Source organism: Artibeus jamaicensis, unplaced genomic scaffold (genome assembly GCF_021234435.1).
Source record: "Artibeus jamaicensis isolate MK-2021 breed Jamaican fruit bat unplaced genomic scaffold, CSHL_Jam_final contig_793, whole genome shotgun sequence".
NCBI lineage: Eukaryota > Metazoa > Chordata > Mammalia > Chiroptera > Phyllostomidae > Artibeus > Artibeus jamaicensis.
Window position 1 is genome coordinate 10,862,826 of NW_026521975.1, and position 69,958 is coordinate 10,932,783.

At 50.4% G+C, this 69,958-nt stretch overlaps 1 protein-coding gene across 12 annotated transcripts; it reads left to right on the forward strand.

Annotated features, from left to right (window-relative positions):
* The first annotated feature begins 6,435 nt into the window (after window positions 1–6,435).
* On the forward strand, window positions 6,436–46,354 carry TNK2 (tyrosine kinase non receptor 2). 12 transcript variants are annotated; one of them, XM_053672858.1, is made up of 19 exons: window positions 6,436–7,207; window positions 7,333–7,437; window positions 18,720–18,855; window positions 19,662–19,835; window positions 27,026–27,206; window positions 28,211–28,281; window positions 30,233–30,454; window positions 31,396–31,548; window positions 32,056–32,333; window positions 33,692–33,818; window positions 34,232–34,378; window positions 34,463–34,557; window positions 39,426–39,620; window positions 41,027–41,118; window positions 41,699–41,743; window positions 42,392–43,740; window positions 43,842–43,937; window positions 44,094–44,221; window positions 45,555–46,354. In XM_053672858.1, exons 4-19 carry the CDS (start codon window positions 19,815–19,817, stop codon window positions 45,559–45,561), a joined length of 3,207 nt encoding a protein of 1,068 aa, XP_053528833.1. In that variant the 5' UTR covers window positions 6,436–7,207; window positions 7,333–7,437; window positions 18,720–18,855; window positions 19,662–19,814; the 3' UTR covers window positions 45,562–46,354. The 12 variants fall into 12 exon arrangements, with proteins under 12 accessions (XP_053528833.1, XP_053528838.1, XP_053528835.1 ...); XM_053672863.1 differs by lacking the exons at window positions 18,720–18,855; window positions 19,662–19,835 and adding an exon at window positions 18,599–18,674; XM_053672860.1 differs by lacking the exon at window positions 19,662–19,835.
* The last annotated feature ends 23,604 nt before the right edge of the window (window positions 46,355–69,958 follow it).

Here is a 69,958-nt window from a genome sequence, read left to right on the forward strand (position 1 = left end):
GGCAACCACACATTGATGTCTCTCCCTCTTTCTTCCTCCCTCCCCCTCTCTCTAAAAATAAATAAAATCTTAAAAATAAAATAAAAACTTAAAAACCTGCTATAAACAACGTGTACAGGTTTTTTTGTTTGTTTTTTAATCCTCACCTAAGGAATGTACAGGTTTTTATGTAGACATAGATTTTCAGTTCATGGGGGTCAATACCAAGGAGTGCAGTTGCTGGATCATCATGAAGTGAGGACTCAAAAAACAAAACAGAATAATCTTCTGGAAGGCAGGTCCCTTGTAAGACAGGCTTCCTTCCCCTGGTAGACTCTAGGAACCCCTCTGTATCAGTGTACCAGCTGGCATTGTTGTGAGAGGCTGTGTTCAGCTTTGGTGAATGTTTCTGAAGACTCAGTGCCATTGCCCATTTCATGATGGGTGGTTTACAAGCAGACTTGCCCACATCATGCTGAGTGCTCAGTAGTTTTTGACCCAAAATGGCCTGACCCCTGTGCCCCACCTTCCCTGTTCACCCGATCTCACCCTGAGCGACCTCCTTTTTTGTCCCCATGCCCCCATGGAAAAAGTCCTCAAAGGGAAATGTTTTGCCAATGTGGAAGAGGTGAAACAATAGAAGCACCAAGGCATCAAAATTGATGAGTTCAAAAACTTGAGCAGTGGAAAAAGGTCTCAATAAGTGTATTGTATTGAATGGAGAGTTCTTTGAAGGTGACTGAAGTTTAAACATGTAAGGATAAGTATACAATTATAAATAAATTCTGGTTTTGGGGGGTCCCCCTTCATATGCTTTAATAGCATATTTAGTTTTGTTAAAACTGCTAAACTCTTCCAAAGTGGTTGTGCCATTTTGCATTCTCATCAGCAATGAAAGTTCCTTCTGCTCTGTATCTTTTCCAGCATTTGGTGGGGTCAGTGTTCTGGATTTTGATCGTTCTAATAGCTCTGTAGTAGTATCTCATTTTTAATTTACATTTCCTTGATATAATGTTGAACATCATTTCATATCCTTGTTTACGAAGTACGTGTGTATCTCTTTGGTGAGGTGTCCAGATCTGTTGCCCCCTTTTTAATTGGGTTATTTCTTTCATTCATTGTGCCTCTGGTGTTTTATCTTAAAAAGTCATTGCCTAACCCAGCATGACCTAGATTTTCTGTTATCTTGTGGGAATTTCATTGGTATGCACTTCACGTGTGAGTCTATGAACCATTTTGAGTTAATTTTTGTAAATAGTATATAGTCTGTGTGTAGATTTCTATTTTGCGTGTGGGTATCTAACTGGTCATTTGTTTTTATTACAAACAGCAGGACTGTCCCACCAAAAATATGTGAGCTACCTATGTAAAATCAATGAAAACATATCCTTGGGTGAGGATTTTTTTAAAAAAGTGGGATAATTTAAACAAACAAAAAAAAGAATAGCAGGGAGGTACAAAAGTGAAAAAAATACCTCACTGTTTAATGGTAAAGCCTCGACTGCCTCACATTTCTAACCTTAATGCAGTGAGTTCCAGGGGAAGCCCGATTTCATGGAGGAATAGGAGTAGGTGAATAAAAGGAGCCAGTACTTCATAGGTTTAGTCTTGTTTTTCCCAGTACATTTTATTGATTATGCATATTGGGCTGGCTATGTCTTAGATGGTTGTACCTCACTCTGGACATTGGTCACCAACTTCAACTCTAGGTGTCCTCCAGGGGGCGTCAGGGCCCAGGACTATGGAGTTCTTTCCCAAAGAGCGCGTGCAGATTCAGGGTTAGTAATCTCTTGGCTCAGTTGGCTCTTTCTCTCTGGCTGGGCAGAGGGGGCATACATGTGGGAGCAGTTGGCAGCATCTCTTCCCATTGCCCTAGTAAGGTTTTGAAACAATTGCTTGGGGGCATGTGAGCCTGGTCCCCTTAAGCAGCTGGCGGGAGTTCTGACTTGTTCGATCGGGTGAAGGCACAGTCTGTTCTTGGTCCTGGGAGGACACAGCCTGGGTTAGCAAACAGCCCCGTGCCTAAGAATTCCTTCAGATAGCCCTCCCGTTACTTCACTCAGAGGCAAATGGTTCCTTCCTAAGAAATCTTTTGCCCTTCATCGAACCAGGTTGTCTGCTTGTATACCAGTCCTGATCCCACACCTCACTTTTCTCCCATCTCAGCTCTGGCATTTTCTACATGTTGGGGGACACTAGGGAGTCAAGCACCTGCCATTTCTGATTGCATATTGGAATCACCTGGGGAGGTTTTAAAACCTGAGGATGCTGAGCCCCACCCCAGAGATTCCAATTTAATTGTTCTGGGGTGAGGCATAGGGCATCAGTGCTTTTGAAAGCTTCCTATGTGATTCTTATGTGCAGCACTACTGAGAATCTCTGGGTCCAAAGCCTTGCTACCTACAAGGTAGATAGAAATTCAGAAATCTCAGTGTCCCTTCCCCAACTCACTGAATCAGAATCTGCATTTCAACAAGATCTTCATGTCATTCAGTTGCACACTGAAGTTTGAGAAGCGTGGATCTCAGCATATAGTTCTGCCTCACCCATGCTTGTCGCCCTGGCCTGCATCACAGCCTCCACAAGTTCTCAAGCTGGGGCAGTGGCTTGCAGAAGTTTTTGACCGTGACCTACAGAAAGAAATAGATTGCATATCAAGACATAGCATGTACAATAAAACAATGTCGCAATATCTCTACTCCCTGCGATGCGCTCATTCATTCAGTGGATGTTGCTGGCACCTACTTTGTGCTAGGCATTGTTCTAGTGCCTGTGCCAGTCTGTTCTCAGACAAAAATCCCCATCTTCGCGAAGTTTACATTCTGTATGGGGGGAGGTTAGAAGGTTAAAAGTCATTAATATGAAGCTATGAGACTTCAGAACTAACCACCCCAAGATGAGCTAAAGGCAATTTTAGCTTCAGCTTCGAGAAACTCCAGCAGGGCAAACTTCTTTTTACTAACAAGTCTTTTCTTCTTGTCATCCTGCAATGACCCTTTGAAGTCCCTAAGGTACATGACTTCATCCCTAGCTTGGGATGTCCTTTATACACCAATTTCCCTTTCTGTCTCTGAACCTCTTCTGCACGTGGGGACTCCGACTCTCACATATGTAGGGTTCCCATATGCATGTATGCATTAAATTTGGTTATTTTCTCTTGCTCATCTATCTCATATCTGTTTGATTATTAGAGCAGCCAGAAGAACCTTGGAGGTAGAAGAAAGTTTGTTCCTCTCCAACAAAGGGCATGTTAGAAGATTAATAAGTCTGGAGAGGTGGGGAACTTTCAGATGCTGGTTCTGTTTCTTGATTTAGGTGCTGGATATATTACTTTGTAAAATTTGCATGTTTTTGCACTTCTCTGGATGTGTGTTATACCTCAATAAAAAGTTCAAAAAATACATTCTGATATTTTCTACTCTATTCTCTTTCATTAAAAAACAAGCCAGTCAAAACCCACAAAATTAAGTTCTCCTCCTATAGTCGTTTAAAAACAAAATTCTATTTCAGCAAACAAAACGGAACAAAAATACTTTCAGCTCCAGCACTCGGCAGCATCCACCATTCTTGGCTAAGCACCTGCCTCAAATATTAGTCAGGCTGCAGTCACCACCCTAAGTCCCCTTCCCTCCCTTCCCGGCAGTGCAACCGTCTCAGTGGAGATTCTTAAGGGCACAATCACAAACCTCTGCCTAGAACTAGACCTGACAAGCCCTTCTCCCTGCAGAGTCATGCTGCTGCGGGCAGCTCTCCTTAAATTCCAAATCTGGGAGGAGGCTGGCACAGGCACGTTAGAGGGTTGGAGTTATTGCTTCAGCCACCTCCTGAATCTTGTGAGTCTTATGCTTCTAGACTGTCATTTGCTCCGTTGCTGACAGCTCCCTGAGGGCTGATACTGGAGTCACAGAACAGTGCAGAGGAGGAGACAGCCTTAGAGATTTCTCCCAGCAAAGCTCCAGTGCTCAATATGGTGGTTGGTGGGGAGAGTCCAGGAGCTGAGATGAGGCAGGATGGGGAAACAGCGGGAGGCCTCTTTTCTGTGACCCTAAAGCTGAAGATAACTACACTTGGGGTGCATTTGGCTCTTGAGAGTAACAGGAGGAGAAGCGGGAGAATTGGGGAGCTGGACTCCTCTAATGAATCACCTATCAGGACTGACCAGCATGCAGGTACTTTGATCTCTTGCTTTGTTTGATTTGGAGCTTGATTTACTTGCAGAGAAGCTTGCTCCGAATCAGTTGTTTGCATCTTTGGACCTCTAAAAATCTAGTTAGAACTAATGCTTCTCAAAGTGAGGCTCCTGGGTTTGGCGTTGCTTTGTTAGGTCTTAGTGGTTCAGAACAGACTTTGGAGTCAGAAAACTGGATTTGAATCCTGGTGTCACTAGTATCAGCTGAATACCCCTGAGCAAGTTACTTACCCATGTAGAGTCTCAGTTCTGCCATCTGTAAAATGGGGATGGTAATGTATACCTCATTGGGTCATGGTAGGGGTTGGATGTGAATAAATGCCAAGTGCAGGTTGGATGTGAATAAATGCCATAGGAAGGCTCCAAAAACTTTAGCAAGTGTCATTACTGACGTAGTGTGAGGGAGGTTGGGGAGAGGACCCCTCAGATTCCTTCCCCCTGACTTTTCCCCTGAGGTTCGGCAAGACCGGGAAAGACCTTAGCCTGACTGCCCACCCGTGGGGTCAGAAGTCCTTCCTATCCTATACCCTCTATTGCCGCAGGGAGGATACATTCACTTCCTGCTCAGCAGCCCTGGCTCCATGGGGAAGGGCAGCTGTTACATACACTGCTATGAAATGGTTTAGTAGAAAGTTGCTCTGCCCACCTCGAGGGGTAAGAGAGGCAATCAGCCAAATCCATCCAGTCCAGCCCTGCCTCCTTCCCCATAGGTGTCTGAAACATGCGGCCTTCTCTTTGCCTTACTGTTGTCTGGCCAGTGGGAGTGTAGTAAGAGCCATCCTTAAACACACTTCCCTGATGTCTGATTTTGGAGAGAGCCAGTATCAGGGCCAACTAGCTCTAAGACTCTGGGTTCTAAACTCCTCATCCTGAGGCTGCCTCCAGCATGCAGGCTGCACTGTCACTGGGAGGAGGAGCTCTTAAGTTTTCTCTGGAAGGGCGCAGGGAGAACAGGGTCTAAGAGGGAGTAGTGTAGGAGGGAGGAAGGCCCCCACTTTTTTTTTGGCCTGGAACTCCTGTCAGTATTCGCGGCAGGAAGGGAAGGGTCACTGGCCTAGGCTGAGAGCGCTCTCCCTTGTTGAAGTACACTTGAGTACCCTTTGAGGAAGGGTGAGATGGGCCCAGATTTACTACTAAAATAGATTAGTACTAAAATTCCTCTCTGCAGTCAAACACTCACTAGATTGTGACCTTGTAAATTTTGTAATCCAATCTCTTTTTAAGGATTTTATTTATTTTTAGACAGAAGGAAAGGAAGAGAAACATCTACCTGTTGCTTTTCATCTGCTCCGAACTAGGGACCTGGCTCAAAACCAGGGCAAGTGCCTAATCTGGAATCAAGCTGGTTCGCAGGCCAGCGCTCAATCCACTGTACAACCTCCTCATTTTAGCAAACTTGGCCAGGTGGAAGTGACTTTTACACTGTCCCATGGTAAGTCAGCACAGCTGAACTGCTACTTAGAATTCAAGACTCCTATTTCAGTGCTCCTCTACTGGGTGTGGTTGACTACACCTTCTCAGTGTGGACGCCCTACCCTAGGCTGCACCTCCGTTTCCTTTTTTGGCATCACAGGAAGGCACCAGCACAACCTGAAGGAGGAGACTGAGGTGAAATGAAGCAGTGGGAGTCGTAGGGGAACGAAAGAACGAGAGTAGGAGGAGTAAACGGGACGAGGCCCTTTAAGAGGGCGGTCTGGCCCCGCCTCCCCGCCCCCCTTCCGGCAGCGCAGGCGCAGGTGGGCTCCAGGAACTCAGGCGGGAGGGCTGGCGCTCCTGGCTCGCTGGCCGGCGTGCGGGGCCGCAGCACCTGCGGGGGCCGGCGTAGGGCGCGGCGTCCGTTGGGCGGACGTCGACGCCGGAGGAGAGGGTGGGGAGGCGTGCAGGGAAAGTCGGGTGGGTCAGGGAGTCGGAGGGACGTGACCCCGCAGCCCTCTCCACGAGGGAAGGGAGCGGTAAGAGCTGGGCGGGGGGTGGTGTGAGCGAGCGCCGAGGGCAGCACCATCTGGAGAGGCGGGACCGCGCGGCCTCTGGGGGGCAAGCGAGTGCGCTGGGCAGTGTGGGCGGGGGACCCCCAGCGGCTCGCGGAAGAGGAGCGGGGCGGACTTAGTCCCGCGCTGCCGGAGCAGCAGCCGCACCGGGTCGGGGTTCTCAGCTGGGGCCCGCAGCACCTCCGCGGGCTGAAGCTCGGCGTGGAGGAGCAGGGGGGCGTGGGTCCGGCAGTTCAGGAGGAGGGCGGGGTGGGCCCGGGGGTGCAGGAGAGGGGCGGCCGCGGCAGAGAGCCCAGCCTGGGGGTGGTGTGGGGGACGCCGGACGGCGCGGACTGGAGGCGCCCGCCGCTGTGGACGGGCTCGGGGAGCTGGCCTGTGGTGCAGGAGGAGGGGCTGGGGGCCCGCAAGCAGCATCAGGAGAAGGGAAGCAGCCTCGCAGTGCAGGAGCGTGGGGAGGTCCGCGCCGGGGTGCAGGAACGGGGGGAGGGGAGCCCACGCCGGCTGCTGCGGCAGTCCGAATTCGAGGACCGCGCCTGGGAGCGCGGGAAGGGGCTCGAAAGTTCTGGGGAGCAGGGCGGGCTGTACTGGGAAAGCTGCAGGCACTTCAGACGGGAGGCGGTGGTTCTAGGAGAGGCCCCGGCTCGCCGAGGGAGACTCGAGCTGGTCGGGAGGGCACGGCCTGTCGGGCCTCGGGGGCCTGAGGGGGAGGGGCGCCTGGGGGTGCAGGAAGCAAATTGGCTGCCCGGGGTGCAGGAGGGACAGGTGGTGCGGGCTGTCCAGGAAACATTTCTAGACGGGAAGGGGTCCCAGGAAGGAGAGAGACCCCCTGAGGGGCACAGGATCCGGAGGCGCCGGCGGCGGAGGAGGTGGTAACCCCACAGGCTGGCAGCCCAGCACCAGGATCTCTCCAGGATTGAAGTGAACGCAAGATGTAGGGGTTTGGGAAGTGGAGAGCAGAAGCACACTGACAGCGTCTGTGTCCTGCTGGATCCTCCTCTGCCATCTCAGCCTGGACATCATTGAAGCTGTGTCCGCAGAAAGACAGCAGAAGGTAGGGAAGTCCATTTCTGCTCTCATCTGGAATTGGTGTGTTTGGAATCAGGGTGGGGGGTGCAGTTATCTGAGGTGCGGGTGTTCTCCAAACTGCCCCTTTTCACTCTCTTGTGTTTAAACCAGGGGAGAGAGGAAGCGGTGCAGTTTTCAACAGCGAAGCAGGACTTCCCCCAGTGCTGTATATGCCAACTAGAGTGATGGGGCATTTCCTTAGAGTCTAGACTGGAGGTGAGATTGGGTGGCTGCCAGGCCTGGGCAGAGGGAGGAGGGGTAGCCCCAGGTCGAGGTTGTAGGGGAGGTAGTCATCCCTGTACCTGTGGAGATAGGGGTGCTTTCTTGCCATAGCTGGGGTGGTGCAATCGGCATAGGTTGTTGTCTCAATTCCAAGAAGGGAAGAAGGCAGCGTTGTGTAAACAGAACCTTATCTTGCAGCCTTGTTGCCCACGTGAGCTGAGGCAGCCAGTGACTTGGGCACGAGCCTGACTTGCTCCTGTCACACCTTCTTGTCACAGCTGATTAATATTGAGGGCTCAGATCCAAGGATGAATAGTGGGCAGAAGGGTAGAGAGCTCCTGGGTAGGCTTTCTGTCCCTGGGCTGTCAGGACCCTAGCCTGAACGGGGGCGGGGGACAGGACAGGGTATCTACACCATTGGACTCTGGTCATCCTTTGTGGCCCAGACCTCAGCTTCACCCTGTGGAGGTGGACAGATGGGCAGCACTGGCATCGTGGGTTCTGTACCCATGGGTCCTCCTAGGGCTGCTCACCTTTAATGTGGTACTGTCTGGGTTTTTGCTTCCCTGGTCCTTGGGGTTGGGGACGGTGTGAAGAATTGCTGCCTGCCTCAGGGCCTTAGGTGGGACCCATCTCTGCCCGATCCCAAGGTATGGCTCAGAGTCACATGGCTTCCTGACCCCTGTCTGAAGCAGGCAGGGTGGAGATAGTTGGAACCAGAGAAGTGGTGGTGGCTAGGCAGACAGCTGCTGGGACTGCGCTGGAGGAGCCGGTTAGCCTGCCCCTCAGTCAAACCCAAACCTGTCTGTCACCTTCATTCCCCACCTGCCTATTTCACTGCCACCCCAAACATTCATGCACCTGAAGTTCACATTGCTGTGTCCACTCTGCCTAGCTCTTCTGGGATGGTCAGACTGGTTCTGTCTCTGGCTTCAATGCAGAAAAATTGTCGGTTCTAAACACATATGCACAAGCACACACCTTCACCCTATATTTCACGCCGACATTTTTCAATTTGTTGGTTGCTGAAAATGAGGAGAAAGATTTTGCCACATCTAGGTTTAGATTACTTATTAGCTATGTAACTCCTGGGGCAAGATAATGTCTCTGGGCTTCAGTTTCCTTGTCTGTGCCCGGGGCCATGCCTTTCCCTACTGTGTCCTGAGTGCAGAGGGCTCGAACTGGTCTGGTGCCCACCTCCCCAGGAGCCCTGGCTGGCAGATTTGGGGGAAGAGGGGCCACTGCTGCCAGATGTTTTACTTTGGCTCCTACGCCCACAGTTACCCTCCTGCCTTATACTTTATTTTGGAACATGATGTGCTTTTTTGTTTGTTTTTAGTAATAGTTTTATTGAGGTATAGTGACATTCGGTAAATTGAACATACTTAAAACATAATTTAATATTTTATTTATTTACTTTTAGAGAGAGAGGGAGAAAGGGAGAGAGAAAAACAGCAGTGTGTGAGAGATATGTGGATCTGTTGCCTCTTGTACACCTCCAGCCAGGGACCTGGCCCAGAACCCAGGCATTTGCCCTGACCTGACCGGGAATCAAACCGGCGACCTTTTGGTTCATAGGGCGGCACTCAATCCACTGAGCCATACCAGCCAGGGCTAATGTTTTAATATATGTCTCCACCCATGAAACCACCACCACCACCACAATGAAGATAATGAACATACTCATTATTCCCAAACCGCCAAAAGTTTTTTTTGGGCCCCTCCATAATCTTCATTTCACCCTTCCTTTGCCATCCCTGCTTCCCCAGGTAACAGAATGGTTTGCTCACTGTCACCATAGATTAGTTCATAGGACCTCGAGTTTTATGTAAATGGAACCACACTGCGTGTGCTCTTTTCTTTTGCTTGGCTTTTTTCACTGACCATAATTATTTTGAGATCCATCCATTTGAGATCTTCTGTTGCAGATATTAATAGCTTGTTCCTTTTTATTGCTGAGTAGTATTCCATTGTGTGTATATACCACAGTCTCTTCATTCATTCACCTTTTGATGGGTTGTTTTCAGTTTTTGCTTATTACAAATAAAGCTATGAACATTTGTTGAAGTCTTTGTATGGACAGATGCTTTTTATTTATTTGTCTTGGATAAATCCTTAGGACTGGAATGGTTGGATTGGATCATATGGTAGGTGTACATTTAACTCAAGAAACTGCCAGACTGTTTTCCATTTTATACACTTGCCTATTATGTATAAAAGTTCTCGTTTGTCCACTTCTTTGTCAACACTTGTTATAATTAGTCTCTTTAATTTGAGACATTCTAATATGTGTGTGTGTGTGTACACACACACACACACACACACACACACACACATGCACACTGTGCTTTTAATGTCATGTTGAAGAAATCTTTGCCTAACCCAAAGCACTGTGGTTTTCTTCTACAAGTTTGATAGTTAATGGGTTTTACATTTAGGTCTCTCATTTATTTGGTGTTAATTCTTGTATATGGTAAAAGTTATGAGTTGAAGTTGAGTTTTTTAATGTAGGTATTCAAGTTGTTTGAGCACCATTTGTTGAAAATACTTGTCTCTCTATGGAATTGCCTTTGCACCTTTGTGAAAAATCAATTGTCTATATATGTGTGGATCTAATTCTGGACTGTCTTTTGTTTCATTGATGCATTTATCTTTCTTTATCCCGTTATCTTGATCACTGTAGATTTATAGTAAGTCTTGAAATCAGGGTAAGATCTTGAACTTTGTTCTTCCTTTTCAAAATTGCTTCAGTTATTCTAGGTTCTTCGCATTCCACATGCATTTTAGAATCAGTTTATTAATTTCTACAGCCCCCCCCACTGGTATTTTGTTTGCGAGTGCATTGAATCTATAGATCCGTTAGGGGAGAATGGGCATCTTAGCAGCACTGAACCTTCTGACCCATGAACATTGTAGATCTCTGTATTTATTTAGATTTTTAAGAATTTCACTAATTGTTTGTAGTTTACAGTATGTAGATCTTTCACATCTGTTGTTGGATATATCCTTAAGCAGTCACATATTTTTTTCAGTGCTATTGTAAAGGATATTTTTATGGTATTTGTTTAATTTCTTTTCTTTTTTTTTTTTTTAGCAATTTCATTTATGTTTAGAGAGGGGAGAAGTGAGGGAGAAAGAGAGAGAAACATCAATGCATGGTTGCCTCTCACACGCTGCCCAGGTGGGGATCTGGCCCGCAACCCAGGAATGTGCCCTGACTGGGAATCGAACCTGTGACCTTTCACTTCACAGACCAGCACTCAGTCCACTGAACCACATCAGCTAGGGCTGTTTCTTTTTAATTTTTAAAAATTGTATTTATCTCAATTGTGGTGAAATATACATAACATAAAATTTACTGTTTCAACGATCTTTAAGTGTATAGTTCAGTATTGTTAGGTACATTCATATTATCATACAGTCATCATCACCCTCCGTTTTCAGAACTTTTTTCATCTTACAAAACTAAAACTCTGTGCCTATTAAACAGTAACTCTCCATTTCTTCCTCCACCCCAGCCCCTTCAATCTACTTTCTGTCTCTGAATTTGACTTCTCTAAATGTCTCATAGATGTAGGGTCATACAGTACTTACTCTTTTGTCACTTCTTTTCTCTTACCATGATGTGTTCAGGCTTCATCCATGTTGTAGCATGTGCTAGAATTTCCTTCCTTTTAAGGTTGAATAATACATTGTATTAATGTGCTTCAGTGATACTGCTGTAAGGTGGTGGTGTTACTTTTTAAATTTCAGTTTCCAATGGTTTGTTGCTGGTATATGCAAATACAAATGATTTTTGTACAAGGAGTGGCCCCCCAAAAAACTGGAATTCTGGTGGGCCCCTTGTAATACAGGCTTCTCCTGCGAGGCGAATGTTCTAGGAGCCCATGTATATCAGTCTGTCAGCTTGCATTGTTGACAGAGGCTCTGTCTGGCTTCAGTGAAAAATTTTTGAAGACTCTTGCCCATTTCGTGATGGATGGTATCTGCCCACACCACATTGTGTGTTCAGCAGTTTTGACCCAAAACGGCATGACTCCTGTGCCCCACCCTCCCTATTCACCTGATCTCACCCCAAGCGACCTTTTATGTTTCTTCGTGTTCCCCGTGATGAAAAAAGTCCTGAAAGGGAAATGTTTTGTGGAAGAGGTGAAACAAAAAACAACAAGAGCGCAGCATCCAAATCAATGAGTTCAGAAACCGTTTGGAGCAGTGGAAAGAAAGATGTGTTGCATCAGATGGAGAGCACTTTGAAGGAGACTGAAGTTTAAACATGTGAGAATAAATACACAGTTTTTTAATAAATAAATTTTAGGTTTTTTTCCTGGAATTTTCTCCAGGATATTGCATATCAACAATATTGTATATTTTCCCTCCTTGTATATTTACACTGAATTCTCCCACCTTGCTAAGCTGCCTTATTCTTAACAGCTTTTTTGTAGCTTCCATTGAATTTTATACGTAGACCGTCATGTCATCTGCTAATAAAGATAGTTTTACTTCTTCCTTTCTGATCTTTGTGCCTGTTATTTCTTTTCCTTGCCTGATCGCACTGGCTATGTCCTCTGATATAATGTTGAGTAGAACATCAGATTGCTTGTTTCTGATTTTCAGGGGGAAGTGTTTAGTCTCCTCACTGTTTGCATAATATCAGCTGTCATTTTTTCATATATGAGCTTGATTAGGTGAAGAAGCTCCCTTCTATTCCTGCTCATTTGAGATATTTAATAGGAATGGATGTTGCATTTTGTCAAATTCTTTTTTGTTTTGTCAAAACGATCATAAAATTTTCTGTTTTAGTTTTTTAATACGTTGAATTACATTGATTGATTTTTAGATGTTAAAGCAGCCTTACGTTCCTGAGACAAACTCCACTTGGTCATGATGGGTTTATTCTCTCTGTATATATTGTTGAATTCTGTTTGCTGAAGAATATGTTAAGAATTTTTGCATCTGTGTTTATGAGGATAGTTTTCTCTTTTTTTTGGTAATGTCTACAGGATTTATATATCTTTGTTATCATAGTCTGCCTCCAAGTGATAGTATAAGAGCCTTAAATTATGAGTAGTATATTTTTATTTCTCTCCTCCCTCTGTGCTATGATTGTCAAGATTATACATGTTGTAAATGCCACACTACACCGGTATTATTTTCGCTTAAAAAGTTAACTTATCTTTTAAAGTAATTTAAATAATAAGAAGATGATCGTGACTGTGACTGATGTAGTTGCTGCTCCCAGTGCTGCTCATTTCTTTGCAGTGATCCTTGTTTCTGTATGGTATTATTTTCCTTCTGTCTGAAGGACTCTAACATTTATTATAGTGTAGATCTGTCAGCTGATAATTAATTCTTTCAGCTTTTATATGTTTAAAATTTTTATTTAGCCTTTATTTTGAAAATACATTTTCACTTTCTGATCTACCATCTGCAGTAGAACCAATGCCAAGATGTGCAGATTTTCATCAAAACATTTACAGGGAAGACCAGCACTCTCAAGGGTGAGCTCTTGTATATAATAGAAAATGTCAAGGCCAAGATCAAGGATAAGGAAGGAATTCCTCCTGATCAGCAGAGACTGGTCTTTGCTAGCTGGCAACTGGAAGATGGATGTACTTTGTCTGCCTACAATATTCCAAAGGAGTCCACTCTTCATCTTGTGTTGAGACTTGGCGGTGGTACTAAGCAAAGGAAGAGAAAGTCTTGAACACCACTGCCTAGAAGAATAAGCATAAGAGAAAAAAGGTTAAGCTGGTTGTCCTGAAATACTACAAGATGGATAAGAATAGCAAAGTCAATTGCCTTCATTGGACGTTCCCTTCAGATGAATGTGGTGCTGGAATTTTTTGGCAGCCACTTTGACAGACATTACTGTGGCAAGTATTGTCTGGCCTATTGCTTTAACAAAACAAGATAAGTAACTATATATGGGTTAATAAAAGACATGAACTAACAACAAAAAAAAGCTATTTCTGTTGGAATAGAATTCTAGTTAGTTTTTCTTTTAGATCTTTGTGCCATGTCTTCTCATTTCTATTGTTTCTGCAAGAAATTTGATATCTTTATCCTTGTTTCTCTAGATGTAACATGTTTCCCTCCCTCTCCCCGGCTACTTTCTAAGATTTTCTCTTTATCACTGATTTTGGTCAGAATGATTATGATATGTGTTGATATAGTCTCCTTCATGTGCCTTCTTTTTTTTTTTTTCCCTGTGTAGCCCAAATATTTTTGAAAAAATTATTTTATTGTTGTTCAGTTATAGTTGTCTGCATTTTCCCCCCACCACTCTCTTTCACTTCAGCCAAACCTCCCTCCCTCCCTTGCTTCCCCCCTCCCCCTTGGTTTTGTCTGTGTCCTTTACAATAGTTCCTGAAAACCCTTCCCCCAATTAATCTACCCCCTCCCCCCGTTACTGTCAGATTGTTCTTAATTTCAGTGTCTCTGGTTAGATTTTGCTTTCTTCTTTCTTTCGTTGGTTATGTTCCACTTAAGAGGGAGATCATATGGTATTTGTCCCTCACTGCCTGGCTTATTTCACTTAGCACAATCCTCTCCAACTTCTACCTGGAGTTTAGTGAGCATCTTGAATCTGTAAACTAATGGTTTTCATCAAATTTGGAAAATTTCAGCTGTAAGTTCTTCAGATATTTTTTTTGTTTCCAGTTCTCTTTTTCTCTCTAATTATATGTGTTAAGTCACTTGAAATTGTCCCACTGCTCACTGATATTTTGTTCATTTTAAAAAGAATCTCTTTTTCCTGTTTCATTTTGGAATTTCTGTTACTGTGTCTTCAGGTTCACCCAGTTTTTATTCGGCTGTGTCTAATCTGCCTTAAATTCCATTCAGTTTATTTTTTCATCTCATACACTGTAGTTTTTATTCTAGAAGCTTAATTATAGTCTTTTAAATGGTATTTTAATGTTTTTGTCTACTAATTCTAATGTGTGCATTCTGAGTTGGTTTTAATTGATTGCTTTTACTCCTCATTATGGATTATAGTGTCTTGCTTTTTTGCACGCCTTTTTATTGGATGCCAGACAATGTGGATTTTTTCTTGTTGGTTGCTGTGTATTTTTTTTAAATTTCTATAAATATTCCTGAACTTTACTCAAGGATGTAGTTAAGTAATGTGGCAACAGTATGAGCCCCTTGGGTCTTGTTCGTAAGATATGTTAGATGGGATCACAGGTATGCTCAGTGTAGGGCTAATAATTCCCCACTGCTGAGGCAAGACTCGTTTGTGTATTCTACCTAATGCCTAGCTGTTCCAGCCTGGCACTTAGAACAGTCACTTTTCCCAGCCTGTGAGCCTGAGGCACTGTTACTTCTAATTCTTTTTGGTGTTTTTTCTCCTGGCCACGGGTCATTTCTGCACATTCATGTGATGGTCAGTTCTCAGCTGAATGTTTGAGGGGGGCCCTTACAAACCTTTATGGCGCTCTCTCTTTCTGATGATCCACTCTGTGAACTTTGGTCACCTGAGTCTCCCCAGACTCGCAGGTCCATCTCCCCACTTCAGGGAGTTCTTTGAGGTCCAGCCAGTTCTCTTCCCTATGCTGTAGCTTGGAAACCCAGTTGCAGGGCTGAGCTCCTTTGTATCTTGTCTCCTACGAATCACTGTCTTTTGTTTTACCGATGTCTGGTATCTTTAAACCATTTTGTATATTTTGTCCTTTTCTTGTTGTTATTTCAGTACAGAGTTTAAATCTGATCTCTGTTATTCCTTCTTGGTCATAGATGAAGATTTGACGCACTGTATTTTGCCAGGTATAATGTGCTCCTGTATAATAATGCACAGCCATATTTTAATACTAATTCCCATGTATAAGGTGCATTCTTATTTTTCCCTAAAAATTTGGGCCAGAAGTATGCACTATACATGGCAAAATACAGTAATTCCCTCATTCCCACCTCTCTACCCTTTAGTGCTTCCCATCACTCAGTCTATCCGCTCTACATATATCTCATGTTGTCTTCTATCTGTCCAAGTTTACTTCGGTCAAACTTTCCAGTAACTGTCTAGATTTCTGAAGATGTAATTTTCTATTAGATATTCTATCAAATTCATCTTCCCGAAGAAGTTTCAGAACCTTGTGTCCCGAAGCAGCGTAGGACTGGCTGCTTCCTCTCGTGATGCTCAGCTCTCCTCTTGGGCTCCTTCCCAGGACCCTGGCGTTTCCATGGCAGCCCCCTGTGTTGGGTCTCCCGTTCACTGCGTCTTGTGTCTTTGTTGGTTTACCCTCTAGCGCTGGTAGAGCACTGCCTCTTAGTTGTCGCTAGCCCACCTGCTTTCCAACTTCCAAAGTTTTGCTGTGATTGTCTCTACTGTTCTTCTCATCCTTGAGGACTTCCCATTCAAAAATTTCTCTTTTTTAAATTGTAGCTTTGGTGGAGTTTTGGGAAGGAGCAAAATTATGTGCGTGCATGCTACAATCTACACTCTTCTCTTGGAACTTCCATCCCCTCTTTAAACATACTAAAAAAATCCATGAATTTATTCGGTATCCAGTACATATTCACTGAATAAGATTCCAGCTCTGCCCTCCGTGGGCAGGCATCCTTGGGCCAAGCAGCGTGGCACACTGTTGTGTACGGACTGAATCCCAGCTTCGTCTCTCGCTTTCTTGGTGACCCTGGTCACCTCTCCAGAGTCTCAGTTTTCTTATCTGTAAAATGGGGATAAGATTAGGGTAGTAAGGGGACAGGGCTTAAATTGGTCAATGAAAATAAAGCTTTTAGTAAAGAAACTACTACACAGTTTTCTTCAGAACCCAGACTGTGACTTCTCCTTCCCCCAAACACTGTTTGCACCAGGGTAAAAGCATAATAGGTGCATGGTAAGTGACTGAGGAGAGGTATGGGAAGAGAAGTTTGCTGGTCTCTCCCTTCAGCAGCTGTATAGCTCCTGGAAGCCCTGAAGCCAAGGATGTCAGCTGGGTGTGAGAACACTGGGCTCTTGTCTCTGCAGGTGTTGTGTGTGCTGTGTCTTGTAATGAGTCAGGGCCTCCTCTCTGGGCCCGCAACCGTTACCAGTCCCTGACCTTGCAGGGCGGCCCCTCCATGGCCAGAAGAGAATTATCATCACTCTGAACTGTGGACTTCTCCCAACTCCTGGAGATCTATTCCCTGTGACACATTCTTAAGTGTCTTGGACCAGACAAGTTCCTTCCAATTTAGGATTTTAGTTTCTCCATCGCTAAAATTGGTAGGCAAGAAGATATAGTGGGATTTAAGGCATCTTAATTAAATACGTGGAAATCCCTGACATTTCTCTCACTTCCAGATTCAGACCCTTCCTCCCCTGGGCCCCACAACCTGCCCTGCACTGGACGTTCTTAGCTCCCAGGGTCCTAGTGTGGATCTGGTCCCTCAGGGGATGAGCGGTCCCTCTTGCGGAGTAAATGATTTACAATACACAGCTCTGGCTTTCCCCACCCCACCTCCAGGGCCCAACAATAGGCTGCTTCAGCTCTGTGCTCTCTCCAAGGGGTGGGGGTGGGGCAAGGCCTGAGCCAGCAGGCAGGGTGACTACTAGCTGGGTGTCCTCTGCCCAGCCCTGGAAGAGCTCTGGGAGTGGCTGGCATCTGGGACTTTATCCTTCCTCCATTCCTGGGAGTCACTGCCGGGCCTTGGTGCTGTGATGATGCCTGGGCCAGAGGATTGGCGGGAGGCAGCAGTCCAGCACGTGTGGTGTGCATATGCGCGAGACCCAGACAGCCGCAGGAATTTATCCACTCGAGTGGCCCTTGTGTGCGGGGGAGGCGTGTGCTCCAGGAACCCATTAGGGCTCTCTGTGTCCTGTCTCTGAGTGTCAGGGTTGGCATGCCAGTCTTGAGCTGGCGGAGCATGAAATAATTACAAAATACTTTCAAGACCAAGTTAGTACATGTGGGGAGGTGTTGAATTCAGCGTTGGACTGCGTCACCGGTGTTTAGTCAGATCCTTTCATCTCTGAAAGTTACACCTTTTTTGTTGTTGTGTAGGGAGGTGATGTATAGGAGTGTCCATCTATCCGATGTGTCTGCCCCTGTTCCTCTGCCCTGCCTTTCCTCCCTTTCACTCCTCTGTCCCCCTCCCCACCTCTCCCCGCCCCTCCCTCCCCCTCTTCCTCCACGCTTTCTGTTTCCTGTGAGAGAGGAAGGCATATTCAAGACTCTCCTGCCTTTGTGATGGGCCATGTTGTCCCTGGGGCTGAAGCAGCTCCGTGGGAGCAGAGTAGTAGCCTAGTGGGTCTGGGACAGGAGTAGTTGTGATGAGATTGGCAGCCCCTCTTCCCAAGAAGGTGCATGCTTTACTGGATTTGAAAGCATGGAGACGTTTGAAGGAAATGGTAAGAGATGGAATTAGACAAATAGGCAAGGAGTGGATCCTGAAGGGTCTTGTATTTGGCTCAGTGAGGAGTTATAGAAGACTATGGGCAGGAAAGGGACTGTGTTCAAATGGCAAAAATAACAGTAGGCAACTATGTGCCAGGTGCTTGCTATTCATTATCTTATTGAATCTACACTCTATATGAAGGAGGTACTGTTTATCCTCATTTTACAGAAGAGGAAATTGAGGCTTAGAGATTAAGTGATTTGCCCAAAAGTTGCCCAACTGGAAAATGACAGCCAGAATTTCAGCCCAGGTCTGTCTGACTTTTGATTGCAGTGGCATTAAAAGGAGGAATAATGGGGAGGCAGAAACAACAAGACTTTGTGGCCTGCCCAGTGGGGGAGGTATGATGGTTGGAGGGGCCAGGGTGAGGTTTCTAGCCCGCATGACTGGTGTTTGCCTGTGTTTTCAGCCAGGATACAGGAGCACACATTAGCTAGCTTGTGGTGGATGATGATGAGCTCAGTTTGGACATGCAGAATTTGTGGTACCTATGCATCCTCCTGGGGGGAGGGTCTGTCTTGAAAATGTGTATAAAGGGGGGGTCTAGAGCTTCAGGAACTCAGGAATAGAGACAGACAGACAGCGCAGGGTGATAAGTGGAGTCGTAGGAGAGGGGATGACCTCCAGGGAGCAGAGCATCCACTGAGAAAGGAAGGGAGAGTTCAGAAGTCTTAGGAAACACCAGCAGTTGAAGAGAAGGGTGGAGAGGTGTTGGGGCTGTACCCAGGGCTTGTGGGCGCAACACTGTGGGCAAGTATGCCTCAGCCTTGCCTTTCCTCAGGACCTCCGATGCCGAGCTCCCTTGGGAGGGAGTGGGCCCCCGTGTCCCGGAGATGGAGAAGGTATGAACAGCCGCGGTATGTGTCTGAATCATCCCCTTCTCTCCTTTGGCTCCTGGCCAGCCTCCTCCCCAGACCAGTGTGATGTCAGACCTGGACTGACCTGAAGGTGTGGGGTTGCCTGCAGTTCTCATGGGATGAGGTCTTGAGGGGAACCAGTTTGGCCTTGGTCCAGAAGCTTGAGTCCTGCTCACAAAGGGTGAGTTGAGGCTGGCTGGGGTGGGTGGAACTCACGTGTGGAAGCAAGATAATCCTATGGCTGGGAGAAAAGCTATAAGCCCCCATGCTCCCCCCAACCTCCAGGTCCTGGAGAAGAGGGAGGGCAGAGGTGGGAGAGGGCTGGCTCAGAGGTGGGGTTGGCATCTATTCCCGAGAATACGGTAGATTGTTTTGGAAAAATCCGTTTGGCCGGAAATTACATGTCATGTCTGCTCCTCAGCGTGGATTTGTCACTTCACTGATGCTGTTGGAGGGGCTGGGGGAGGGGATGCCTGGCTACTCCAGGCTCCCTTTTGAGATAAGGGAGCAAGTTACAGACCAGAGAAGTGTGCACATGGGCTGGATTCCCCACATCCGAGAGGCAGATTGGGTCCCGTGGATACCTAACAGTAAGATGCCCGGAGGCTCATGGGGGAGGAGGTAGGGAGAAAGCAGGAGGGAGGAATGGTTTGGGTCAGACCCTTCACCCAACTAGGAGAAGAAAAAATGGGACTGGCACTTTCAGCCTCTCTTTCTCCAGTATCTGACTGTGGGTTCTTGCAGCTGCTCTCAAAACTAGTTGCTGCCATAGCTGCAGTAAGATGCAAAGGAGCTTCTGCCTAGAATAAATCCCTTGGCCTGGCAGGGCCATTCCTTATCCCAGCATGTTTCAGGGTGGGGAAGGAGCTTGAGCCTTATTGAGTGCTCTCCTGTAGTCTCTCCTCAGTCTTGAGGTGAAGTGTGTATGTTGAGGGGGGTGGGGTGTCTCAGCCTCTTTCTCCTCCTCTGCTCCAACCCCGGAAGCAGGAAAGGTGGCCTGAGCTCAGCCCTAAATACCTGGTACTATGGAGTCCGTGATGCTTCAGATGCCAGCAAAATGAGAGGGTGTGCGGTGCACCTTGGGACCCTGGAGGCTGGAATAAGAAGAGAGCCTCTGCAGTAGGACTTCCTCTGCTGCCAATGGCCCCACCTGAGTGCTGGGTGAGAGTTCTGCATGGACAGGTGTTGGATAAGCTGCTCCAGCAGGGATTGTGAGCAGAGGCACTCTTCTGAGGCCTGGAGGGGTACTCAGCCCTAGTACTCTTCCCTGCCCTCCTGCGTGCCCAGCGTGTGTTATCTTGGAGGTGGCGTAGGCAGGGAAACATCCAGGCCGGCTGAGAAGAGGCACAGGGATGGGGGCTGGGGGCTGGGACGGGTGTTGGAGGTGTGGCTCCCACCACTGTGAGGAGTGGGCTGGGCGGGTGCGCAGCTCAGAGCAAGTCGTTCTAGTGGGTTGAGCTGAATGGAGCAGCAAGGAGCTGGGGAGGTGGGTTCATTTCTTGGAGCTCAGTGGAAGCTGGGAAGGGATAGGCTTCAGGCCCTGCTCTCTAGAGGGGAGAGTCTCAGGTTGTGTCAGGACAGGAGGTGTTTCTCTTCTGTGAACTTCCTTATCATGGAATATGGGGACCCTTGAATCCCCAGAACCAAATTGGTGGCTGTGGGGCCCTGAGGGGCTGGAGACAGCTGAGGGGTGCTGTGACTCCGTTGTCAGTGAAGGTGGGACTTGGCATCTGGCTGTCTTTGGGGGTCAGCCTGTGGCACTGCGAGGGCCAGGATTGGGGGAGGGGCATGCCGCGGTCCCAGCAGGAGAGACAGGGACCACCGGGGCTCTTGCCAGCCGGTGGTGGGGAGAAGGCAGTAGAAGGCTGTGGGGTGTGTGCGGGGGTTGGAGCAAGGACCAGCACTCCCGGTGGAGGCGCTTTAGCAGCCCCGCCAACTAGACTCAGGATGCTTGAGGCCCGGCCCCTCGGGACGTAGAGCCGTGACGCTGCCCGTGCGCTGGAGGGGCGGGGGCTGCTAGAGGTCTCTGCTCCTCTTCCCGGCCTTAATGGGTTCCATGGGGGGGAGATCTGCATATCAGCGCTTGACAGGGGGCGAAAAGGGACAGCAGGTAATGGAGGAAGGGATAGCCAGGTACCGGGTCCCTAGCCTCCATCATCTGCTGATCGGCTGAGCGCCCCCCACTGCTCTCAGCAGCAGCTTCCCAAAAATGAAGGGTATCTAATGCTCCTGGACCCTAGGACAGATCCTGGGAGATGGGAGGCTGGGTTAAGAAGATTGAATGTTCCTGTGAAGAGTTAAGGGGGGTGGGGTGAATCTGTGGCGGTGAATTATTGGTGCTGACATTTGCCTTGGTGCTGACATTTGCCTCAGTGTCTCTGAGCCCCCTGGGTCCTAATTAAGCTGCGCCTTGGTCTTTCTTCAGTGGCCCCTAAGAGCCCTGGAAGCACTAAGTCTTTTATGGGCACTGAGTTCCTGTGCCCTGGACATTCCTGCTTTCTGGCCTTCCATTTCAAGCCAGATGTCCCTGTTTGCTCTAGAAAATAGGCTCACCAGATACATGGGACCACTTCCCCGTTTGCTTTGGAAAATAAGATCACCATATTTATGGGACCACTCCCCTTCCTCTTGGAGATCAAGCACTTTCTCTCTCAGCCGGCAGAGGGCAGTAGCTGATAGGACAAAGGTGGACGGAAAGGTGGGGAGCTGTTTTCCAGGGCTGGGAGAAAGGGGTCCAAGAGCTGGCCTGAGCTTTGACCCCTTACCATGATCTGCTTTTCTTTACAGCCTCTCATAGTTGGATTGCTGCAAAAGCTGCTGAGGCTTGTTCTTACCTGATGTCCAAGGGAGAATTGGGCATGGTGCTCTGATGGATCTGGGGCTCATCTTTCAGGGGGTGACTAGAATTTTTAATCTGGCCATTCTGACCCAGCAGCCCCCTGTTGCAGTGGAGAGAGTAGTCCTGCTTAAATTGTCCTCTGAGATGAGGTCCCTGGGTCTCCTTCAGGGTGGTACCTGGTGGGAGCTAGGCAGTAGGCTTCTCTGTCTGAGCTGTGGACATTTTCTGCTGGGGTTTGGGGAAAAGTCAGCTCCAGTGTGCCCTTGGCCTTGGTTGACCTTGTCCATTATCTGTGACTCCAGCCTCAGACTGGCAGTTCACTTGGACAGGGAAGAGGCCGTACCTGGCTGGTTCTACAAGCTTTAGGTAGTAGATGATGGGTGTGGGAAAGAGGGACTGATTGCTAGGGTATGTCCCCACCTGCCCCTTTTGTGACTCAGACCAGGAAATGGCTGTCCCTTTGGGTACCTCCTTGCCAGGAGGTCAGAGACTGAGAGAGGCCCTGGAAAGAGAGCCTGGGATGCTGAATCCCCCAAATCCTCACCCCCAGCTGCCTGCCTCACTAGCCAGCTGGGGCTCCCGGCACTGGTCAGCAGCTGGGTGCAGACAGGGGAGCAGTGTGCAAGAAACAAGGGCTCCCTGGGCACGGCTGGGCGGTGGGGCGGGGGTGCTGGGGGAGCACAGGAGGACTTCCTGCAGCTGTCAGGTGTGTCTGGGGGCCATGGGGAGGGGGGTGCACGAGCAGCTGGCGCATTCGAGGGGGGGCAGATGGATCATTTGTCTGCTTTAGGAACGTGGGGGGCCCACAGGGGCTTGATGGAGTGTCTCCAGTTCCCTGTAGCTGGACTGTTGTTTGTGTGTGGGGGGTGCTCCACAAGAGACATCCTATAGCTGGGAATCTTACAGTTTTGGGGTGGCGGCAGTCCCAGCAGGGTCTAGGGGGCATATCTGTTTGTTTTGAGGGGCTTTGGATCTTGGCCACTGGTCTGGGAGGAGGCGCCCTGGGTGTTGTGGGCAGCAGACAAGGCAACCCCCGGGAAGAGGGTGGAGATTCCTCACCCCCTCCACCCCCTCTCAGTCTTGGCTGGACTGCCCCACTCTGGCAGGCTGCCGGCCTCCTATTTCCGTCGGGCACCAGGGTAACAGGGCCACGTTAGGGCCCGAGCCAGGAGACGCCCAGCCAACGCTGGGACTGGGAGATGGGGGAGGGTCTCTGAAGGGTCTCTCGTAGAGTCTAGGAATGACTCTGGGGTCCCAGCTTCTAACTCAGACTGCGCACCAGCTCCTAAGTGCCAGATAAGCCTATATGGGGGCCTGTAACCATTCTTTGTACTTTGCTGCTTGATTCACATAGCCCCCACCCTAAAATCCCAGGAGTTGTCTACGACTATGGGGGCTGGGGTGGAAGCCAGAGACAGGGGGCCTTGTGTATGGGGAGGCAGGGGGGCTAGTGCGGGTGGCTGAGAGGAAGAGTCCCCCTATTCCCGCCGCCCTCTTGGCAGTGATTCAGAAAGGTCCTTTTTCAGCCAGTGTCAGAGCTGCTCAGCTGGGGAGAGAGGGAGGAGTGAGGGAGGGAGGGCAGTCGGGTGGGGGAGCCCGGGAGTAGGACTGGAGCTGTGACCACTGCACTGGAGAGAAGGCAGAGAAGCAGGACAGAGGACCCAGGCTGCAGCCAGTCAGAAGGGCAGCCCTGCTCTCTGCCAGAGGAGCCAGCTGTAGAAACAGCTGTGCAGCAGGGAGAAGGGAGCCACCCTATCGCTCTGCCCCATTCCACCCCTGGTGTGAGATCTGGGGGACCCCTGGGGCAGACCTCTGGCCAACTTCCCTTCTGGGCAGAACCTGAAACTCAGGAGCTGAGGCCCCGGCTCCCCCACTTCTCAAGCCAGAGTCCCAGTGACCCAGTCGGGGGCCCGGCTCCGTGAAGATGCCGGCAGCTCGTCGGTTCCCTGGCCTAGAGCTCTCCTTTCCTCTTCTGGCCAGGCTGCGGCGAAGACTATATACAGTGAGTGAGGGGTGGCGGGGCCGGGGCCGGGGCGAGCTGGGCGACTGGCTGCAAACCGGATCAGCTCCTCAGAGCCAGCACTTCACTGAGGGCCAGGGAGCAGGACTGGGAGTGGCTGGGGGACACCTCCAGTGAGGGTTCCACTGTGGGCCTGAGTGGCCTCTCCCCTCCGGCTGCTGCATTCTTGTTGGCGGGTGTTAGAAAAGTGTATTTTGGAAGTGTGTGTGCACCCACGGGAGATACACGTGTCCAACGCAGGTGTGTGGGCTGTGGGCTCTGCTGGGGCCCCGGCAGAACTAGTGACTGAGCGGGGGCAGCTGCAGCGGTGCTCTGTGCTTCACGGAGAGATCTGGGCTGCAGGTGGTGGTTAGGGGTGGGGAGGGGACTTATCCAGGGTCACCCGGGGCTTGGTGGTAGAGGCATGAGTGGGACTCTGGCTGCTTTCTTCTCACTGGGATCCCGGCGTCCTCCTCAGCCTTCCCACACATGCCTCTGCCGAGCTGCCCTATTTCTGGGGTTGGGGAGCCGGGAGTAGAGTGTCCAGCTGAGCCCGGGAGATTTGTTAGCTGGTGTTTCAGGGAAAAGGAACAGGTTAGATAGACTGTGCTTTTCGGAGGAGGGGCGTTGGGGTCTTCCCTAGCCCTGACCACCAGCACATGGCTTTGAGCTATTCTCAGGACTGGCTGCCTCCTGCCGTCTGCCTCAGAGGAGGGTAGGATTGGGGAGCCTGGAGTCCTGGAGTTTAGGGACTGGGGAAGGAGAGCAGAGGACCTTCAGACCGCCTGCCCTGGTGGCAGGCCCCATCTGGGGGCTGAGCCTTGTCGAGGGTGGGGTCACTGTGCTCCAGGAACAGGGCAGTAACGGTGGAAAAGCTGGGCCTGTCACCCTGGGCCAAGCTCTGAAAAGACTGGGCTGAGGTCAGTGACTTTCACAGTGCACCTCTGGGGTTTTCTTCTGGAAAGCAGTGGTGTCCCGCCCTCTTAAGCCCACTGCCCCCCTTGTTTGTAACAGATGGTTTCGTGGAGGATCAGTGAGTGAGGACAGCGAAATGCTTAGCACTGCACCCAGTGCATAGTTAGTGCAGTCGAAGTGTCAGAGTTATTTTTTATTGTTAGTCTTCTTAAAATTAATAGAAGCATAAGCCGATTACCACGTACACGTGGGTGTTATGTCAGCTGACAAACGTAGTGCCACCTGTAATATAAGAGAGGAATGGAAGGAATGATAGCCCTTCAGGTATTCTAACGTTGGCGCGCTCTGACACAGGGAGGTGGACAGTAAAACCTGCAGCAGAAGCACCACGAAGGCAGTGTCTGTGAGTGCTGGGGGGGGTGACATGATAAGGATGGGGTGCCTTCAGTGACATTCTTTTGAATGGTGAACAACTTTTGCTAAATTCTGAGCAAAATAAAAGCCAGTTTTCTCTCCATTTACACAGTAGTTCCATTCCAAGAAAGTTCAGTGTGTATTGAAGCTGCAGAAATACTTCCTTGTTCACATGTGAAATGGGCTCTGGCCGGGTGGCCCCGTCGGATGGAACGTCCTCCTGTGCACCAGGAGGCTGCGCGTGGGACTCCTCGTCGGGGCGCACACCGAGGTCGCGGGTTCAGTCCCTGGTCGGGGCACGTACGGGAGGCAGTGATCGATGCTTCTCACATTGGCGTTTCTCCCCCCTACGCTTTCTCTAAAGCCAATAAGCATATCTTCGGGTGAGGATTAAAAGCAATGTAAATTGGAATTCAGTTCTAGATTCAGATGATTATACACAAATTTTTCACTTCCCTGAACTAAGTTGTATGGGATTTGGGAGACTGTGTGGAACTGTCCTGCACGTTACAGGGTAACTCACGTTCTCGCTAGTGGGCCCCCAACGTTGTGACAACCAACAACGTCGCCTAGGGAGCTGTGCAGCCTTTGTGAGAACCATCTGGGTGAAGGGTTGCAGCTTGAAGTTTGGAAACCCCCTGTGGCCCGGCCGCCTCGGTGGGTGTGCCAGGGTTTGAACTGAGGTCCTCTCATTCCCATTTGTTGCTCTTTGTAGTGCCCTGAGCTGCCTGGGAAAGTCTGAACTCCTGGCACTTGGCTGGCAGAACCTCTGGGAACTATGGGGACAGGAGACTCACGCTGGGCCCCGGCTGTGAACGCCTGCCTCTCGGTGTGACCTGTGATGAGAGCTGGGGGACAAGGCCACCTCTGAGTTGGGGAGGAGGGGTCTCAGGCAGCTGTCCTTCTGCCTCCCGCCTGTTTTGTCCATGGGGCGTGAACATGGGGCGTGGACATGGGGCAGAGCTGGCCTGGCTGAGCCCTCAGCTCTGAGGTGTCTTACGTAGACAGGGATGGGTTTGGGGTCCGGTGGGTCAGGTTGCTTAGCTTTGAGGGTGCCACCGGCCTCTTTCTCTGGGCCCAAGAAAGTGTAAGTCAGAGGTCACTCCCTGGCGGCCCTTTGGCTGGCTGTGGCCTGTACCTACATGTGTCTTTTGGCCAACACTGAATGTTGGGAGGTGTGTGTATTTCAAATCTCAGTTAACATGGTTAAAAAGCAAGGACAAGGGTAATGTGAAATGAAAACGAGGATCAGAATGGTACGTGTAATGAATGAATGTTTTTCGTGGGGAAACACAAAGCCTGGGAGGGTACGTAAGTCATTCGTGGCACCTGGCTTTGGGGACAGGGAGCGAGGTGGCTGTGAAATAGGGGAGAGAGGGAGACTTTGTGGCTCCTGGGTGCCTTTTAAATATTTTACCGTGTACATACTTTTTCAAAAAACTTTAATGGCAAGATAGATTCAGATTGCCAGTATTTCTTGAAAAAATTGAAAGCTTTGGTGACACTGGGCCACAGTCTGTTGTGATAACCATCAACAGGAGCCGAACAGTGCTGCCTCTTGGAGCTGGGTCTGAAAGCCACCCCAGTCTCTGCCCTTCCCTCTTCCGCTCACTGTGGACCTGGAGGCACTCGGGAGAGAGCCCTGGACGAGGGGAAAGGCTCTGGCTGCACCAGGCGTTCGGAGGACTCATCCAGGCCCGAGGGCTTTCTGTGGGGTCCGTCAGGTCTCAGGGGCCCGTGGGTGGGTCTCAGAGGACACCGTGTCCCCCGATATTTTTTATTGAAACTTTATGGTTAAGAATGTGTCTTTCTCCTGGAGACACAAATCAATAGTTTTCATCAGATTCTGAAAGGACTTATGACCCCAATAGAGTCTGAGCCAATGGGAAACCTGAGAACACTAGAGGCTGGTCTCAGGTCACTGGGTTGTGGATTTTGGGAATGAGACCCTGACTCCAGCACCTGGGCTGTATCCCGACTGTCCTAATTCTACCTTTGTTGCTGGCAGGAAAGGGGGCAGGTAGGTACAGGCTACTCTGTACAGCTGTGTTGAAGAGCAAGCGGTGATTCGAATCCTTCCCGGAAGTAGCATAGTAATGTGCGGGTGCACCCAGGGCACTTGGGCAGGGTCCCCATTACCTCCCCGCATCCCTTGGTCCCTGATTCATTCTTCCCTCCCCGCAGCGGCTGGGGAGCAGCAGTATGCAGCCGGAGGAGGGCACAGGCTGGCTGCTGGAGCTACTGTCCGAGGTGCAGCTGCAGCAGTACTTCCTACGGCTCCGCGACGACCTCAATGTTACCCGCCTGTCCCACTTTGAGTATGTCAAGAATGAAGACCTGGAGAAGATTGGCATGGGCCGGCCCGGTAGGTGGGGATGTTGGCCTTGCTCGTTGTTTCCCCACTGACCGTTTACCTCCTCTGTCCTCAGGGTCTCCAACCACATGGAAGAGCCCTCCCCCCCTCATTCCTGGGGTGGCATAGCTGAGAACTCTCACTGCCTGTCCAAGAGCCCCTGAGGTGGGGTGGAGGGGCCTCAGTAGATGCCGCACACAGTGAGTGCATGAGAACAGTTTGCACTTATAAAGGTGAATTGGACTCTGAGGAGTCTTTCTTAAAAAGCTCTGGCTACTCAGGACCAGCTACCACCCCTTTTGTTTATTCGGACATTTGTAGGATGTGTTTGCTCCTGTACATGTAGAGTCGGGTCTGGTCTGCTCACTAAGGGTTCCTTGTCTGTGGATCTGTATGAAGAAGGGAAGCTGAAAACCCTCAGGTGGTTTGCTGACTTTCTGTTAATCTGTCTCTTTCTCTTTCTCTTTCTCTCTCACAAAGATCTGCTCTGAGTTGAACTCATTTCTTTTCTATGTATTGATCCTGAAAAGTAGTGGCTGCAGCACCTAGAACTCATGGTTTTTCGTACAGAACATAGAAACTTATTCATGCATTCAACTTAAAGCAGCTAAATAATAATGTGCTAAATTAGACATGGACTTAATCCTACTTTTGGCCTGGGTAGTGGTGATGCCAGTAACATAATAAAATTTGGGGGGAAAACCCCTCAAAATTAGGAAAATTCTATCTATTACCTTAATTTACTTTCTTCCTGAGAGTTGGGAACAGAGAACTGCTGTTCAGTTTTGGTGGTCACGTACCTCCTTCCAGTTGGAGAGCCTGGACGTGGAGTGCAGTGACCCTCTGATGCATCACAGCTCCGGGTCGGGGGGGCTGGTTTGCTTCTCTGGCGTCCTCGTGCTGGGCCGTATCTAGCGGCAGACCCGCCCCAGGAGACCGAGGAAGCCTGCGGGTGGCAGCAGCCTCTCCTGGGGGCATGATGCTCAACACCCTTGGGTTCCGTGTCCTTCCTGCAGGCCAGCGGCGGCTGTGGGAGGCTGTGAAGAGGAGAAAGGCCATGTGCAAGCGGAAGTCCTGGATGAGCAAGGTGGGTGGACAAGGAGTGAGATGGCTGGGGCCACCTCATGGGGTCCCAATCTGATGTCAGTCCCGGGAAACTTCCCGCATTCCTGGGCAGTACAATCTCGCACTTTGTGCAGATCTCCTTTCTCTAGGGTCTTATCGGTCAGGGTACTTGTAGAGCTTCCTGGCTGAGTGTCTGTCCCTGCTAGAGACAGCATGTGAGTAGCCTGTGTACAACCGTGGCTTCACTTCTCTCTCACCATGCAGTGGTGCTGCGTGTGGTACAGGGCCTGGCTGACAGGCACACTGTAACTTGAGCCCTTGTTCTGTCTGAGTGTTGAGGCCGGTATCCAGCAAGGGGTGGGACTGGCTGGACCCAGGACATCCTGGCTTTGCTTCTCTTCTCCCAGACCCTCCTTGATCTTTGGAGGGTGTCTCTTGCCGTCTGGCCTTGCTGACACTTTCCTTCCCTACAGCCTCCCCCCGTCCCCTTGTCCCCCTGCCTCCCCCACCCCCCACTTTGTCTTAATTTGGGTCTTTGGAGTGGTGTGTCCCTGGTCTAACTCAGTGGAACTTTGCCCATTGTCTGGAAGACAATTTGGGAGGAAATGAACTAGCCAGGGTCTTCCCTCCCCACTTCTGGCCTCGGGGCTGGGGTAGGGGGCGGGCAGGGCAGAACAACTGGCCTGGGGTTGGGCAGCAGAGATTTCTTGACTGCCATCTGGCAAAGGGGCTGTCTCTTGGGATCCTGTGTCCTTTTCTGGGACGCTGTCCTGGTTCCTTGCCCAGGTTTTAGGGAAGGATGAGTGCGTTGGGGCAAGTGAGAGCAGGAGGGAAGAGCTGTGCAGTGTGCCAGGTTTCAGGGGTCTTGGATCCACTGAGGGTTCGCAGGAGGTTCCTGGGCCTGTCAGTGAGCCTCTCCAGGCTCGAGGCATGTCTTTAGTAAGACAGCACTGGCAACACTAGTCCAGCTCACCTCACTTCACCGGGCCGTGTGGAGGAACCTTGTCAGCTGAACATTGTTTGCAAACGTAAGGGATTCCAGTTACTGGGAGGAAGGACAGAGCAGCCGCCAGAAGAGGCCCTCAGATTGGAGACTCTCTGTACAGATAAGGCCCTGCCAGCCTTGGGGGCAGGGGCCCAGCTGGGCAGGCTCTGCAGTGTGAAGCCAAGGCTTTGGATGCCCTCGTACGGGTGGCCAAGTCAAATTGGCAGGCCAGCTGACGTTCAGGGCTTCCTTCCTCCGGCCCCCTGGTCTTTGTCCCCTTCCCTCCCCAGCCCAGGGTGCAGCAGAGTTCTTTTCCAGTCTCCTTTCTTTCTCAGCCCTCAGCTCTAGGCGCCCCTCCAGAAGCCCAGCTGTCTTCCCAGGCCCTTCACCAGCAAGCCTTGCTTCATCTGCACCCCACACACTCACAGTCTAACCTCAGGCTCAAATTATCCTCTCCCCTGGCAGGATGAAGGGTAGCGGGCTCCCTGGGGAGGGTGGAGACAGACAGCGCCAAATGGGCAGCCCAGAGAAGGGGCCAAGGCTAAAAATGGACAGAGAGGTGTTTGTGGCAGGCCCCTTAGGCTCCTACCCATCTGTTCTGGTTAGGGCTGCAGTCCGGTCCGGTAAGGGGGGCTGCGCAGGAAGGGATAAGTGGGGCAGAAGGTAGTGCCTTGAATGGCTTTGGTCTATCCCAGACCCGTGCTCCCGCCCCCCGGCCCCCACCAGGTGTGGGGCCACAGTAGCCACAGGCCACGTGCTGTCAGCCCATTCCTGGCACACATGCCAAAGCTGCGCCGAGGCTCTGGGTTCCTGTTGGGGGGTGTCAGGAGGGGGCACAGGCCTCCAGGCAGGCTGACCCTTGGAAGTTTGGCAAAGCCAGGACTTACCTGGAGGCCTACGTGAGGACCAGCTGGACCAGTTGGGACCGGACGGAGTCATCGCCTCTGGGCCTCAGGGTTCCATCTGGCTCCTGGCTGCCTTCAAACAGGTGTTCAGTGGAAAGCGGCTGGAGGTTGAGTTCCCCCCCCATCACTCTCAGAGCACCTTCCGGAAGACCTCGCCCACCCCTGGTGGCCCAGCAGGGGAAGGGCCCCTGCAGAGTCTCACCTGCCTCATTGGGGAAAAGGACCTACATCTCTTTGAGAAGCTCGGAGATGGCTCCTTTGGCGTGGTGCGCAGGGGCGAGTGGGATGCCCCCTCAGGGAAGACGGTGAGTGTTCTGGATCCCGTGGGGTGTGTGAAAGGCGTGGGCCCCGGAGAGACTGGCAGAGGCCCCACTTCGCCCTCTGTGGTGGAACTGTCCCCTCAGACAGGATGTGAAGGGGGCTGAGACAGGTCTCAGAGTGGCTTGCCTTGGATTCTGCACTGAGGTTTAACTAGACACATCTGTTTCTTTTTTTAAATTATACAAATAATTTACTTACAAAAGTTTGGAAACTATTTTAAAAACAAAGGGGGAAAATGCCTGTAATCTCACCACTTAGAGGAAGCAGAGTCAGCATTTCTGCCTTTTTCTCCTCTGGGTAGGTACTTTGTTGGATTTAGTTAAGATACAAACTTTAGATACAACTTTTAAAATCTTGCCCTTTCTCTTGATATTGTCTTTAAAATTTCCCCAGAGGGATCAGTAGCATGTCGACAATAAAACTTGCAGTTCTTGAGTGTACAGCTGAGTGACTTTGTACGGATGCGGAGGCCTGGGTCCCCACACCCAGGCCCTGACACAGAACCTTCCCAGCATCTGCTTCTTCACTGAGTACCTCTTCCTCCAGGAAAGCCACTCTTTGTACTTCTCTTGCCACAGATTGGTGTTTTGGCATATTTAAAGCATTTTTTTCTACACCAAAACTATTTTTAATATTTTATTTGATAACATTTTAATACTTTATCATCATACTGGTCAGTCATCTCTTACCCACTGGTCATTTATTTAACCTGGGCACTCCCCCAGGGAGGGGCCCAACTGGTAGCCTCTGGGCATCAGAAGCTGCCCTTCCCCAGCCAGGCCAAGGAACCTGTGACGCGCTTACCCACCCAGATAAGCAGATCTGAAGCTGTGATGTTTGAGCTGAGTCGGAGGGAGGAGCAGGTTGGCTGAGAGTGTTGGGGCTGCGGCCTGTCCTGACTCCCCACAGTCTCCATTCTGGGCAGGTGAATGTGGCTGTGAAGTGCCTGAAGCCAGATGTGCTGAGCCAGCCAGAGGCCATGGACGACTTCATCCGGGAGGTCAACGCCATGCACTCGCTTGACCACCGGAACCTCATTCGCCTGTATGGTGTGGTGCTCACGCCACCCATGAAGATGGTGAGCACTGCATGTGGGAGGGGCCTGTGGTCTCTGGGACCGAGGTCCACCTCCTCTCCTGCCTGTGCTGTGGTGACTCTCTTCATCCTGACGAAGGTCAGAGGTCCCCCAGATCCTGCTTTGGTCCCCCACCTGATGTGACAAAGAAGCTCCCAGGGGCCTAGCCCGGTACTGACCGGGTTCCTTAGAGCCCATGTCCATCTCTGTGTTTTGATTGTATTACTGGTAGAGTTACACCTACGGGGGAAGCTGCTCCTAGAGTTTAATGTTTGGAATTTCTGACATAAGCCTCTTTGGGTTTCTTCTCTGGGCCTCGGTTTTTCACATTGCTTAGAGGGAGGGGCTTGGGAAGCTGTGGGACTCCTGGAGGACCCCAGAGGAAAGGCCAGGATGCAGCAGAAAGCTTGACCTGGCAGGCCTTGAGGAGAGGCCTGGGAGCCCAGCATGGGGTGCTGAAGGAGGGGCAGGGCTCAGCCATGCTAATTCCTCCCATCTCCCTGGCCTCAGGTGACGGAGCTGGCGCCACTGGGATCGTTGTTGGACCGGCTTCGCAAGCACCAGGGCCACTTCCTTCTGGGTACTCTGAGCCGCTATGCCGTGCAGGTGGCTGAGGGCATGGGCTACCTGGAGTCCAAGCGCTTTATTCATCGTGACCTGGCTGCACGCAATTTGCTGTTGGCCACCCGCGACCTGGTCAAGATTGGGGACTTCGGGCTAATGCGAGCACTGCCCCAGAACGACGACCACTACGTTATGCAGGAGCATCGCAAGGTGCCCTTTGCCTGGTGAGGGGCAGGTGCTGCCAGCTCCCAGGGCCTGGACCCCCACCCTGTCCCACCCTGGTTCCCCTGTACGCCTAGCTTCAGAGCATCTGAGGCCTTTATACCCACAGTAGCCCTTGTCTCTTCCAGGCCTGAGGTGCTCTTCTTGTGTTCCCATTTATGCACTCAGTCATCCAGGAATTCTCACATGCCAGGCACTAGAGTTCATGGGGGTCAGTGCACATGGGGGACTCGGGAAGTCTTCCTGGACAGCTCAGTGTTAAGCTCTTGAAATATCTGGAGAAGTTAGCCAGGCAGGGACTGGTGGTGAGCATGTTTCCGGTGGAGCTGGTGGCAGGCAGGGCCAGGCCAGGCTGGGCTTTGTCAGCTGTGAGCAGCAGTGTTCACCTGCACACGAAGCGGTCCTCTGCTGTCGAAGGCGCTCAGAGAAGTGTGGTCACGAAGTAAGGAGTCAGTCCAGTTTAGCTTGCCAGAAAACCCTTCTGATCCAGGATGTGTGGTCACCCTTCCAAGTGAGAGACTTTATATACCTAGGGGACCAGACACCCCGGATTATGCCTGTCATCCTGGAGTAATTAATAGCACCTCCTTTCATACTCAAGGGTCCTGGTTCAGATGGTAAATTATAAGGACAGTTGTTTTTATGCAGCCCCCTGAAGACAACTCTGAAGTGAGCAAATTTTTGTTGTTATTTCCATTTCACAGATGAGTAATGTGAGACTTAGAGATCTTGAGTGGCCTTCTTGGACTCCGCCTGCCTTTGAGTGGCAGGGCTGGCTCTCCCTTCTCGTGAGCGCGCCTTTGGCTCCTCACGCAGGGGCTGCCCCTCGGTCTCTGCCCGGCCCCCAGACACTACACTACTTCGCAGCCTCGCTGTGGCCACATTTGTTCTCCTCACCCAAGGAGGAGTATGCAGATATTTGGATAAAGCCAGTGTGACTGTTTCCTCCCATTTTGGTTCTTTCCCAGGCCCTATCCAAATTTCCCACCCACACCTTCCTGCTGAAATGACCCAAGTGCTAGGATCCGTCCCGAAATCTGGGAGTTGTCATCCTCCCACCTCAGTCAGAACAGCCGGAGCTCGGTCCCTCTCCCCTCACAGGGCCTCCGGCCTCCTTCCTTCCCCTGCTCCCCTGGCCAGGCCGCACGTGGGTCACAGACCTGAGTGCTGACGGTTTTCTCCAAGCCTGTGCACCCCCTTTGTCGAGACACCCGCCCTTCCTACCATGTCCCTAGTACCTGCTGCTGAGCCTGGCACGTGGGGCAACAGTGTGCTTGTTGAATGAGCATTTTGTGTCCTTTGGGGCCGATGTGGGTCGGGTGCTTTGAGAGGCCTTCTGTTTGACCCCTGCCTCTGCCAGGTGTGCTCCTGAGAGCCTGAAGACACGCACCTTCTCCCATGCCAGTGACACCTGGATGTTTGGGGTGACACTGTGGGAGATGTTCACCTACGGCCAGGAGCCCTGGATTGGCCTTAATGGCAGTCAGGTGAGGGGCTGGAGTTGCACTCCGTACACAGGTGGGTGGGGGTTGCTTTGGTTCCTGGCCCCCAACCTGGTGCTGTCAGAACTGGCTTTTGTTTGCTAGTCTTGTCCCCCAGGCTCTGTCTCTGCGTCACCTCTCCTAGCGCTAAGCGAAGAGAAGGGAGAAGGGCCTCTAGGGGTCAGGAGAGGGATGGGTGGGCTTGCCCCCATTCTTAGCCCTTGCCACAGCCCACCGTCAGGAGGCCTGGACCCGCAGGTGGAGTCCGAGGCCTGGGGATAGGCCCTGCCCTCAGAAGGCCTCTTTTTTTGGGTGTAGACGTGGCAGCCCAAAGCTCCGGTTGTTCCCTGGGCTGGAGAGAGGGTGGGAAGTGAAGACCTGGGGGCTCTGCTTGTCTTCAAACTGTGCTCCCCCTCCAGATCCTGCATAAGATTGACAAGGAAGGGGAGCGTCTTCCCCGGCCTGAGGACTGCCCCCAAGACATCTATAATGTCATGGTACAGTGCTGGGCTCACAAACCAGAGGACAGACCCACCTTTGTGGCCCTGCGGGACTTCCTGCTGGAAGTAAGGGCAGGTCTGCCTGTGGGGGCTTGGGTGTCCAAGCAAGGGTCAGTCCCAGAGTGGGAAGTGACCTGTCTCTACCCTCAGGCCCAGCCCACGGACATGCGGGCCCTTCAGGACTTTGAGGAACCAGACAAACTGCACATCCAGATGAACGATGTCATCACTGTCATCGAAGGGAGGTAGGGAGCCAGGGGGCTGCACCTACACAGGCTTGAAGGGTACGGGGTGGAGGGGCTGCCTCCATGGTCCGTGTAGCAGTGCACAGGCTGTCGTGGGCCTGAGCTGGGCAACGATGGGAGGACAGGCCTGGGTCTGCATCTGACTGGGGTCAAGTATGTAGGGCTGTCGCTTAGAGGGACTCTCCCTGCCTAGTGCCGCCTCCATCACCCTTTTCACCCTGGGCTGCAGCCTCGGTTGTGTGGGTCAGGGCTGAACGGCCTTTGTGGTGAGGCAGCCAGGCTGTGGGGCCACAGATAGAGACTCTGGAACTCTTAAACCTCCTCCTCTGGTCCTCCCTCTGCCCTTCTCTTCCCACCTCCTCCCAGGATATGGGCTCCGTAACTGCATATCTGGGTGCGATTTAGTGCCCCCACAGCAGCCGCCCTTCTTCCCAGCAGCCTCCGCCCTTCCTCTGAGCCCCTCACTGCTTCCTCCTAGGGCTCCCCTCCGTCTTCAGCTGGGCCTCACACCCTGGCCTCTGGCCTCTGCCCTCAGGCTTCCTTCTCCTCCTGGTCTTTTTTTCCGCTTCACACCTGGCACGTGTGTCTGCCAATGGGCAGCGTCTCCTGCATCCTGTCTCCTACTTCCAGCCCCAATGGCTCTTGCCTTGGAGCCCCACCCAGTGTTCGCCCCACCCAGTGTTCGCCCCACCCTCTGTTATCTGAACCTCAGGGTGTCTGAGCAACTGGCTGGGGCAGGGCAAGCTTGAGGTGCCGTTGGGTCAGTGGTGAGCATGGACAGCCAGGCAGGGAGGGAGGCAGAGGAAATTCCCTGTGGTCCAAACTGCTCTGATTCAGAGCCATGCGGGGTGGGGGGGCAGGGGCTATTTCTCAGCAAAGCCCTTTCTCCCCGGACCTCAGGTGTGGGGGTCTGGGCCTTTGGTTAAACCTTACACAGACTGGGGGCTTGGTGACTCAGACAGCCTCTGGGTTGGAGTCAGTGATGAGGTTGGTGCTGGACCCCGTGCTGGCAGTGGAGGAACACGGCCTGCACCTGCGGTGGCCCCAGCACCTCTTCCCTAGACCAGGGCTCCCCTTGCTTTGGGGCACAATGTGTGGGAATAAGAATCGCTTACCAACAAGTCAAGTGGCAGTGGATGAAAGCAGAAATCTCCTAGGACAGAGGCCTGTGGGACAGGAAGGAATATAGTCTGTGATTTGGAGCTCAGGGGCCAGGGAAAGTACTACAGGCCTGGCACTTTGGAGAACATCCTGGAAACAGGAAGATGAGGATGAGGGCCCCTCCAGAGGTACGTGGCAGGACTACAGTCCAGAAGTCTGGGCCTGCAGCTGTTCCCACAGGACCCTAGGCCTTCCCTCCGTCCCCTGTCCCTTGCTCTCGGGGGTTCTGTGTGCCAGGGCCCAGTGTTCCCCAGGGGATGACTCAGGAGCTCCTTGTGTTTCTAAGGCGTGAGTCCCCAGCTGGCGCCCTGGATCACCTGGAACAAGGCGGGGGGAGGGGTAAGGGAGGCGCCTGGGGTCGCTCCTCCCAGGAGGTGGCTGCGGGCGTGCCCTGCCCCGCCCTTCTGTCACAGGCTCCCTGCTGTCTGCCAGTGTGGGCTCGCTGGGCTCCTCCTCCAGGGCCGAAGCCCACTGGGACCACAGTCCCTGGAGCTTCTCAGGAGGTGGGAGGTGAGAGACAGGAGGCCATGACAGCTGGTGGGCTGTGGGGGCGGTCCTGTGTGTCAGTAGTACCAGAGCTTTCACTCTGCCCCCTCGTTTTCTCGGTGCCTGAATGTCTCTGTGTTTGACTGGCCCTGTTCCTGTGTATCTGGGTGGATGGACTGTGTGTGTGTGTGTGTGTGCGCGCGCGCGCCTTTGGGTCTGCGACTGTATGTGTGGTTGCTGGCTCTTCCTCCATCTCCTCATAGCCAGGCTCAGCTCTCTCCATATCTGCCCTTTTCTGTGAGTCTTGGATTATTTCTGACGGAAGCTTTCTCCAGTGTCTGTTTCCTAATCCAGAGTCTGGGAACCCCCTTGCTCCAGCTCTGGCTGATTCTGCAGGTTCAGTGCTTCTCCCGGCCCCGGGCAGCAGGCAGACAGGCACGTTGATGTTCTGTCAGCCACACTTGTGAGGCTTGGTCTAGACTTGAACAGATGATGACTGTTCTTTTCCAGGGGGTCTTATTTGGAGGCTGAGATGGCTGGCAGCACTTTTATATCCTGTGTCTTCAGAATTGGGAAGGCGGGGCAGAGGTATTGGAATCCTTGTGCAGGTCCTTGGCCTGACCCTGGTCCCCGGAGCCACTGATTATTCTTGTGGGCGGAGCAGGGGAAGCAGGGGTCTTTGTTGTTCCTCAAGGCCAGGGGCTCCTGGGACACCCAGAAAGCCGTGGGCGGGGTGGTGTTTTGAGCAGAATGTTTGCACATTCGTCAGCCACTTCTGGACCACCGTGGGCCAGAACGGGCACAAGAGGCTGAGATTTCAGAGGCTGGTTCCCAGTTGAGCTGCGGCCACCTTAGCAGTTCTCAGCCCAGACGGTGGTTTCCCAGTTGCTGCTTCACATTTTGCACGTCCCAGGATGCTGACAGGAAGCAGGGAAATTCTTGCTGGGGGTACTGGGCCCTCTTCTCCCTCTCCTAGGAACTGCCCCCATGCCTGTGTCTGTCTTTGCTGTCGTGACTGCTGGGTGGCCTGGTGGGCCCGGCCCCGGTGGTGTTGCTGTGGAGACTCTGGCTTGGTGGTGGACGGGGGAAGGGAGGGTGTGGCCAGCGCATGCTATTGGGAAGGACTGGGCTTGGTCCTCTGTGGGCTACTGGCACCTCGCCCTGCTCAGCCCCCCTGCCTCAGAGGGACACGGGCGGGCAGTGTGATGCAGTGCCGGCCAACTCGGTGGCTCTCGCAGGATCATATTTGAGCCTCGTCGGGCCCATGTGCTTGGGGTGCGATTCCCAAGGGGCTTCTTTCTCTCACACACATTCTGCACTCTGACTGCCCCTCCCAGGAGTCAGGTGTTTTTGACAAGTGGTGTCAGGACCCCAGTGTACCTGCAACGAAGGGAGGTGGGCTTGCTTGCTCTCAGAAGTGAGTCCAAATCAGGCTCCTGTGGAGGCAGCTTGGCTGTGTTGGCAAAGGGAAAGGAGCGGGGAGCGTGACCTCCTGCCAGTCTGGCTTTGCTCAGGGTCCACCCAAGGAGGGCATGGTTATGGCCTTGGACGTGAGTCCATTCTACTCTGCACTGCGTCTCCACCTCAGCTGTTTCTCATCCAAGTTAATGAGCACCTCCGAAGAGGTGTAGGGAGCAGAGTCCGGCATTCAGCCCTGGGGCTGCTGTCTGAGACAGTTCTGTGGCGGGGCACAAAGAACCCAGGGAGCCGGCGAGTGTTGGGGGAGAGCAGCAGCAGGGTCCCCAGTGCCGGGCGCGCCTCCCCAACCTCCTCCCAGCGGTCCTCAACCTCAGCCAGCCCTGGGTGGGGTGGGGAGCACTTTTCTCCTTGGAATGGCCCTGCTATTTTCGGATGGGCTTTTTCCTTTCCTGGCTGTTGTCCTCGCTTCTTCCTTCCTTTCCTGCCCTTCCTACCCAGAGGGTAGTAATCTCAGGGTTGCTGTCTGTGGTGGGCCGGTCAGTGGCCTCGTTTATAAGAAGGCTGGGTTCCTCTCCTTCCCTCAGCTCACCTCTTGGATTCCCAAGGGCTGCTTTGCTCGTGAGGTTTGACTTTTGGTCTCTAGAAGAGGCTGTTTGGGGCTCACGCTGCCCCAGTGGGTCACATCACCTCACATCAGAGTCCAGGTGCTCAGCCTCCAGTCCAGCTACAGTTTTCTTTACACTCCTGGTTGGGGACAGGAAACATGCAGGTTGGGGACTGACAGTGAGAGCATGCAGCGTGGTGTCACATGTGTCCACCACAGCAGCATGTGCCTGTCACCACCTCTGCCTTAGCTTAGATTCTGCCTGTGACGTCAGAGTGAGGGGTCCCAGCCGCCGATGCAGGAGCCTCATGGCCTGTTGGCCTATTGGCATTTGCAGAGTCCAGGAGGACACTCTGTTTTTTTGCCCTCCTGCCCCTTCCCCTACCCCCACCCCAGGGGGCTTAGGCTGCCTATCAGGTGTTGTGTCTAAGGTCCAATCAAGGCGCCGCTGGCCCAGCCACACTGGGAGGCTGTGTGCCCTCCTGGTGCCTTGTTGGAGGCGGGGGGCAGGCTCCTCTCAAGGAGGGGATGGTGCCAGGGTGAAGGTCCCACGGCCCTGCCAGGTGCTACTGGATGGAGATACACAAACCAGTGACAGGAAGTCGCGGGTTCTCCCAAGTGCTTCGTAAATGTGTGAAGAGCCGCATGTGGTTGGAAGGCTTGGCCTCAAACCCAGTGCTAAGGCCACGGTGCTCCCTGGGGCCCTTGCAGCTCAGAGCCCTTGGAACTGGGCTGAAGAGTGTGATCAGGTGTCCAGAAAAGGACTGGGCCCAGGCTTCGCCAGGGGAGGAGGGAGACGAGGTGATACCGTGAGAAGGGCACTGGCTTTATAGACCGACAACCAGATTTGAATCCTGGGTCTTCTGTGACCTTTCTGGTAACTGTAGGCAAGTCACGTCACTTGTTTGAACCTGTTTTGTTTTTGTAAACTTTAGGAAAAGCTGTCCAACCTACCTAGGTAGCTTAGAGTAAGGCGGTATGCAAAGAGCCAGGCTCCGTACTGGGGGAGCAATCACGGGGGCTGCTGGGAGGAGGCAAGCTGATGGCAGAGTAGCCTCATCCTGGGCCTTACCCCTCCTGTTTCTTTCTCCTAAGGTAGGTAGACATCATAGCCAAAGATCTTGGTATGGAAAGAGTGCTCCTCCTTGGGGCCTTCCTACCACACCCTGGCGTTTACCATGTCATCTCTGTTGGGCAGGGCTGAAAATTACTGGTGGCGTGGGCAGAACACACGGACGCTGTGTGTGGGGCCCTTTCCTCGAAATGTGGTGACCTCTGTGGCTGGCCTGTCGGCTCAGGACATCAGCCAGCCTCTGCAGAATAGCTTCATTCACACGGGGCACGGCGACAGTGACCCCCGCCACTGCTGGGGCTTCCCCGACAAGATTGACGAGTGAGTACCGGGCACAGCCCCACCTGGGGCTCCCAGCCAGCGGCCCCTCCCTGGGCACGCGGGTTCTTTCAGGCTTCCAAGGCCCCTGTTACAACCACGGGGCGGAGGGTCGTTCATTGCCCAGCAGTTTTCCCTGTAGGCAGAACCGGTCCAGGAGCTTCAAAGGAGGGACCCACACTCCTCTCTGGTGGAAAGACCCACATGGGCTACAGTGTTAACCCCGCACACACTGTCCTTGAGCAGGGGCCTTCGGAAGCAGATCAGTAGGAAAGCTTTCCTCGCGGCCACCAACATTTGAGTGTCAGTTTCCCTTCTGCTGCTGCTAGTGGGGAGTTCGGGACGTGGGAACTCACTGGGTCAGGCCCAGGGGTCCAAGACCTCGAGAGCAGTCTCTGTGGAGAAAGAAAACTTCAGAGCTAATGTTAGGCAGCAGCTCAGCACTTTGCACTGGGGATAGCTGGGGTGGGGGGTGGTTCCAGTCTCCTTTAGGTGAAAGGATGAGGTCACTGGGGGGCACCTGGGGAGGACACAGAGAAGACTCAGTCACTGTCTGGGGGCACCGCCCCAGAGTTCTATCTGGAAGCTCCTCGGGCCAGGCTTCCTGCCGCTGCTGGCCCTAGGGGCTTCCAGGCCCCTGCCCTCTGCAGCCTTGCTCCTCTGACTTCTGACACATGTTTCTGCCCTGAGGGACACGGTGAAGCAGGTCCTTCACCTCCCTGCTCCCACGCACCAGTAGGCTCTGGGAGGGCAGCCTGTGTGTGGCTCTTGCACACAAGGGCCAGGTGAGGGCCCTAGAGAGTCGAGGCGGTGGAGCACAGACACCCTCCCGAGGGAAGCCGGGCAGCCTCTGCCCTGCTGCCGGTGGCAGTGGACAGCCCCGCCCCATTCCTCCAGACTTTAGTCAGCCCCAGTGACTAAGTCCCAGATCTTGATAGTCAGCACAGGGGTTGAGGGTGAACTGGGAGCAGGGCAGGTGGCCCTACCCCAGGCGGTAGGACAGAAGGATGTCTTCTGCCCACCCTGATCGGGGAGCGTAGCCGGATGCCTCTGGGCCTGGCAGGAGAGGCAAGAGTGTGCCAGCAGGTGGCTACTGGCCGTGGGTTGGGGCACCGTGGGGGTTGCAGAGGGCCAGCTCTGCCCTTGTAGGGTGTTCTTGGAGCCCCTACAGTCCTAGACGTTTGACTCGTAGCCAGGAGTCCTTACTCTGCCCTCTCTCCACAGTGCCCTCCCCTGGTTACAGCTTGGCTCTGCAGCTTGGGAGTCAGAAGTCTCGTGCTTCAGAGCCATGTCTGCAAGGGGCTGAGGCGAGGCAACCCCGCCAGATGCCTGACCCCAGGGGACAGGCCCAGCATCTCCTCCAGAGGTTTCCTCATTGCCACCACTGCACACTGGTTCTCTCCCCACAGACTGTATCTGGGAAATCCCATGGACCCTCCTGACCTGCTGAGCGTGGAACTGAGCACCTCCCGGCCCACCCAGCATCTGGGAAGGGTGAAAAGTAAGCCCCCCCGTCACTCCCTGGGAACCTCTTATTCATTGGCTGCCCAGGGGTACTGTCTTCTCGGGTCAGCCCTGAGCCAGCTGTTCTGGCTCTGTGATGGCTGGGTCAGGACAGCAGGGGGACAGTTGGGTCAGGCTCCTGCTGGGTGTGGGGTGGAAGATGAGAGGCAGCTGTATCCGCCGAGGTGGGTATCTTCGGTCAGTCCTACATTGGCCTGCCCGAGCTCTCTCCACCCTCCTCCTTCCCGCCGTGCTCGGAACCTGGCCTTCCTCACCCACTCTAATCCTGCTCTCCTGTCCCAAGCCAAAACCACCCCACGGGCTTCATCTTGGCCAGGAGCCTCAGCCACCCCCTGGATCCTGGGCCTGTCATTCCGGAACACTGTTTCCCCCATCCTCCCGCCCATTGCTTCCCATTGCTCTTGGGTTTGTGCGTTCACTTGCCCTTACTCACTGTGCATTCTCTCTCTCTCTCTCCCCCTCTCCACGCTCTGCCCTCTGTCTCGCTCTGTCTGCCGCCCCTGTCCTCTCTCTGTTTTGCTCTGCTCCCCTCTGCTCTCTGCATGGCCCTTCTGCAGGGGAGCCTCCACCTCGCCCACCTCAACCTGCCATCTTCACTCAGAGTAAGTGGGGCTGCTCTCCCTGCCTTGGCCCCGCCCCCCTCTCCCTCTGTCCTCTCATTTCTCCTCTGGCAGGTACAGAGCCCTGGTGGTTGCTTGGGTGGGAGAGGCAGTGAGCTTTCACTGCTGGCCTGGCCTAGCATACCCTCCTCTCCATTCAAGCCCCCCCCCAAAAAAAAAAAAAACCCCTGGGCTTCTGCCTCCCTCCACCATTGCTGGGCCTGCCTCACCCTCTGGGACCTGCAGAGGCTGGGCCTTTGTGACGGTGGGTCAGGGGCTCCTGTTGCTCTTGATGGTGGGGATTGCCCATTGCCCCTGCCTGTACTGGTAGTGTGCTGTAATGGGGTCGCTAACTAGGGGCAGGGGCGTTTGGGGTCTTGTGCTGATGGAGGGGCATCAGAGGCAGGAGGGTGTGGGTGTCATTTGCTGGAGCTGAGATGGAGGCTGGGGTTCACCCTCCCATGCAGAAGGCTGACAGCATCCAGAGAAGGCTCCGCCTTCCTCTTTCCATGGGGTTGCTGTGCACTGAGAATTTAGTGTTTGAGGGATCCCCTGGGGAGTTGGTGGGAGACAGTTGGCTTTCTTCCCAACCCCGCCTTTCTGTCCTCCTACCTGACCCTGCCTCTCTGTGCGGGTTTCCCTCCACTGCAGAACCGACCTATGACCCTGTGAGCGAGGACCAAGACCCCCTATCCAGTGACTTCAAGAAGCTGGGCCTGAGGAAGCCGAGCCTGCCCCGTGGGTTGTGGCTGGCAAAGCCCTCGGCCCGGGTGTCCTGCACCAAGGCGGGCCGCGGTGGCAGTGGCAGTGAGGTCACACTCATCGACTTCAGTGAGGAGCCCGTGGTCCCCTCCCCACGGCCCTGCGCACCCTCGCTGGCGCAGTTGGCCATGGATGCCTGCTCCTTGTTGGACAAGACCCCACCACAGAGCCCCACAAGGGCACTGCCCCGACCCCTGCACCCCACACCTGTGGTGGACTGGGATGCGTGCCCACTGCCACCACCTCCTGCCTACGACGATGTGGCCCAGGATGAGGATGACTTTGAGGTCTGCTCCATCAACAGCTCCCTAGTGGGCCCAGGGGTCCCTCCTGGGCCCAGCCAGGGTGAGACCAATTACGCCTTCGTGCCCGAGCAGGCACGGCTCCTCCCTCCCCTGGAGGACAACTTGTTCCTCCTGCCCCAGGAGGGGAGCAAGCCCCCCAGCTCAGCCCAGACTGCAGAGATCTTCCAGGCGCTGCAGCAAGAATGCATGCGGCAGCTGCAGGTCCCAGCTGGCTCACTGGCACCCTCACCCAGCCCAGTGGGAGATGACAAGCCCCAGGTGCCCCCTAGGGTGCCCATCCCCCCAAGGCCCACACGCCCACGAGGTGAGCTGTCTCCAGTCCTCTCAGGCGAGGAAGAGATGGGGCGATGGCCTAGACCTGCCTCCCCTCCCCGGGTGCCTCCCCGGGAACCCCTGTCCCCTCCAGGGTCAAGGACCCCCAGCCCCCTGGTGCCACGTGGCAGCTCCCCGCTGCTACCTCGGCTTTCAAGTTCACCTGGGAAGACCATGCCCACCACCCAGAGCTTTGCCTCAGACCCCAAGTATGCCACACCACAGGTGATCCAGGCACCTGGCCCACGGGCTGGTCCCTGCATCCTGCCCATCGTCCGAGATGGCAAGAAGGTCAGCAGCACCCACTACTACCTGCTGCCTGAGCGCCCACCCTACCTGGACCGCTACCAGCGCTTCCTGCGGGAGGCACAGAACCTTGAAGAGCCAGCCCCCCTGCCTGTGCCCCTGCTGCCCCCACCCAGCATCCCAGCCCCTGCCGCCCCCACTGCCACTGTTCGACCCATGCCCCAGGCTGCCCCAGACCCCAAGGCTAACTTCTCCACCAACAACAGCAACCTAGGGGTCCGGCCACCATCCTTGAGGGCCGCTGCTCGGCTGTCACAGAGGGGCTGCCCTGGGGTCAGGCCAGAGGCTGGACGGCCAACAGATAAGATCCAGATGGTAAGCACCAGGCCTTGCTGTCGGGTGAGGAGGGGCAGGAGCCTGAGGGCCGCAGAGGAGTGGGCCCAAGTGGTGCTGACCAGGTGGGCGGGTGTGCTCAGCTGCAGGCCATGGTGCATGGGGTGACCACAGAGGAGTGCCAGGCAGCCTTGCAGAGCCACAGCTGGAACGTGCAGAGGGCTGCCCAGTATCTGAAGGTACCGCCACCTCCTGCCCACTCTGGTTTGCAGGGCCCCTGAAGACTGGTTCTGCTGCTCCCTCCCACTCCTTCCCCCTCTCTGGTTCTCTGTCCCCACCCTTGGCTGGTGCCCTGTGGTGCCATGCGTCCCATGGCACCACCCTCTGCTCCTCAGGTGGAGCAGCTCTTTGGGTTGGGCCTGCGGCCGAGAGGCGAGTGCCACAAAGTGCTGGAGATGTTCGACTGGAACCTGGAGCAAGCCGGCTGCCACTTGCTGGGCTCCTGTGGCCCCGTCCACCACAAGTGAGTGAGCCCCACACCCTGTCCGCTCCCTGCGCCCTCAGGTGTCCTGGAGCACACCATTGTAGGGAGAAGCTCGGCACCTCCCAAGGTTACACACAACCAAGAGACACAGGGCTCCCCAGGTGGGAGGAGGGAAGTTGGGCCCCAGTCCCGGGACGACTGGGGGGTGAAAATAGTTTCTCCTAAGCCTGTTCATGTAGACTTTTATTTAGTCACATGGTTCAAATGGAACTAATGAGTCAAAGAGGCCAGTGGAGCCTCTGTGGTTACAGGGGCCTTGTTTCCCAACCCCCCCCCCATACACACACACACACACACACCCCCCCCACCCCCCCACCCCCCCACAGCACCCTGAGCAACTTCCAGGGAGAAGCAGTTCAGGACCTAGTGATTTAAATAAATATTTCTGCCCTGGAGGGGCAGCTTAGTGAGAGCATGCTCCTGTCACGCCAAGGTTGTGGATTTGATCCCTGATCAGGGCACGTGCAAGAATCAGCCAGTGAAGGCGTTGATCAGTGGAACAGCAGCTCTCTCTCCCCCTCTCCCTCTTTCTCCCCCCACCCCTTCCCCCCGTTTTCCTTTCTCTCTCTAAAATCAGTAAAAATACACAGCCCTAAATAAATATTTCTCACTTCTGCATTTCATAGTTCAGTTTAAAGTAACATTTAATAGTTTTAATGTCTTTTTAAAGGAATGTCTAACCAAAAAACTCCATTACTTTCCTATAAATAATGGAAGTAGATGTGTATGTATAACACAGTAAGTTATATAAGTAAGATACAGTGATATGTAGTATAAATGTATTTATGAAAGTTTTATCAAGTGACAAAGTGGTGAGATGGGTGGGTTCTAGCTCCACCCTGGGAGAGGCGCTGGTGGGGTGCCGGGGTTCAGAGCCGCTGGGCTGCGGCGGCTCAGGCACAGTGTGAGCTCCCACACGCGTCCCGATCTGTCAGGGCCTCATCTGTAAAACGTGTGTGAGTGACAGTGCCTGCCTCACAGACGTGATCAGAATTAATGAGGGCTGCATCTGTCACACTGAACAGCAAGTGTCTGGCACACACCATTAGGAAGTTCTTACTAATTTGCATCCAAATAAACAGGCTTTGCTGCCTGTCACCCTTGGATACTGTAATACACAGTCCTGCTGCTCTCTTATTTTTAGTTCTTTAAAGAAAAAAAGGCATCCCAGGATGTAAGTTCCAAAATCATTGCCTAGAACTACCAGTTTTTAACCAACTTGCCTGTCACAGAGGGGCCCTCCCGCACTGGTCAATCCATACTCTTGCATCAGCCCGTTGATGGAAAGATTTTCTGGTTGTTTCCCCTTTAGGCGCTGAGATGTCTGGAGAGCCAGAGGTTTGCCCTGGAGGAACCACTTGAGCCTGTCCAGCTGACAGGATGGGAAGATGCCCATCCCAGGCCTGGAGGACCTGCTGCACCCGCTGTTCCTACTGGCAGAGCGAGGCCAAGGCAGCAGGAGGCTGGGAGCCCTGCCTTGCCTGTCCCTTCCTCACCCAGCACTGCCCCTGCAACTTCAGTTCGACTCACGGTGCCCCAAGCCTGGGTACAGGAAGTTGCCCCGAGACAGCAGGCCTGGGGTGGCCTCAGCAGGCCCTGTGGCTGACCTGCCTGTGGCTTCATCCGCTGTGGTAGGGCCTGTCGCTGGAGTGTGCCCCCAAGTCCTTCTGACAGGAAAGCCAGGTTTGACCCTGGGCCAGGAGGACGTGTTGGCCACACCACAAGGTGGACCAGTGCAGGGCTGGCCCTTCTCCAGGGAGCCCCTGGCAGGCATTTGGGTGTCCAACAGAATGTGACTTGTGGCCTCACCATGGACAGTGGTTTGCGACATGGCTGGTCTTTAGGTCTTGTGCCTGGAAGTAGCCTGAGGTGGCTAAGGAAGCAGAGCGTTGGTGCCGGATAGTTCTCTGGCTGGGACCAGGGCCCAAGGCCCCAGGGTTGGAAGGAGACCAAGGGGGTGGCTGCCCCGGAGAGATCCTAGTGCTTCCTCTGACCCAGCTCTTCCCTGTGCTGTTCCTTGTTTTCCCACCAGCCTCTGTCGCCAAAGTTGCTGCCCCAGCAATGGATATTTGCTTCTTTCAGAGAAATAAAATTAGTTTCTATTTTATGTTACTCATTTGTCCCTGCGTATCTTTGCCTGTTGGTCAGCAGCCTGAGTGCTCCCCGGGGCCACCACCATCTCTGTCCAGAGCAGCAGGCCTCATAGCACCACCTGTGGACAGAGGGAGGAAGTGCAGACTGGTTGACCTAGGGTTCCCTGCTGCCTGGACCGGCAGAGGGGCAGAGGCCCAGAGGCCCCACCAGACGTGGTCATTGGCTCACAGTCCCTGCATTTGAACTCTGAGCTGAAGCTGAGGTGCCAGTGAAGAGCAACCCACACAGCCATTCACTGCAGCAGTTTTGGGCTCAGCTGGAGCTGAGCCCGAAACTTTAGTAACAAGGAAGGGTTCAATACGCGTAAGTCTTTTAATTTTGTTTTTCTGGCTAACTGACGTTTCACATGGTTCAAAATTCCAAAGGCACTGGTGTATACAGTGAAGTCTCCCATCCCAGCTGCCCCACCTCCCTTCCCCAGAGGCTGACTGAATCATTGGTTTCTTGTGTGTTCTTGTTTTTTTCCTTAAGAGTATTTTGAACTGTTCCTTAGCCACTGAAAGAGCTTCCCTGTTATTTAGGGTTACATGGATGTGTGGATATACCATAATCTATTTAACCAGGCCCCTTTTGATGAAGGGATATTTTGTTGTTTTCCAATCCTTTGCAGCTGCAACCACTGCTGCAGTGAATGGCTGTGTGGGTTGCTCTTCCCTGAAGTGCGAGTCCTAGTCAGAGTGTGTGCGGTAATGGCGGATCTTGGGAATTGCTCTCCTGAGCGGAGGTTGGTGCGGAGGTTGGTGCGGTTGTCCCAGCCACTGGTGTGTGAGAGTTCTGTTATGTTTTATGGAGCTTTCTGGTTTTAGCCAGTCTGACAAGTGGAAAATAGTGTCTCTCTAGCTTTAATTTACATTTCTCAAATGAATAAATGAATGAAGGCAGGGTAGTGAGAAGCCAGGACAAGTGGAATAGGGGAACAGACAGCTGAACAAAATGGCCAAGCATTTTATAGCCAGATTCACAAGGTCACCTCCTTGGAGATAACATCCAGGCCTCGGTTGTATTTCAGCTTCAGACCCAAACAAGCAAAACTAGCTGGGCAACACCAGGACCAGCTGCAGTGACTAATGACCCCCCTGCCCTGGTACTGACGAATCAGAGACCTTGACCTGGAAGGGCACACCTGGAAAACAGATGAATGTTCTGCCTAGACCTTCCCTAAAATTCCTGCCTGTGAGAGAGAGAAAAGCCTCAAGACAAAGGACTCAGGGTGGCTTTCCCTGTGGGGAGCAGCTGGAGCCATGGCCTTCTTCCTCTCTTCTTCCCCCACAGGCACGCCTCGCCCAGACTTGATGGGCAGAAGTATCTCATCCCAGGCTAACCCCCGGGATCTCTCTTCCCCTCTTACCTGACCTCTTAGTGAGTAAGGCAGCCCAGCATAGGAACTCTCCTGTTGCTTCTACCCCAGGCTCTTTCTTGTCTCACTGTTTCCAACTTTAATAAACATACCCTCATTGTCACCTGGACTCCTGAAATCTTTCCTACACAATGTCAATAACCCACACACTACCAGGTGGCCCTGGGCAGACTTGCTCAGGACCAGGGCCCCTGTTCGGTAATAGAAGGAACGTATAAAAAAATTTTAGTTAGGCCGTTTATATTCTTTTTTTAAAAAACATCAATGTGTGGTTGCCTCTCCCACTCCCCCTACTGGGGACCTGGCCTGCAATGCAGGCATGTGCCCTGACTGGAAATCGAACCAGTGACCCTGTGGCTTAATGTCCAGCGCTCAATAGACTGAGCCACACCAGCCAGGGCAGGCTGTTTATATTTCCTTTTCTACGAGTTTAACTCGTAGAAAAGGATATGTAAATCTGTGGCTCCTTAAAACTTAGATTATTGCCCTGGCTGGTGTGGCTCAATGGATTGAGTGCCCACCTGCAAACCAAAGGGTTGCTGGTCTGATTCCCAGTCAGGGCACATGCCTAGGTTGTGGGCCAGGCCCCCAGTAGGGGGCATGTAAGAGGCAACCACATATTGATGTTTCTCTCCTCTTTGTCTCTCCCTCTCTAAAAATAAAATCTTTAAAAAATTAGATTATTAATCTCTCACTGGTTTTTAGAAACTTACTGGATCAAAGAAATTAGTCCTTTGGGTTTGCCATAATATCTGAATTTTGAGCTCAATCATAAGAAAGTAAGATGATGACTTGGGTTCCTTAAAAACAAAACAAAGTCCATTCGGGATTGTTTTTCTTTGTGTTCTGCCCCAGGTTGGTCTGTATTGTGGGCCCTGAGGCCTGGGAGGGCTGGCCCCTTCAGATTCAAACAGGTTCTGCCCTACCCCTGTTCATTAAGACAGGAAGTAAATTATATTTAACTGTAATTTAAGAAATTTAGTCAAAGGTGGTATAAGAAAGAAAAATTAGTGTTAACTAACATTTGGGCATGGCTACTAGATCTGGGTTCCAGTCTCAGCTGTTTGATCTTGGAAAAGTTACTTAACCTTTCTGAGCCTATAAACTGGGGGAGTGATTTCTGCTTTATTGAACCGCTGTGAGGGTTAAGTGAGATCAGATGGGTAAAATGGTGTGCTTAACACATAGGCCATGGTAATCATACATTTTATTTCTTCACGTTCTTGCCCGTCTCCCTGAGGCAGGAGACAAAATAGGGATGAGGAGACCCCGAGGCACCATCCTCCGGTGTAAACGCCTTATAGCGCCTGTCAAGGGGACTTGTGTGGGCTGTGTAGCTATAGCTGACCACTGATTCACCTCTGTTTCATTTTCATGCTGTTTTAATAAATTAGCATTGTGGTTTGACAACCCCCCACCCCAGTGGGCTATCAAGGAGCATTGTGGGAAATTGTATGCACAGAAGCTTAAAAGTCATATAACTACTTGTGCGTGCACCATCAAAAGCCCACCAGATGAAACAAAGGAATTCAGAAAAAAACACCCCCCTATAAAGCCTGCATCCTTTTGGCAGAAGGGATCCACTCTGGTCAGAGGTGGCCTATTCCCATATCTTGGGAAGTGTTCTTTTCTTAATAACTCTCACTTGGCTTCACTTAACTCTTTATATAGTCCATTCAGTTTTTTTATTTGTGACCACTTCGAACCTGGACCCTGTCTCCATCTGCAGCATTTGGTGAGCCACCCAGGGGATCGTCTGTGGGATGCGGGGGCGGTAAGACAAGCTCCTTCTGCCCTGTTGCCTGGAGGAGACGTTCCCTCTGCCTCCTTTCTGTTTCACTGCCTGTGCCTGTGGGTGCCCCGGCCCCTTGAAGAGAGTTTGCTCCTATTGTGTGGGCATTGGGCAGTTAAGAGCCTATAGGGTGCCCGCTGCTGAAAAGACACCCGGGTAAGGGTTACCTGGTCGTGGACTGGGGAGAGGTGCTAGGCTCCCTGCCTGGCACAGGACGATATCTGTGTCCTGAGACACAGGAAAACGGAACATTGTTCCTTCCCTGCATTGTCCCCCTCTGTCTCTTCAACTCTCAACTCTCCAAAGGGGCCACTGTGGGAGTAACTCCCAAAGGTACCCATTCACCAGGGCTGACCTTGCACGGTCAGCCTTTCTTGCAAACCCACTAGTACCCTGTTGAATCTTGCTTCTCAAAGTTCTGGCTACTCTCCTTACATCTTTCTCCTTCCTGCTGGATCTGCAGACATGGTGAGTGCTGCCTTCGTTCTGGCGCTAGCCCGAGACTGCAGACGGAGGGGCCCTTTTGTAGGTGCTATCCCAGAGTAGAGGAGGTGTCACCTCCCCCCTGTGTATATCACCATCGCCTGTGGTGCCACTGGCCAGAGGCCATCAACAGGTACCTCTTTGTCCTCTGCTATCAAAGGTGGCTGCGCCTCACGCTAATTCATCACATTGAGTCTAAGATCTTGAGACTCTTCACCTAACTCCTTCAAGCCATCCTTAGTCACTCTATTCAAGTCCTAGCTCAGGCCTCCATAATCCACATTAAACATGAACAGGAGTCCTTTTGTTTCAGCCTCCTGAGAGTCCTCCCAGGGGACCTTACAGCCCAGGTCAGGGTGGTGAAATACCTGGAAAGAAGAGATAAGATAGAGTTCTCTTGTCCCTTCTGTGCTCAGTGAAGAACCAAGGAAAATTTGGGTCAGTCGCTTCCCCTCTGATATTTTACAGGACAGGTTCACCTCTCCCCCTTAGGTACCTTCTGTGTTGTAGTCTGTCAACTCCCCAAGACCAGAGTGAACCAAGGACACATAGGTGGCAAATATTTGCCACCACTGGGATCTATTTCATTGGGTTGAGCAATATTACATTGGCCTCCAGTCTTTCCGGGAAATGTACCAAATGACTGGTACAGTCCCCTCTCCATCTCCTCTCAGGGGCCAAATATGTAAAAACTCTGAGATTTGCTGAGAGCATCCAGTTTAATCGGAGCCTTCAGTTTTACTGTCAGCAAAGGGGATATGATTAGTCTGTGGTCAGTTTTAGTCTTAGCCTTCTGCTGACCTGCACACCCAAGCCTTTGTATCCCCAGAGACATCTGGTAACCTAGAATAGTGGGATAACGGGACACCCTGTATAACCCACTGGAAAATGCCTTGGGCAAATGGGGGAGGGTACCTCTAGGGAGCCAGGGAGTTCCACTGTTTTGTTTTCTTTTCCTAGGTATACCACGGACAAGATGGGAAATGTTCCCTCTATCCTCACAGGATCCCTGTTGGGATGCATTCTTGTAACAGGGTCCAGAACTTGGGGTATCCAGGAATATAGGATATCCCACAAGCCTGACTGAGGGATGGGAGAAATGGAAATGGGCCATTGAGAGTCATTTTGCATATCAACAGCAGGCTCACTAGGGAGCCGGGCATGACTTTGACCCATGATGTAACTCAACTGGGAGGCAGCTCCCCTTACTGCAGCACCTGCATGAGAGTTTAGATATGGTTCGCTCCACGCCTGCCAGACTAACTATGGCAGCCAAGACAGGCAGGAAAAGACAAGAGTGCTGGCATGTGTAGCCAATTGTGGGAGGAGTTGGAAGTGGGGTTACTGAGGGCGGTCCAGTCTGGGGTTTAAAGGCGGGGGTGTCACCACGAAGGGGAGACAATGCAAGACCATATGGAAAGGAAAGGGGTGAAAGGACTCCTGGCGGTGCGCCTTGAGGAGGTGCCATGTGGTTTTGGATGAAGAAGTGGAGATCGCGGTGACACAGCTGATGGTGCTGGGGACTGCGGGAGACCAGACCTGCTGAGCCAAGATTACTGGGAGGAACCGGAAGTCTAGCTGAGCTATGAACTTCCGCTTCTTTTCCTGAGATACGGTACCCCTGACCGGCCTGACTGAGCAAAGGAGGGGAAGGCAGGACTGTGTGTGTGTGTGTTTGTGGGTGTTTTAAAGTAACTGGGATTTTAACCACAACACTCTGCCATTACTCTAAACCTGTATAACTTTTAAATAAATAGTTCCTTTCCTTTTTATCAAACTCTGGCATTGAGAGCCACAGTTCCTAACACCTGGTGGCAGGCAAGAAGAACCATAGTATAAAAAGACCCCAGGGGAGGGACTTGTTTCGGTGACTGTAGCTGGGCCCCCCAACGGGATCCTTTCAGTAACATTCTTAGAAGTTGGGATAAATTTGATCCTGAAAAATCTCAAGAAAAAGAGGCTAATTTTCTTTTGTAATACATCCTGGCTTCAGTATAAGCTGGGAGATGGGGAAATATGGCCTGAAAATGGGAGCAAAAATTACAACACCATAGTCCAGTTGGACTATTCTGTCGGAGGTTAGGCAAGTGGTCAGAGGTCCTCTACATTCAAGCCTTTATGGTATTGCATCAAAATTCACCTCTTTGCTCTGAGCTGAAGGAGGTGGCTCTTTTGGGAGCTAACAATGATATTCTAGATGACCGCCTCCTAAGTTTCCTACCTGCCTTTCAGGGGGAGGCTAGTGGTATCAGAGTCCCGGGGCCTCGCCTCCCTAGTCACAGACGCTCCTACCCTACTCCTCCTCCCTACTCTCCAATATTCCCCGAGTCACTAGCTGACAAGAAACAGTCCAGAGGGGCATACTCGGAGCAGAGCCTCATATCTCCTCACTGCTCCTGCTTCCCTGCCCCTAAGGGAAGCAGCAGGCACAAAAGGTCCTGTTCGGGTGCGAGTGCCCTTCTCGATAACTGACCTGCAGCAGTGCAAAGACAGACTAGGAACTGTTACTGAAGATTCCTCACGCTTCGCTAGTAATTTTCAAGCCCTAACTCTTGCCTTTGCCATGTCCTAGAGAGACCTTTATATAATTGTTTAAAGGATTTTATTTATTTATGTTTAGAGAGAGGGGAAAGGTGGGAGAAAGAGAGGGAGAGAAACATCAATGTGTGGTTGCCTCTCACGTGTTCCCTACTGGGACCTGGCGGGCAACCCAGGCATGTGTCCTAATGGGAATTGAACTGGCTACTCTTCAGTTTGCAGGCCAGCACTCAATCTACTGCGCCACACCAGCCAGGGCAAGACCTCTGTATAATTTTAACCACTTGTTGCTCTCCAGAAGTAAAGCAACAAATTTGGGAAAAGGCTCACAAATACACAAATTACATGCTCAAAATCCCAATGATGTAGGACCAGCAGCTCAGATGGCACCTGATCAAGAGCCCAACTGGAACTGTAACAGAGCAGGAGGGCACAGAAGTTAAAACACCATGACGCTGAACATCTTATTGGCTGAAATAAAATTGTATCAAAAAGCCAGCAAATTATGATAAAGTCAGAGAAATAACAGGAAAAGCAGGAGAACCCTGCTCTCTTCTGCAATCAACTAGTAGAGGCGTCCCAGATAGACCCTGACCCAGGTGCACCCTCTCCGGAAGGTCAAGTGTAGGCGAGAACACTATGAGCCAGCCAGCTCCAGACATTCGTAGAAAGCTTCAGAAATTACAAATGGGCCCACAAACTCCTGTGGCCCAGCTGATAGAGACTGCCTTCTCAGTCTTCAACAATCGTGATTTGGAGGAAAAGAAGGAGCAGCCAGTGTGAAGAAAAGAGAGAGGAAGAGCAGACCAGTCTAATAACGCTGACTGTTAGCACCATGGCAACGTCCAGCCACCTCAAGGTAACCTGGGAAAGCCCTAAGAGGACCAAGGGCAAAAAAACTAAAGGTGCTTTAAGTGCAAATGCCCTGGACACCGACTGGACAAGGGGACAGCAGTAGGCCAACCCCCAGGGCCACATCCGATGTGCAAAGGTGCAAACCTTGGCCTTGGCACTGGAAGGTGGACTGCCCCCTTTCCCAGAGCAGAAAGGGGCCATCACCTACGGCCATGGCAGCACTTGAGGACTGAGGGTGTGCGGGGAACAGGTTGGCCCCAGCCTGCAGCAGCGTCTTGATTTCCGCTGAGGAATACTGGGTGACCCTTGATGTGGCAGGTAAGAAAATTAATTTTCTTGTTAATACTGGGGCCACTTACTCTGTCCTCAATACCAGAACTCTCTCCTCCAGCTCAACTGATATTGTGGGGGTTGAAGGAAAACTTCAAACTTGTTCATCTCCCCTGTCACCTGTCAATTGAAAGCCAATCTTTAAAACATACTTTCCTAATTTTTCCACAATTGCCTTATCCTGTTGCTAGGATGAGACCTCTTGGCCAGATTAGGGGTCATTTTGAAGTTTCAGGAGGTCTCAGTTAAGATCCTTAAAATTATGTTAGCCAATGAAAATAAGAAGGAAAATGGCATTCCAGAGCAAATTTTACAAAAAGTGGGTCCCCTAGTTTAGGGCTCTGGGGTTTCTGGAAAAGCCAAGACTGTCCAACCAGTTCAAAGACAGGGACAGCCATCCCCATAGAAAAACGACATCCCATCCAGGAGGCCCTGGAGTGTCTGCATATCATTGAGAAATTCATAACACACAGGCTGCTGGTGCCCTGTCAATCCCCCTGAAGGGCTCCAATCCTCCCTGTTCTTAAACTGACAGGGGAGTACAGATTGGTCCAGGATTTAAGGCTAGTTAATGAGGCTGTCATTCTCCTTCATCCCCTTGTGGCCAACCCTTACACCATGCTAACTCAAGTTCCGGATGATACTCCAGGGTATACTGTTTTAGACTTAAAAGATGCTTTGTTTTGCATCCGTTTAGACTTAAAAGATGCCTTGTTTTGCAGGATGCAAATTCCCAATACCTGTTTGCATTTGAGTGGACAGACTCCTAAACAATGACCCATCAACAATATACCTATGGTATATTGTTGTCTGCAGTAATGTGGACGGTACCACAGGGGTTTAGAGACAGCCCCCATCTGTTTGTAAAAGCATTAGAAAAGGATCTAAGATTGACAACTACAAGAAGGAGCAGTCTGACCATATGTAGATGATATCCTAATCTGTAGCCCCTCAAAGGGAGCCTCAGATCGTAAGAGTATCCAAATTCTGAACTTCCTTGGGGACTGGGGATATTGAGTCTCTAAGAAAAAGGCCCAAATTACCAGAGAGAAAGTAAACTATTTTGGATGTATCCTAACCCCAGGATCTAGACAACTGTCGCCAGAGAGAATAAAAGCAATCACTGGGCTAACACCACCCACTGCCAAACAACAACCCCACTCTGTTTTAGGAAGGGCTGGATTTTGCAGAATTTGGATCTCAAGCTTTGGACTAACTGCAAAGCCTTTATATGAGGCTATTAAGGGACCAGACACTGAACCCATTATATGGGAAAAGGAACATGATTAAGGCCTTTAATAAAATCAAGCATGCCTTAGCTGAGGCCCCTACCCCAGACATCACTAACTTAAGCCTTTCTCTTTATCCATAGCAGAGAAGCAGGGAATAACCTTCAGGGTCTTAGTCTAGTGACTAGGAAACAAACCTTAACAGGTTTCATGTTTTTCCAAGAAGCTATACGGTGCAAAAACCAGGGGCCCCCCATGTCTAAGAGCAGTTGCAGCTACAGCCATGTTAACTGGAGAAGCTGCTAAGTTAACTCTTGGACAAAAGTTAGAGGTTCTAACTTCACATTAAGTCCAGGGTGTATTAGAAATAAAAGGCCATCTCTGGTATACCGGAAAGAGATGAACCACGTAATAGGCCCTTCTGGACAATCCTGAAGTAACTGTAAAAACCTGTAATACCTTAAATCCAGCCTTCTTAAAGTCTACAGAATCATCTCCAGACTTAACTCATTCCTTCTCAAAGATTATTTATCTTACCTATTTCAGTAGAACTGTCTTATTAGACCAAACCTTAGAAGCCCGAACAAAGGTGGTTCATTGATGGAAGCAGCTTTGCACAGAGTTGGCAGCGAAAGGCTGGATATTCAGTAGCTAGTTTATAACACCATTGAGGCATGACCCCTTCCACCCTGAACCTCTGCGCAAAAGGCTGAAATTGCAGTCCTTACCCGAGCTCTTATTCTAGGACAAGGAAAAAGGATTAATAACTATGCAGATTCCATATATGCCTTCCTTGTTCTACACACTCATGCTGCCATCTGGAAAGAAAGGCATTGGGAACTTCCGATCAAGATGATGGCATAGATAAACATGGCTCACCTCCTTGCACAACCACATCAAAATTACAACTAAATTATAGAACAACCATCACTCAGAACCAGCATAATTTGAGTTGAATGGTAATACAACAACCATGGAGTTAAGGAAACTGCATCTATCTAGATTGGTAGGAGGGATGGAGACCCAGAGCAGGCTAGTCCCACATCTACATGCAGTGGGTAAAAATTCAGGATGGATATCTCAGGAGTGAGGAGTTCCAGCCCCACACCAGTCCCCCCAGCTCAGGGTTCCAGTGCCAGGAAGATAAGTCCCCACAACTTTTGGCTGCAAAAACCAGCAGGGATTGAGTAGGTGGAAGAAACTTCTGAAGTTTCAAGCCATTCCTCTGAAAGAACCCACACACGAACTTACTCAGACTCACTCCCTTTGAGCCCCAGCACTGGGGTAGCAGCTTGAAAGGCACCAGTGGCATGAAGGGAGGAAATGAACCGCATGGCATCAAGGTAAGAGCTGGGGAACAGCTTTCTCCCCAACAGAAAAGTGGCCAGAGCCACAGAGCCTGCAGATGGGAACCATATCTGAGACTCCGTCAACCTGGCTAACACTGTTTGCCCCACCTGGCGGTCCTCTGAGGCTCCATCCCACCCAATTTACTGTTGTTAATGGTAGCTTTTCTGTATGAATGGCTGGTCTTGGCTCATGCTTCACAACTTAGTAAATCCTTTCAAACAAGCACCAGCTGGCCTCGGTGAACCCCTAGCCCCCATACCTCTTGCTAAGTGGCCCTAGGCCTGGCACTAGGAGCAGCCAGCCTATATTCACAGTTTGGCTTTGCCTGGGAATCTTCAAGCCCAGCACAAGTAGCAACCATCTCAGATTGGTCTATAGCTCAGGCTGGCCCTGGGAAAAACACAGGTGAGGGCTGACCTTGGCCTGCACCACCCAGGAAACTCCAGGGCCTGCACACCCAGTGGACAGCTACAGACCATGTTGGAGCACCACCACCCCACCCCTGCACAGCTGATCCTCCATGGAGGTTGAAGGTTGGTGGTCAGTGGTCACAGGCAATCCTTGAAGCTGACTGGCCTGGGAAAATCCCTCCCAAACCATTAACGTGCCAACAGCAACTAAGGCTCACTGAAAAGAGGAGGGTGTATTGTGCCCACATAGTTGGGTGATCTGGGAGTCTGTGCCACTAGACCCTACAGCACACCTACTACATTAGGCCACCATCCCAAGATAGGGACTCATAGCAGCTCTACCTAAATAGGAACAAACACAGGGAGGCTGCCAAAATGAGGAGACAAAGAAATGTGGCCCAAATGAAAGAACAGATTAAAACTCCAGAAAAAAAAAAACCTAAACAAAATGGGAATAAGCAATCTATCAGATGCAGCTCAACACACTGGTTATAAGGTTGCTCAAGGAACTTAGCGAAGACCTCAACATAAAAATGATTCAGTCAGAAATGAAAGATACACGAACAGAAATAAAGAACAGTGTACAGGGAAACAACAGTAGAGTAGATGAAGCTGAGAAGCAAATCAATGATTTGGAACATAAACAAACAAAAAGCAACCATGCAGATCAACAAGAAGAAAAAAGAATCCCCCAAAATGAGAATAGTGTTAACAGCCTCTGGGACAACTTCAAGAGGTCCAACATTCGTATCATAGGGGTTCCAGAAGGAGAAGAGAAAGAGCAAAAAATTGGAACTCTATTTGAAAAAATAATAAAAGAAAACTTCCCTAATTTGGTGTGGGAAATAGTTACACAAATCCAGGAAACACAGAGAGTCCTTAACAAGATGGAAGCAAAGAGACCCACTTCAAGGCACATTGTAATTAAAATGCCAAAGATTAAAGCTAAAGAGAGAGTCTTATAAGCAGCAAGAGAAAAGCAGTTAGTTACCTTCAGGGGAGTTCCCATAAAACTGTCAGCTGATTTCTCAAAAGAAACTTTGAAGGCTGGAAGGGACTTGCAAGAGATATTCAAAGTCATGAAAAGCAGGGACCTACAGCCAAGATTGCCTCTGGGACAACTACTCCACAAAGCTATCATTTAGAATTGAAGGGCAGTTAAAGAGCTTCCCAGACAAGAGAAAAGTAAAGGAGTTCATCATCACCAAACCATTAGTATATGAAATGTTAAAGGGACTTAAGAAAAAGATCAAAACAGTGAACAATAAAATGACAATAAATACATACATGCAGGGGCAACTTTGCCAGCAAGTGCCCCTGTCCACCACGGATGAAAGTGAAACTACCAAGACATGATCTGCTTGAGGAGGAGAGATGGTCAATCTCTCAGAGGAGAAAGACCAAGAACCTCTTCTTCAATGGCTTTTATTGGGTTGTAACACACAGGATACAGGTAAAGCTCATCAATCAATGTCAGGGGGCAAGGATCAAACAGTAGATAACATTTCAAAGAAATCTGAGGGCTTAATCTGAGTCAGTGTCTGTCAGGTAAGGGGGTTGCAAAAACTTTGGGAGACATACTCATTTCCTGCTCAGATCCTTATCACATGAATGAAAGCACTCTTAGGAAAGCAGGCTTCACAGGACTTTGTGAATTCTTTCTTATGCCCGATCACCCCGGAACCTGCTCTAGCCAGCAAAGGGCTGCACCACCCTCCCAGTCATAGGTTTTTAGGCTTAAGTGGATTAGATCCAGGAAGTGCTGCTTCGAGACAGAAATGGGGACTCAGGCTATGTCAGAATAGCCAGGGGGTGAGGGTCCATAACTCCCTCTTTGCTGCAGCCCCCAGAGTCCTTCCCTGAGGGCCTCCCAAGTGATCGTGTCTGGCTTAGGTTGCCCCTCCTCTGAGGTGTCTTACCCATCTCTGACTAACCAACCAAGCGTTGGGGGCAGGGGATGAAACAGAAGCAGCATTGTTGCCAGAGATAAGCTTTGTATCCCTAGTGGCTTGAATTCCAGAGGTCGCTCACTCAGCCTTAAAACCATGGGGGTAGTTACAACTCCTGAAACCAGGCAGAGTGGTTCCCACCACATACCTATCAACAACTGAATTTTAAAAACAAACTAAGCAAACAAGAACAACAGAGACAGAATCATTGTTACAGAGAGTGCTTTGATGGTTGCCAGATGGGAGGGGACTGGGGGGAGAATGGGTGAAGAGAGGAGGAGATTAAGAAGTACAAATGGGTAGATGCAGAATAACCTCGGTGATGTAAAGTACAGTGTGGAAAATGGAGAAGCCAAAGAATGTAAACTCATGACATGAACAATGGTGTGGGGATTGCCTGGAGGAGTAGGGGGTGCTGGGTAAAGGAGAACAAAGCAGGGAAAATTGGGGCAACTGTAATAGCATAACCAATAAAATATAATTTAAAAAAAGAAAGGAGGTCCCTTACTAGAAGGAATTCCCCTGTAAAGCATAGACAAGAAATTTTAAGCCTTAGAAGCAGTTAAACTCCCTGAACAAGTAGCACCAGTACATTGTAGGGTCCACCAGAAGTGTGTGTCCTCTCTTACCAAAGGAAACAGCAAGGCAGATGAAGAGGCTAAGAAGGCAGTTCCCAGGCCTATCATAGAATTAGCCTTATTCCCATCTGTAGACAATTCTAACTTGAAGCCTGAGCACACCTTTAAACAGAAATCTTGGGCTAGAGCAAGGGGGGTATTTAGGAAGGGCCCTGACCAGTAACTTCTTCCCCAGGCCTCTCAGTGAAAAAATTTAAAGGCCCTGAATGACTCCTTCCACATAGGAAGGGATGCTACAACATTAGTTAACAAATTATTTGCAGGCAAAGGACTAACACCTGTAAAGAATATTTGACAGGCCTTTATTCTTTGTACCTACAACAACCTGGGCAAAAGCCATCCCTTCCGTTACTGCTAAAGCTGGTTTGGTGAAGGGGGACCTACCTGGGAGAAGACTGGCAAATTGACTTTACCCAAATGCCTCCCCGTGGAGGATATAAATCTCTACTAGTCTCGACAGACACCTCCACTGGGTGGATTGAGTGAGCCTTTCCAACAAGGACAGAGAAGTCCACAGATATAGCAAAAGTGCTCTTAAAAGAAATAATGCCCTGATTTAGTCTCCTATGCTCCCTACAAAGTGATAATGGGCCATCCTTTACATCTAAGTTCTCTCAATCAGTTTCTTAAGTATTAGGCACAAAATATTACCTCCATTCTGCTTAGAAACCTCCCTCAGTCTTCTGGGAAGGTAGAGTGGGTGAATCAGACTTTAAAAAGAACATCAGCAAAACTCTGTCAGGAGACTTCTGAGAACTAGGTTAAGTTACTATTGCCCTCATGAGAACAGGGACTCGCTTCCCTAAGGCCACTAGACTCAGTCCATTTCAGATGCGTTATGGTAGGCCTTTATCAACTCTAGATTTAATATTTGATGCAAAGACCCATTAAGGAATTAAGCATATAATAAACTTAGGACAAACACAAAAGGCATTACAGGAGTATGGAAATAGTCTTGCCAACTCCCAAAGGAGAATTCCAGACTACTGTATCTCTGGGAAGTTGGGTACTTCTCAGAACTTGGAGAGAGGGATCCCTTACAGATCAATTTAACCTAAAATGGAAGGGACCCTACTAGGTTATCCTAAGTACCCCCATGGCTGTGAAGCTACTAGGGGTTGATAGTTGGGTCTATATTTCTTGGGTGAAGCCAATGCCTGTCAACTTGGACTCATCCCTGAACTGGCAAGGAACCCAGAAACCCATCTATACTCATGAGCCAGTAGAGGACCTACCACGGAGCAAGAAAGCTAAGTAAGCAAAGTCTGCATTGCCACACTGTTAAGTATCAGCCCAGGTTAACACTGTGCTGTGAATGGGGACTCTCACACCATTCCCACTTCTAGTTTTAATTGTCTCAGCCTTGCCTGAATCTTGTGCTAAGGACTGGGACAATAACTTTCTAATAAATGCCTCTAGAATCTTGGTTGTTGGGGAAAGTTTGGCCAGGTGTTGGATCTGCTACCCTAATCTGGAGTCCCCCTCTGGAATACATACTCAAGTTAGAACCTACCCCACTAGAAACAACTCCTTTCAGCGGGCTTTAAATTCCTCTGCTGTTCAATCATGCCCCCTTCCTTTCTTTAAAGGTCAGAGGGGAATGGAATTCCCCCTTTCATTCCCCCTTTCAAGGTGTTTTCGCTTAACGCCTCTTTCCCTGAAGACCTTCAATTATACCACCGCCTCCCTTATATGTAACCAACCCTTGGGATGCACTCCACGTTACAGTGAAACTCATGTAGAAGCTATAAATCCATTTTGGGGCTTGGCCTCCCTCACCAGCACCAAGTTCCCTCAATTCTTTAACTGAGGAATCCATATTGAAGCCCTTAAATTGGTCTAATATAGTATCTTATCCTAACTCTGATCCTAATTGCACTCCAAATAGCACCTGCATTGATACAACCCACTCCATCGGGAAAAATGATACTTCAAAAGCACTAGTTAGATGTTAAAAAAAAACATTTCAGGAAGTCCCACCTGAATTCTTACAATCCCCTGCAGGTCAACATATTCAAGAGCTGAAATTAGGCCCCTATAAAAGTTGTACTTTTCCTCCTGTCTCCACACTCCTTAAAGAATACAATTCCACTAATTCGGCCACCACTGTTGCATCTCCAGGCCTCTTTTCACTCTGTGGAACTTCTAACCACTTTGTAACTGCCCATTGTGAACTCTTAGAAGCAATTGCCTATTCACATCTTAAAAACTCTCCCCAGGGAGGTGACTGCACTGTTGGGACTTTGGACCCTCATGGCCTTGCTATTTTAGATATTACCCATAGTTAAGCCAGGAAGACCATGGCCAGGAAAAAGAAAGACTTTGGTCTAATGTTGGCCATCGCTGCTGCTGTTCCATGGGGAGGATTTGCATGTCATGAAAATACATTACAAGAGCTAAATAAATCAGCAAGGATTCATGGAGCACCTTCTCTGTGTTAAGCCCTGAAGAGGGGATGCAGTTGAACAGATAGTTCGTGCCCCAGCAGACTGAGACACTACAGCAAGATGATTTGTGCTCTCAGGGGATTATATGCAAGGTGCCTTGAGAGCAGAGGAGGTGGCTCCCTGGAGGAGGTGTCATTGTGCTGACTGGATGGGGAAGAGCCAGTGTATGCCAGGAGGGTGAGAAGGCCTGAAAACACTGCTGGTGGAGGGAACTGTATGTGAGAAGCTGTGGAGGTGCAAACTGGCTGAGTGCTGATGTTTGGCAAGGCTAACACCCATCTGTTTGCGTTTTGGGGGTTATCCTGGGTGAGAGAGGCAGGCCTGGACCATGAAGCCACTGGTGCGAAATGCTGATTTTGTAGACAAAGGAAGATGGCAGAGGAGAATAAGCAGGGATATGACCTGGTCAGATCTTTGCTTTTAAGAGAGATGAATGCTCAAAAGTAGCTTGCTGCTCCACTGCAGCCACAACGGGAGGAAAGATAGTATATGTGTCTTGCTGTACACTGGGAGCAGAAACACATTCATAATTTGAAGAAAATTAATTTTTACAGAAATTTGACATTGGAGAATGGAGGAACCACCAATTCCTGGAATTCTTGTCTAGAGCAGCAATTCCTAAAGTCCACTCTGGGGTCAGTGCTGGTTGGGTCAAATTTTCACTGGTCCAAGGTGTAATAATAAAAACCATGCCCTGGCTGGTGTGGCTCAGTGGGTTGAGTGCCAGCCTGTGAACTGAAGGGCCGCCAGTTGGATTCTCAGTCAGGGCACATGCCTGGATTTTGGGCTAGGTCCTCAGTAGAGGGCATGTGAGAGGCAACCACACATTGATGTTTCTCTTCTTCTCTTTCTCTGTCCCTTCCCCCCTCTCTAAAAATAAATAAATAAATAGAATGTTGGGAGGTTCTGGCCAAGATGGAGGCATAGTTAGAAATGCTTCACTTCCTCACACAACCAAAAAAAGGATAACAACCAATTTAAAAACAAAAAATAACCAGAACTTCCAGGAAATCCAACTGTATGGAAGTCTGACAACCAAGGAGTTAAAGAAGAAACATTCATCCAGACCCACAGGAGGGGCTGAGACAGGCAGCTGGGGTGAGAAGACTCCCAGCAAGGTACTGGAGGACTGGGCAGGTGATGTGGCAGCTGGCGGAGTGGATGGTCCCACATTTGGGTGCGGATAACCCAGGAGGAACAACTGGGGAGCAAGAAAGATCATGCAACCCAGGGTTCCAGCACAGGAAAAGAAAGCCTCAAAATCTCTGACTGAAAAAACCCGGGGGGAGGGGAGGCCGGTGGCAGTAGGAGAAACTCCCAGCCTCACAGGAGAGTTCATTGGAGTGACCCACAGGGTCGTAAAACATACACAAACCCACCCACCTGGGAATCAGCACCAGAAGGGCTGCATTTGCTAGTGAGAAGTGGAGGAAGTTACTGAAAGGCGGCTGAGAGCTGAGCAAGTGGCACTGTTCCCTCTCAGACCCCTCCCCTCTATGCAGCAACACAATGCAGTGATGTGGGTTGCCCTGCCCTGGTGAATACCCAAGGTTCCACTCCTGACTATGTAACAGGCACAATGAGCCAAAAAAATATGCCCCAAATGAAAGAACAGATTAAAACTCCAGAAAAAAATACAACTAAGCAATGAAGAGATAGCCAACCTAACAGATGCACAGTTCAAAACAGATAATCAAGATGATCACAGAACTGGTTGAGTATAGTTGCAAAATAGAGGGAAAGATGAAGGCTATGAAAAGTGAAATAAAGGGAAATGTACTGGGAAACAAAAGTGATGGGAAGGAAACTGGGACTCAAGTCAACAGTTTGGAGCAGAAATAAACATTCAACCAGAGCAGAATGAAGAAACAAGAATTCAAAAAAATAAAGATAGGCTTAGGAACCTGTTGGACAATTTTAAATGTCTCAACACCCAAATCATAGGGGCATCAGAAGGAAAAGAGGAAGAGCAAGTAATTGGGAACTTGTTTGAACAAATAATGAAGGACGACTTCCCCGATCTGGCAAAGGAAATAGACTTCCTGGAAGTACAGGAAGCTCAGAGAGTCCCAAAGAAGGTGGATCCATGGAGGAACACACCAAGGCACATTATAATTACATTAGCCAAGATTAAAGATAAGGAGAGAATCCTAAGAGAAAAGGAGACAGTTACCTGCAAAGGAATTCACATAAGACTATCAGCTGATTTTTCAAAAGGAATCTGTAGTTAGGAAGGGTCTGAAAAGAAGTATTCTAAGTCATGAAAGGCAAGGACCTACATCTAAGATTACTCTTTCTAGTAAAGCTGTCATTTAGAATGGAAGGGCAGATAAAGTGCTTCCCAGATAAGGTCAATTTCAAGGAGTTCATCATCACCAAGCCCTTATTATATGAAATGTTAAAGGAACTTATCTAAGAAATTGAAGGAGATAAAAATATAAACAGTATAATGACAACAAATTCAAAACTATCGACAACTGAACCTAAAAATAAACAAACAAAAAATCAAACACAAACTAAGCAAACAACTAGAACAGGAATGAAATCACAGAAATGGAGATCACATGGAGGGTTAACAGCAGGGAGGAGGAGGGGGAAGAATGGGGGAAAAGGTACAGAGAATAAGAAGCATAAATGGTAGGTACAAAATAGACAGGAGGGAGGTTAAGAACAGTATAGGAAATGTAGAAGCCAAAGAACTTCTATATGACCCATGGACATGAACAAAGGGGGTTGGGGTGCTGAAGGGCAGGGGGTTCACGTCAGATGGAGTATTAAGGGGAGAAAAACATCGGGACAACTGTAATAGTATAATGAACAAAATATATTAAAAATATAAACAAATCTTAAAAGAAAAAGAACCATGCAAGTGGGTTTTTCTTAAAATGAAACCTATTCAATTTCTTTAAAAAATTTTTATTTATTTATTTATTTGTTTATTTATTTATAGAGAGGGGAAGGGAGGGAGAAAGAGAGGGCGAGACACATCAATGAGAGAGAGAAACACTGATTGAACCTGCCACCTGTAACCTGACCAGGAATTGAACTGGTGGGTTTTGTTTGTTTGTTTGTTTTTGTTTTTTTGGTGGGATGATGCCCAATCAACTGAGCCACACTGGTCAGGGTGTTACAGAACAAAAAGGTCCGAGGGAGGGGCAATACAATATTTGGCCCACCTAGGGATGCCCAAAACTGCTATACAACAGGGGCCCCTCCCAAAAACAAAATACTAAAATCTACTGGGCCCTTCTGTCCGTCGCCAATTGGAAAGACATCTCTTAAAGCCAGAGATTTGTGAAAAGGAAACAAAATGTTTATTTAATGCTATTCAGGCAGGCCTAATGCCACCACTAAAATATCAAAGTCCTTTAGGGTATACACCTACACCCACACAGCGCTCCCTTCTCCCACTGTCCCAACTCCGGGTACCGTAAATCAGGAAAAGAGCACACGTCCCTGTTGCAGGCCACTGGCGCCATCAGCTGTGTCACTATGCAGGATCTCGAGTTAATCCAAAGTACTGTGGTACCCTCTCATGGTCCACTGGCAAGAGTCCTTTGTACCCAGTTCCAGTCAAAGTCTCTCTTGCTTTTTCAGGCCACGCGGCCAAAGGGGGCACCCCAAAGCCGCGTGGGCCTCTTCTACCAAAACTGCAGGGGTCCACACTCCACCAAAAGCATGTGGCTTTCTTCTTCACCTGGCTGCAGGGATCTCCATTCTGGCAAAGCTGCGTGGTTCTTCCCTTTCACCTGGGAAAGAGGGGGTTCGCACCCTGCCAAAACCACGTGGCTCCCTCTTTTACCTCACCAAGAGGGGGGTCCTCACTCTGCTGAAACCGCGTGGCTCTCCCCTCATCTGGCCAAGCGGGGGCCCTTCATGTCTTGGAGCCAGTCTTTTCCAAGCTGTCACACAGGCCCTTCTCACTCAGGAGCCCAGACCCTAGTTTCATTCCGAGTCCAAGCCCTTCTCACTCAGGAGTGCAGCCCCTAGTTTCCATCTTGAGTCCTCCTAGTTCCATCCTGAGTCCTCCTCAGTCCCCGCTACTCCCTACTCCCTCCGGCTCCAAACTTGGCCACTGCTATTTAACATATCTATGAAACCAGTTAAAGGTTATAGATATGTTAAATAACCATTCCAGAGGTTAGCTGCAAAACTATTGCTATGCAAAACAGCTCTGGATGGCCTGGCTCCATTCGTTTCTTCCCCCTGGGGGGAGGTGGTGAGGACATCTTAATGTCTCTCCAATATTCCTATACACTTTGAATTCTGGACACCATTCCAAAACTGTTTTTTTGGGGGCCCCCCCCGGCTGCACCCTGTATCAAGGGCAAACCTATTAAATTTAAATGTAGGAGACTTTTGTCCACCTACATTTTTGGTGTTGAATGGCAATGGTAGGTGGTCAATTTGTCCCCATGCCCTTATGTAGTAATGCCATGTTTATTAGCCATGCTATATTCAGCAATTACTATTTTATTTATTTAATTTTTGAGAGAAGGAAAGAGAGAGAGAGAGAAAGATCAGGGACCAGACCTGCAACCTAGGATGTACCTTGACCTGGAACCAAACCTACAACCTTTCCGTTTACTGGACCATTTTTCAACAAACTGAGCCACCCAGCCAGGAGAGGGCCAGCAATTACCATTTTAATGATCCCTGAAATCTTATCTTCAGAATCCTCAGGCAAGAGTACTTTTGAGTTAGGCAGCACCACCTATTGGCGACATGTGACACTGCAGTCTCAGGCTGTTAGGGGAGGGATAAGATTGTGTAGTCATTGCCTAATAAATCAACTAAGTCCAAAAGCTGCTGGCCCGGGCCATGGGTGCTTAAAGGGACTCATCCCAGGGAAGCTGGGAGGGAGGGAACACTATTGAAGCCAAGCAGAGGCCAACTAGGATCTAATGACAGGGAGAGGGACTAGAGGGAGGTCACCCCTAAACCAAGGAAAGAAACCCTGGATTACCTGGCAGGATGCTACAGACTAAGGGAGGATGCTACAGACTATGCAATCACTCGCCAGTGAAAAGGCCCAGGATGACATAGTGTCCTTTGGGGAGTCCCACCCTGCCACTGTTTTTTTCTCTTAATGTTGTTCTTATGATTGTCATACATATTCATTGTTGAATTGGAACATTTGGAAAAACACAATGAGAAAATTAAAATTACCCAGAAAGCCACTTGAAATTTTGAAATATTTTTTCCAGTTCTGTTCCTGTGCAGATCTACATGTTGTGTGTATTATGCCTTTATAAAAATAAAGTCACCCGGCTTGTACTGTCTTGTCACCTGTCTTTTTTACTTCATATCGTACACCACAAGCAGTTTTCTATATCTTTAAATTCATATTCTGAAAGGATATTTAGATACTGCATATTTTTCATTTTATAGAAATGATATAAATTCTGCTACTTAACACATTATTTTGTTAACATTTTTGTTTTGTGACAAAGTATTTTAATGGATGTTGCTAAATGACTTTCCTGAAAGAGCTGTCTCCTTTATTAAAGCAAACCATATATGCTTTTAAAGAGAGCACTTACATTCTGGAGATATGTTTTAAAATATTTCTGAATGATCTACTGGGAATAGTTCAGATAGCTGGAGGAAAAGGCCATGAGTTGATAATTGTTGAAGCTGGTCGTTGTACTACTCAACTTAAGAGGATGAATGCACCTTTCCACAATAAAAAATTAAACAAAAATACTCTTCAGGTGGGGAAATTCCTACTGGGCCATTCTTCTCTGAAGCTGCCCCTTTGGAGATTTCCCACTTTTCTCCTGCTGCCACCACCAGGATGGCCCCCAGGGTTGCATGGCTTCTCCCTTACATCAACCTTCTCAGCTCCTGAACAAGGTGGACAGAATCCCCTTCCTTTGCTGGCCTTTGTGAGATAGAAACAAGGTATAACTTTACAAGCCACTGGACCAGGTTCTGAGGGAAACGTCTGCAGTCCTGTCATCACAGCCTTCTGTGTGCTCACCTTTTATCCTGGTGTCTTGCTGCTGCTGCTGCTGCTGCTGCTGCTGCTGCTCCTCCTCCTCCTCCCCCTCCTTCACCCCCACCTCCTTCTTCTTGTCCTTCTCCTCCTCTTCCTTCTTTCTTTTTTAAATCCTCACCTGAGGATATATTTAGTGATTTTTAAAGAGAGGAAAAAATATCAATGTGAGAAAGAAACATCAGTTGGTTGCTCCCATACATGCCCCAGCTGGACTAGGGATTGACCTGGAAACTTTTTTTGGTGCACAGGATGATGCTCCAACCAACTGAGCCACCAGGCCACACAGGCTTTGCTTCTTAAAGGATGGTATGAGGTCAGGTAGCATCAGCATCACCTGCACACCTGTTAGAAATGCAGAGCTCAGGCCCCATCCTGGACCTACCAACTAGCATCTTCATTCTACCAAAATTTCCCCAGGATCTGTGGATGCACTAAAATGTGTAAAATCTTGAACTAAGGCAGCTCTTGTCTAATCCCAAAGAGCTGGTGGGCCTTGCCTCCTGGGAGCCATTGAACCTCCCCAGGTAGGAGTTTTGCTTTCTATTCAGCTTCCCCGATGACCTACCCTAACTATCCTCCTCACCTTATTTTATTAAATATATTTTATTGATTATGTCATTACAATTGTTCTATTCCCCCCTTCATTCCCCTCCACCCTGCACACCCCTCCCCCACCATTCCCCCCTTTAGTTTATGACCATGTGTCTCAAGTCCTTTAGATTCTATGTCTCCCTTATTATTCTTGCCCTCCCCCTTATCTATTTTCTACCTACCATCTATGCTACTTATTTTCTGTACCTTCTCCCCCCTTCTCCTCCCACTCCCCTGTTGCTAACCCTCCATGTGATCTTCATTTCTATGGTTTTGCTCCTGATCTAGCTGTCCTTTTAGCTTGCTTTTGTTTTAGGTGTGGTTGTTAATAACTGTGAGTTTGCTGTCCTTTCACTGTTCATATTTTTTATCTTCTTTTTCTTAGGTAAGTCCCTTTAACATTTCATATAATAAGGGCTTGGTGATGATGAACTCCTTGAATTTGATCTTATCTGAGAAGCACTTTATCTGTCCTTCCATTCTAAATGAAAGCTTTGCTGGATAGAGCAATCTTGGTTGTAGGTCTTTGGATTTCATGACTTGGAATACCTCTTTCCAGCCCCTTCTTGCCCATAAGGTCTCTTTTGAGAAATCAGCTGACAGTCTGATGGGAGCTCCTTTGTAGGTGACTGTCCCCTTATCTCTTGCTGCTTCTAGGATTCTCTCCTTCATTTTAATCTTGGCTAATATAATTATGATGTGCCTTGGTGTGTTCCTTCTTGGGTCCAACATTTTGGGACTCTGTTTCCTAGACTTCCTGGAAGTCTATTTCCTTTGCCAGATTGGGGAAGTTCTCCTTCATTATTTGTTCAAATAAGTTTTTCACTGGTGGCTGTTCCTCTTCCCCTTCTGGCACCCCTATAATTCTGATGTTGGAACATTTAAAGATGTCCTGGAAGTTCCTAAGACTCTCCTCATTTTTTGAATTCTTGCTTCTACATTCTTTTCTGTTTGGTCATTTTTTTTTTTCCTCTTTCTGGTCCACTCCTTTGATTTGAGTCCCAGTTTCCTTTCCATTACTATTGGTCTCCTATGCATTGCCATTCATTTCAATTAGTTTAGCCTTCATATGTTCCTCTAATTTGTGACTAAAATCAACAGTTCTGTGAGCATCCTGATTGCCAGTGTTTTGAACTATGCATCTGAAAGTTTTGCTATTTCTTCATCACTTAGATTTATGGGCTCTGGGACTCTAAGTTCTTCTTGAGCCATGTTTTGATCTGTTCATGCCTGTTAGGTATGAGGAGCAGAGCCTTAGGGGCGGGCCACCCAGGTTGCTGGTTTGTGATGCTGTAGGTGGGGGTGGGGTCAGAGAGGGACAGTGGCGGTCCCCTCTGCCGCTTCCTGCCACTGGGGCCTGCATGGTCTGTCTCACCGCTCCCTCCTTCACCAGTTTATTGGTTTGGCTGAAGGGTTTGTTATTGTCAGACTCCCATGAAGTTCCATTTTCTGTGGTTTTGGCTGTGTTTTTGTTGCTAAAACTTTGTTGTTTTTAAACTTGGTTGTGGGAGGAGGCACAGTGCTTCCACCTACACCTCCATCTTGGCGGAAGTCCCTCCTCACCTTTTTTTAAATAAAAAATTAATTTAGGA

Excerpts from the sequence above, each read along its gene's own strand:
- TNK2 (XM_037147413.2), top strand. The coding sequence starts at position 23,438 with ATGCCGGCAGCTCGTCGGTTCCCTGGCCTAGAGCTCTCCTTTCCTCTT. Across the intron at positions 27,207-28,210 it reads GATTGGCATGGGCCGGCCCG|GCCAGCGGCGGCTGTGGGAG; the intron begins GTAGGTGGGGAT and ends TCCTTCCTGCAG. Across the intron at positions 32,334-33,691 it reads CGCAAGGTGCCCTTTGCCTG|GTGTGCTCCTGAGAGCCTGA; the intron begins GTGAGGGGCAGG and ends TGCCTCTGCCAG.